Source organism: Mchenga conophoros, linkage group LG4 (genome assembly GCF_057382185.1).
Source record: "Mchenga conophoros isolate Kocher_MC1m ecotype Shallow Benthic linkage group LG4, M_conophoros_male_GT1.1, whole genome shotgun sequence".
In the NCBI taxonomy this organism is placed as follows: Eukaryota; Metazoa; Chordata; class Actinopteri; order Cichliformes; family Cichlidae; genus Mchenga; species Mchenga conophoros.
The window spans coordinates 8,079,208-8,151,061 of NC_140529.1; the positions used below are offsets into that span (position 1 = coordinate 8,079,208).

The window sequence follows — 71,854 nt, forward strand, 5'->3', positions numbered from 1 at the left end:
TCCTAAAGTTACAGTTTGATTTATAACAACACACACAGGAAACGGAGATGTGCAAGAAGGTACAGTATACAAGGAATTTTTGAAGTGCACAAGTGTACACGGCTTTGCATTTATAAAAAGTTTACAAGCTTCCACTTTTTGGACTATATTATGTGGTGATATTGCAGTATGCAAGCACCACAGATATGTATAAAAGACAAGATCATAAATTCTTAGCAATCAAAGATATGTTTGTGAAATAAAAAAAAGTTTTACTTGTGCTTTCTTTTATGACTGGTCTGAGTTTCAGCTTCGGACTGAAGGTCAGACGTATCACAGTGTTCACTTAGATATTTCTGAAGACTGCGTTCTGCTTCGTGAAATGTGTCTGGAAGTACAAACACAATGTATGGCCAGACATAAATTAGGACACGAAAAACTTGTTATTGTTACATTTATACAACACCAATCCAGATGATACCCACCATGGCTTATTAGAAGTCGGACTGGTGCATAGGTGAGCCATGTTGCACCAGGATGAACTCTCCTCTTTACTGTGTCGTGGATCCTGAATGTGTCTCACGGAGGATATGGAGGCCATGACAATTTCTCCCAATTTATCCATGATCTAGGGACTATTTCTGTACCACCAGTGCTAAACTGCACAATGCACCAGTCTTTCATTTTTATCTTTTTTTTTAATTTGGAGTCCTTTTTTGCCCTGTCTAGGATAAACAGGAAACAGATAATTACAATATATTTCATAGTCACTACAAAACTTGATCTATTGATTGAACTAAATAATAAATAATAGCTTAAAATGTATATAGGCAACAATTACAAGCAAACCCGTATATGTAAGCATTTAAACACTGAAGATAATAAAATTAACAGTATTTTGTCTAAGTCTGCCATTGTAGGAATTCATGGCACCGAGACAAAAACATGGCGCACAGTGTGGCGTCAAAATAGGCGCACACCTTTGACGCTGCGTTTTCTCCGTCTTCCTCGTCCACAAGTAAATGCTAAACGCAGTTTACGTGTGGACAAAAGGTGCAAACGCAAGTTAGGTGAGCGTGCAGCGTAAAGTTAGGTGAGCGTGCAACGTAAAGTTTGAATTGAGTGCGAATCGAAGCGGGTGCTCACCAATCATTAAAAGTAACAAAGTCATTGAACACATTTATACAGTTACCTTTACGTTTATCAATCATATATCACAGATTTACAATTTTTTGTAGTACTATGCTAAAAAGCAACTACAGAGCGAAAGTCTGGGTCAAGCGCCGAGGCGACGGCAAGAACAAAGGAACCCTCGAAGCGTTAAAGCTAGCTTTGTAAGGGAATATAACGGAAACGTATGAAACGAAAATGTTTTCTTTGTTGATAGACTTTGTTTGCAGTGCAATTTATTTGTTGCCGGATTGTAAGATGAAAGTAGACACAATTTCGGGCTCCCACATTTTATCCGAAACACTTGTTGGACTTGCTGTCCAACTAAGAAAAAGGCACAGTTTGATATTGCATTAATCTATTATTTAATTATCCACACTTAACAACTCTTGCACCCAATCCATAATAAAGTAATGACAGGAAATGTTATATAGAACCAAAACATGGCAGTTGTGTTCATTATTGATTTTATTCTAGAATCACTGTTTCCTCCTCCTCCCTTACCGGATATGTCTGGACAATGTTATATGATGAGTAATCGTTTTAAAATATCTATACACATGCACACACACACGTGTGTGACATTCTTACCTTCTCCAGGGTACTGTATATACTATGGCTAAAAGTTTGCATCATGGTGCTGATCCAGAATGCTTCTCTTATTATTTGTTATTAATCTAACATAATCAGTTTCTTAATGTATTATCTTTAAAACACTGTGTTTTTAATAGCATAATTATAATAATCCATAATTATGTGGATATGCATATCAGATAGTTTTTAGTGAAATAGAAGCCTTCCAGAAAGGCAGGGGAAAGCCCTGCAGCTTACTCTAAAAAGAAATGGTGGACAGAGCTACAAACCCCTGACACCCAGTTAGCAAACAGCTATTGACCAGCACTACTTTTGCAGTTAATAAAAGGACAGGTAGTGTTTGTCGTGCTGTTGCGCACACACACAGCATGCTGATTTGTTTTAATTTGTCAGACAACTTACCAACGTGTACATAATAAGCTAATACTGTGTGCTATAGACTACAGTGTACGCTGTACACCATTCTTATTGTTTTCCTTTGCATCAGTCTGTGTCTCCCAATTAATCTGTTTCCCTACAGCTCCGCATCGGTAAGGCAGCAAAAAATGCACTTGCTCTGTGAGAGCTTGTTCCCGGCTCTAAACCAGAGCACTCTGCTGTCAAGAGTGAGCATTGGTTAATGGTCACCATGTGACTGATGCAAGCTAGATCCTTTTATTTAGCCAAACTGTGATTAATAGTTAAATGTTATCATTGAGGGGCACAGGCAGGACTCCACGTGCACACACACACACATAAAAAATAATAAACAAATTGCTTCAAGAAAAGGGCACTTGGGGCACCCATCAGGAAAGGGGCAGGTGCTCAAGCCCCCCCACCCCGCTGCACGTCCCTGACAGGTAGTTTGTATTAACAGGCACTATGTGGCCACTACATGAAACATATGAACACTGTAATTTTTTTAAAATATTAACAAGAAGAGTTTACCAGCCTCTGTGCTGTGGGACAGCACGTCCCACAGCACAGAGGCACAGAGTGCTTCTCACTCAGCTTACTTTGGTGAAGGAACTGGCGAAATCTGGCTTGATGAAGTGTAAGGTAATAAAAATTATGGAAAATATTTTAGGTCAGTCTTCTCTAGTGTCATACAGAAACTTTATTATAATTAAAAGACTTTTCCTTTTCAAGAAAGTCTTAATAGAAGAATCATAATTACAGTATCTCACAAAACGAGTACACCTCTCACATTTTATAAATATTTTGTTATATCTTTTCATGGGACAACACTGAAGATATGACACTTTGATACAATGGTGGTCAATGGTGGTCAAGAACATGCAGCAGTTTAACAGGACAAATTTCACTCAGAACAAAACCTAATGTATGTTCTATCCAAAACATATATTTTCAGGTGTGCCCATCAGATTGGCTGGAGCTGGGTCGACTCGGTGCTCTGGCAGAGTTGAAATCTATCACAACAACAGCTGGGGAGCAGTCTGTGATGACGACTGGGACTTAATTGATGCTGAGATCTTTTGTAGAGAGTTAAACTGTGGGACGGCACTGAGTGCTCCTCACTCAGCTTACTTTGGTAAAGGAGCTGGCAAAATCTGGCTTGATGAAGTGGACTGTTCAGGAAATGAAAGGTCTGTGACTCAGTGCCAGCACAGAGGATTTGGATCACACAATTGTAGACACAGTGAAGACGCTGGTGTCATTTGTTCAGGTAAGAAATCTATGGAAATGTTTCAGGTCAGTTATTCTAGTGATATACGTAAAGTTTATTCTATCCATCCGTCCATCCATCTTCTTCCACTTATCCAGGGCTGGGTTGCAGGGGCAGCAGCCTAAGCAGTGAAGCGCAACCTCCTCCAGCTTGTCCAGGGGAACACCAAGGCATTCCCAGGCCATCTGAGAAATATAATCTCTCCAGCGTGTCCTGGGTCTGGCCTGGGCCTTCCTCCCAGTGAGACATGCCTGGAACACCTCACCCAGGAGGCATCCTTGTCAGATGCCTGAACCACCTCAACTGGGTCCTTTCCATGTGGGGAGCAGCAGCTCTACTCTGATCCCCTTTTGGATGGCTGAACTTCTCACCCTATCTCTCCGCTATCTCATTCTTTCGGTCACACATAGGGTGAGGATAGGGATGTAGATCGACCAGTAAATTGAGAGCTTCGCTTTTACACTCAGCTGTCTCATCACCACAATGGACCGGTGCAGCACACAACAAACGTGGAGGACGGATTGGTGCTGCAGCTGCAGCACCAATCCGTCTGTCAATCTCTCGTTCCCTTCTCCCATCATTTGTGAACAAGGCCCCAAGATAATTAAACTCCTCCACTTGGGGCAGGAACTCGTTCCTGATCCAGAGTTCCTGATCCACCTTTTCTGGCTGAGGGCCATGGTCTCATATTTGGAGGTGCTCACTCCCACAGCTTCACACTCAGCTGCGAACCATTCCAGTGCGAGCTGGAGGCCATCACCCGATGAAGCCAAAAGAGCCACATCATCCATCCATGAAAAGCAGAGATGAGTTTCTGAGACCACCCAAGTGAAAGCCTACGCCTAGAAATTCTGTCCATAAAAATTACGAACAGAATTGGTGACAAAGTGCAGCTCTGGCGGAGCCCATCACCCACCGGGAAAGAGTCCAACTTATTGCCAGGTATGCGGACCAAGATCTTGCAACGTTTGTATAAGGATCGAATGGCCCTTAGCAATAGGCCAGACACCCCATATTCCCGGAGCACCTCCCACGGGACACCCTGAAGGACACGGTCGAATGCCTTCTCCAAGTCCACAAAACACATGTAGACTGGTTGGGCAAACTCCCATGTTGTCACGGTCCTGAGTCTGTGGACTCAGTGTTTTTCTGTTTGTATTAGTTATCTTTGTTTTCATGATGTGTTTTGATTCTCTTGGGTTTGATTTCTGTCACTGTATCCCCTAGTTTAGTCCACGTCTGTTCAGTTTCCTGTTTTACTTTGAAAGTCTGTGTACTATGTCAATGTGTTGAGTTTTGCCTCCCCTTGTCTTGTCATGTCTGATGAGTCCCAGCTGTGCTCTCCTCCTGTTTCACATTCCCTAATCACCTCAGTATGTATTTAAGCCCTGTGTTTTTCCCTGCCAGTTGTTGCGTCCTCCACGTTTGTTGTGTGTGTATCCATGGTTGTCTTCCTTCAGCAGCTCCTGTCTAGTTAGTTTAAGTTGTTGTTTATGTATCGTCCAAAGGTGACTCTCCAGCAAATAAAGCCGTCGTTTAAGTTAATGTTTTGTCTCCGAGTCCTGCACGTGGGTCCAGCCACTGACAGCCACACAACTCATCGTGACACATGTGCCCTCAACTATCCTCGAGAGGATAAAGAGCTGATCCAGTGTTCCGCGACCAGGACAAAAAAAACGCATTTTTCCTTCTAACGGACGAACTCTCCTTTCCACCCTCCAGTCCCCCTTTTTAAAAAATGGGAACCACCACCCCGGTCTGCCAATCCAGAGGTATCGCCCCTGATCTCCACTCAACATTGTAGGGGCTTGTCAACCAGGACAGCCTTACAACATCCAGAGCCTTCAGGAACTCAGGAACCCCAGAGGCTCTGGTGCCAAGGAGTTGTTTAACTGCCTCAGTGACCTCACCCCTGGAGATTGGTGGGTCATCCCCTTTGTCCCCAGACTTTGTCCTCCACGGAAGACATGCAAGTGGGATTATTCTAATTAATTAGAATTTTCTTTTCAGGAAAATCTTAAAAGAAAAATCATAATATAGTTTGTTTTGCACTTGGATTAGCTTGATTCCCCTTGTTCCCCTGAAAACTTGAAATGTATAAAATCAGCTACCAAAGAACACTGATAATTATTGTGACTTAATGTTAACATTAAAAACACTATCTTTTATCCCAAACTTATATTTTCAGGTGTGCCTATCAGATTGGCTGGAGCTGGGTCAACTGTGTGCTCTGGAAGAGTTGAAATCTATCACAACAGCAGCTGGGGAGCAGTCTGTGATGACGACTGGGACTTAATTGATGCTGCGATCTTTTGCAGAGAGTTAAACTGTGGGATGGCACTGAGTGCTCCTCACTCAGCTTACTTTGGTGAAGGAACTGGCGAAATCTGGCTTGATGAAGTGGACTGTTCAGGAAATGAAAGTTTCCTAATTGAGTGCCAGCACAGAGGATTTGGGAAGCATAACTGTAGTCATGGTGAGGATGCTGGTGTCATTTGTTCAGGTGAGCGACACCGTGAGGTCTATATATACTTGGATACTATAACTAATGATGCAAGGAACCCTGTCAGACTATATATTTAGACATTATTGAAACTTTTCTACACTTACCTTTTAATACAATGTTTTTTTTATTTGTAAGTTTTTAAATTTAGCATTCCAGCTGTTGTAAAATGATAAATGTCCATGTTAACAGGTACTTTAAGTATTCTAGCACTCAGCCAAACAGGAAGCACTCAAAATACTCTGATTAATAATTTCCCAAACAAAATTTGAAGATCCATTTTTTAAGAATGACTTATTAATAGGTTAAAGAGAAGTATAAAGTAATTGATATCAGTGGTATTATTTACTAATTTAAAATTATATGTACAACAGATCTTAAAATAAGGACAAACTATGTCAGGGTTGGCACCAGAGCATTTGAACTGGATGAGTAAGCAACTTTGACAAGGGCAGATTTGGCTCAATCATTTTGTTATTCCTTTAAAAAAAAACATGCTGACACATCACACACATTATTTCCAGAGGCTTTAAACTAACACACATTTGAATTTTGAAGAGTACTACAACAGTCTGTCCTCTACTATTACTAAACTCACACAATGGGCCACCTTTATTAGCTACACAGCAAATTTAAGAATAATCAATAGTCATAAACATAGTCCATCATAAATTACTTTCAAGGACACATGAGCGGTACTTTACAATCTAACATGCTGGTTACCAGGACTGCTGCAGAAACTACTGTTAACCAAATAATTAAATTGAGCTTGCACTCTAATAATTTATTGGTGACATGGGTGGTCTTGTTTTTCATTAACAAACATGATTTAATGTAACTTGAAGTATATCAGTAGAGCTCAGCTGAGGGAGCACAGCGACTTTAATGGGCAGGTCTCGTCCCCGAGACCCATGTTTACAGGAAAATGTTTCCACTGAGGGGAAAATACTACTCGAACTACTAGCAACAGAAAAAAGGAGCTATATATAAAATTGTTGAGTCTTCAGAGTTGAGACTTTAGAAAACTTTCATTTCCACTTAAAGCAAGCTTTTTTGGAAAACCAGAAATGAAAGCAAAAAAAAAAACTAAATCCATGCAGTACTGAGGTATGATGTGTTCTTCTCTTTTCAACACAAGACAGAGATTAACAAATTATTAAGTCTCAGACTTGGATTTAATTCTTTTCAGCGTTTGGGTGGTAATTTACTTTATTTTATTTATTTCTTCTGTTGTCAAGCTCTAAGTCAGTACTTTTATGTATTAAAATCACAGTAGAAGCTGATTATTATTTACTTGATTAGGGCCCTCAATTTTAAAGTTACAATTCAGGGTTGTGAGAGGGTCTATTTATCTTTTGATAGTAGGTCCATGATAAGGTCCCAGTAGCTTTGATGCCTAAATCTGGCCAAAGAGTGAATAAAAGCCAAACACATTTGTCATTGAACAAATAAGGTTCATGTATTAAAACAGAGTTTGTATATGTCCGTTTTTAGAAACACATGATTGTTTTGGTTTAAATCTTTTTATATTATCAAACATAATGTGCAATCATGTGACAAACCAACTTCTACAAAGATAAATTAAAGTTAATTGACTTGATGTTAGTGATGTAGCAGATCAAAAGTATTGGTCAGGCTAGCAAAACACTGACTACATTAGCTTAATATCAGGCAGAAAAATGTTCTTTTTACCTTATTTCATCTTATTTTCCATTTTTAATATCTGGAATCCCTGCAGAAACCCAGCATCTCTCTGACATCTCCAAGCGGAGGTCTGGTCTGGGGTCCTGAAGGTTCAGAGATCACCAGGGGTTACAGCTTTGTCTTCACCTGCCTTATGAACTTCAGCTCCACTCCAGGCAGTTTCATTCTCATCTTCTCGGGCTCCAACATCACACACATCAAGACAGCTGTCAACAACTCGCCTTCCTTTAGTTTCCCTGCAGCTGAGTATGGACACCAGGGCAACTACAGCTGTGTGTATGAAGCAACAGCAATGCTGTCAAGGAAATTCACCTCTCTGGAGGCAGAACCAATTTATCTGTGAACCAGAGGGACACTACAGACCGTATTTACATTGCCACATGTTGATGCTGAAATCATTAGCAGTATTTGTGGTCATCCATTTATATCATCCATCATGTAGCCATCAGCAGGGATCACCTTTCCGAGATAGAGCACCTCATTTCTGAACAGGTCCCATTTGTCTGGTCTTAGTTTAGATGTTTGAGAACATATCCTCAACACATCGTCTAAGTATGGATTGCATATTTTGTGTCTGAGGCCTGCTTCCATACTATACTGAAAAGCTCAGGGTGCATTTGTGAGGCCAAACACAATCCTGTTTGATTCATACCACATCCATGGTGTTTTAAAGGTTGTGAATTTTTTTAATCTTCACTGATGCTCTCCTGATAGTAAGTTTTAGCTACACTGAACCATGAATGTGTGGTATGGGGTACTTATCGGATTTGCGTTTTTAGGTTTTCATTTTTGTGTCTGACCAGGGGATCCTACAGTTCACCCTTTGAATCACTCTGAGTCTTTTCTGTGGTTAAGAGTGGAGTCTGAATGCTGTCAACCACTACTGAATCAACTTGGTGTTCTTTTATGTACACCAGGTAACAGCCTAACCTCCTCCTATCAGTGTTCCAGCTGGCAGCCTATTGTCTCTAACTCTGTTTAAGTTAATATATATGACTTGTAAAATGAGCATGTATATTCTAAGTCTATTTAAACATCTTTTTTGTTGTTTTACTGATTTTATAAATGTCCTTCAAACAGATCCAGCAAATTCAGTGCTGGCAAACATTGGCCTTCATTTCTACAACAAGGTACTGTTCATCAGAGTCAATGAATGCATATTTACCTGGAAGAAAAGAATAGGAGCACAGTGGAAACAGGCATTTGTGTCTCTCCAGGTCACCACAAGGCAGAATTCAAAGCAAAAGGAGAACACAGAGATGCTTGTTTTTAGAGCAGAAGGGGCGACTGATGAGGAGGAACAGGCTGGGGGAACAGAGAAAGACCTCCGACGATTTCATCACTTCAGCCAGACTTAAAATCAGCTGGTGTGATTAGATCCGTAATATGCTTTTGAAGCTTCATGCATATCAAATAACAAGCATTCTGGGAGTTACATTCTGATAGTATAGCACTCTCAGATAGTACACAAAACTTTAATATTACTGACATTGAGGAAAACCAACGGCATTCAAAAATTCATCTCCCACTGGTCCTTAGCTATACCAAGTTCCCCTGCTTTAACCATGATGACTGTGACTCAGGACTTCTAATTGGAAGTTCAGTGGTTTAAATCCTGGTTTCTCCAGTTTGCACCACAGAGTCTCCTTTAGCAAGATATTGAACCCCATATTTACCAAATATATCCACAACTACCAATCTATTTAACTTAAACAGTGAGACCACAATGTGGTAAAGTGTCCATATCATGCATAAAACTAGCCTTGATTCAGCTCTCCAGACCTGATAAAGGATATTTCAGGAAATAATAACAAGTAGTGGCTACTATCAGTCCATCTCAATATCTCTACCCCTTGTATCATTACACACACACACACACACACACTGAGAGAGTACAACTACAACAAATTGCAAAAGTATTAAAGAGTAGGTAATGATACGTTTATATTATATTACACACAGTTATATTATTGCTACTACAGTGTTTTGTGTGTGTGTGTGTGTGGGGGGGGGGGGGGTGTACTGAACTGTATCATATGTGTGTAATGTGTTGATTAATAAAATAATTAATGTGTTGTTCTCCCTTTTGGTTTTTTTAGTTCCCGTTAACATTTCCTTCCTGTTCTCTCAGTCTTATCTCTGTATTTTGGCTTTTAGTGTCTCCCATGTTGAGTCAGTCTTTTATGTCTGTTTACACTTTGTCTGTGTCAAGCTTGCAGGACTAAGACATCCTGGTTTTTGTATTAATTACTTCCATTTGATATTTTGATAGTATATTATCTTGTGTGCATTATGTTTAGTTTTGCTTCCCCTGTCTGCACTTCCCTTATCACCCTGGCATGCTGCGTTTGTGTGTGTTCTGTAGTTATGTGTTTATTTTCCTTTGGTACTTTACGTTATGCCTTGTTATTTTGTCTTTCAGCCTAAATACAAAGTTCGCCTTTTGTTTATCACCATCACACAGCACATGACAGACCCTGGCATCACCACACCAAACATAGTAAGATTAGCAGTGCATTTTATGAAAAAACTGCAGCACTTGTTTCTCAGTTTTCACACTTTACAAAGCTTGTTTGTTAGTTCATCACAGGGTGACTGTGGGTAAGTGTCATTTTTGTTCTGAGCACCATCTTTGTGCCACTGTTTCTCCAAACTCAGGTCGCTCACAGAGGATCTAAAACACAGACTGATGAACTCAACAGTGAAGTTTGTTAGAGAAAAAAAGGTTTTCTTTACACTTATGTCATAAAGAATGTCCACTGAAGTTTCTTCTGCACTGTAGATAAGTTCATTCAGATTTTGATATTGCTACACTGTAGCTGATAGCTGTCTAAAGGCCTGAAATGTTTACACTGATAGGGCATGTGTACACATTCACTAAACAGGGATGTTTTAACCAATATTTAATTAAATTTATTGCATTTGATCTTTTAAAGCATTTTCCTTAATTATGACTGCTGATAGAGGTTATTATGTGAGATATTATTTACAGTTAGAGGTGGCGGTATGGACACAGTGATTTGGGAAAAATGGCAATCGCTCTATGTGTAGTTAGGAGTGTGATTCCCACTGCGCTGTCAGCAGCAGGGTCTGGGGGAGGAGCTGAAGTGGTGACGATTAGCAGGCTGCTTTTCCCAGGCAGACGTGGCAGTCTCTACCGCAAAAAAATAAACGCAGATAAGCAAGGTGAGAAACTAGGTGATCTACTGCTGTAAAGGACTTTTAACAGATTCAGTTACACTGCATGTTGTTTATGTATGAATGAGTAATAGTGAGCTTTGCACGCCTTTAACACCGGTTAACACAATGAAACTTCACGGGAGCAGCAACAGCTGGAACAGCTGCAGAGGACGGTGGGAGGAAAAGGAGGGGCCACCACCGAAGACAGAGGACGGTGATAACCCGAAACGAAGGTTCGCAGAACGTCCTCCACACTGTGGTCTTTATCAAAAGCAAAAGTTTCCTTTCTCTACTTGAGCACTTTTCTGACACTTTGCTACTTTTTATTCCTCCAATTTCACACAAAGATCTCGACTTTCTACTCCTTACATTTTCCAAACCGGTTCATTATTGTCATTATTAATTATTTCACTCCTTTCTTGACTACAGGATTTTTTTCTTCTTTTTATACATTTAACAGGAACATCACGTTGATGAACATCAATGTACCAAACATAAAGTGTAAACATGCTAGATTATAGCAAAACTGCTAATTAACATCTGTAGTCCCAGGGCAGGTTATAGAAAACTTACAAATACACAACAAAAACAAAAATAAATGACACGTGTCACCCGTAAAAAACGGTCACACATCTCCTTTATAACACTGAGTTCCCTACAGTGACAGCAGTTTGTCCAAATGCCTATAAAACACCTTACAGTGCCCTCTAGGGATGGCCTTAGTCCCAACTCTGCAATCTGTCTTGATTAATAAATTAATTTAAAGGATGTGGGGGCAAGTCCATGTAGAACATTATATGTCAGACAGGCGTACATATTGTCATCACCTCGAGCACAGTAGATTGTTCAAATTGATGGCATGGGTGTATCTCCTAAAAATCTTGGATGAGTTTCTGTATGACCCTGTGTTTTTGTTGGTGTATCACACACACTGCTGTGAAAAGCAATTTTCCTCCTTCATGATTTCTCTTCTTTTGCTTTTTTTGGTGCATATTTGTGTCACTTTAATGCTTCAGATCATCGATTTTAGGCCCATATTTTAAAGATTTTATAGTTTAAAGTGTGGCTTCCAATTTAGTCCTCAGAAACATTCATGAAATGAGTTAAGATTTAAAACTGTCGAAACAGAGACAATTCTCTGGTTGCATTTCTTTCCACTGCCACTATAAAAGGATTGACTTTCTCATTCAGATCATCTTCCCAAATGTTAAACTGTGAGTCCTTGCTAATACTTTTTAGGCTAATGTAGGAGTGCTTAAAATTATGAGCGCTTAACCTCAAGAATGTATCATCTGTGTCAATATTACTTTTTAATCACCAGATGGAGACAGTGTGTGTGTTTCTGTGGATGATGGTAGGGTTGGTGCAAATTTGCTTATAATGAATCAATATGTATCCGAGAGTCACTAGATTACTCGAGCAGTTTTATTTTTATTTTAAAAAACAGATTTTTTAATGATGTGGTGAGCTCCAGTCTTTAGAGCTGCTCGTGTCAAAGCCCCGTGGATGAATTTTAAAAAAAAATTCAAAACGAAAGAGGAAGTGTTTTGGGAGGATAAACCAAATGTGAAGTGTTTTTTGTACACTGTAGTTTTTTGTTGACTTTACTGTCTTCTGGTTCCCATAAATGACACGATCAGCCTCTTTTTTTCAGTCATGGGGTGCAGACAGCAGAGAGTGCTTCAGTTTTTGACCTTCGGTAAGACATACTTTTGTAATGCTTTTGTAGAGAGACAGTTTGGGTCTTTGAGGTTTACCTTTCAGTGCAAATATTGATCACTTTAGATAAATGACTACAGATGTATGTGCTTAGTTTACACAATAAGCAATGTCATTTTGTTCCTTCCAAGTTTCTTGCCTCTTGGCCTTCACTTCATCTGCTGCAGGTCAGTCTGCTCTTGTGTGTGAAATTTTTTAATTCTTTTCAAATTTAGGAAAGTATTAAATATAGTTTATATTATGTGCTGATAGGACAGATCAGACTAGCTGGGTCTGGATCCACTCGGTGCTATGGAAGAGTTGAAATCTATCACAGTGGCTCCTGGGGAACGGTCTGTGATGATGTCTGGAACTTAAATAATGCTAAGGTGGTCTGTAGACAGCTGGGCTGTGGGGCAGCATTGGAGGCCATTTCATCTGCTCACTTCGGTCAAGGAAGTGGACAAATCTGGCTTGATGATGTGGCCTGTTCAGGAAGTGAGAGTTCTCTAACTGAGTGTGGACACAATGGATTTGGGAAACACAACTGTGACCATGGTGAGGATGCTGGTGTCGTCTGTTCAGGTGAGAAGTGTTTGTTATACTCTTATCAAAACATAGATAAAAATGTGCTAAATTAATAAATAATACATTTTGAACTCTTTATTTATGAAGCACACTCATTAAGCGTTCTGAGTGGTGGAAGAAAGTAGATCATCAATCATTGTTTAAAATAACCAGCTGTTCCTCTTTTGGCAGCAATAACTTCAACTTCATGCCAGCCCCTTTCTAAGTTCTGATCTCTGTGTCAGATATTTGTGTTTTCATGAGTGTGTGATAAGACAAGTAAAAAAAAAAAATCGGTGCTTGTGTCAAAATGGCTGAAGATATCTTTATCAATGTCAGTTTCCTTTCTTTGATATTATTTTATTTTATTTTATTTATTTATTTTTTAGAAAGAGGGGCAATACATATTAATGAACATTTTAACAAATGTAAATATGCCAGATTATAGCCTTGGGCTAATTTCCATCTGCAGACCCTCTGGCAGGTTGGTGTTAAACACAAGTTAGTAAAAACATACAGAGACACTATTTACAGGTCATGTGACAAGGACAAAAACAGTGATCACATTATACTAGAACAAACAATGACAAGGAGAGTGGACAAAGAGGACAGTATAGATAACAATAACGGAAACACATCAATTATATTGCACAAACCCCAATATTGTACATGCCCTGACCATCGTGATATTGCGTTCACCCATTGCACTAACAGTTGTTTCCCTTTTTGTAATACACTAACTCTTTTTCCCGTCCAATATAAAACATGATTATTAAACATGATTACATGTTTGTGTGTCCCTCAGCCGCCCTTTTAAGTGACTCTTAAAGATGGGTAGACTTGTACTTTCCCTCACTGACAGTGGAAGACTATTCCAGAAGCTCACTCCCTGATATGACAGAGCATTCTGTGAAAAGGTGGTCCGCCTGAGTGCCAGTTCACAATCACCCCTAACAGTGGCTCGAGTCAGTCGAGACCCGGCAACACTGCTAGACTTTTGTTTAATAAAATCACTCATTGGTGGAGGTGCCAGACCATGTATAACTTTGTATATTAGACAGGCAGATTTAAATAATTTGAAATTAGTAAAATATAAAAACTTGTATTTTTCTAAAATTTGACAGTGGTGATATGAAAAAGGTTTTTTATCTAATATTTTCAATGCTCTTTTGTAGCATACTTCAATTGGCCCAATAGCAGCAAAGCTACTTGGACCAACTTGTAATACAATATTCAATATGAGCCAGTATCATAGAATGCAAGAAAGTAATCGCTGCTGTGTCTGTTAATGATGTGCGGATATGTCTAAAGTTCTGTATATTAAGATTTACAGTTTTCACTACTTTTTTAATGTGTTTTTTAAAGGATAATTTAGAGTCTAGTAGCACTCCCAAATACTTACAGCATCCATGCCCAAATATGGTACCACATGATCTTATCAATACTTGATATTTATAGTTGCAGTATGGTGCTGTTTTTTCTCAGTAATCTTCATGCAGCAACTTCCCTCTTGGTTTCCTGCTATGGACCGCATGCCTGTTCAGTTATTTGTATTTAAAAAACACATTAACAGCGGTGCTTATCAACAGAACTAATTCGCTTGAATTAGCTCTAACTTGAACAAAGAGGTTAAAGTGATTTTTGGAGGTGGAAAACCTAAGAGAAGATGCACCATAAGGAAAGAAATCACTGAGAAACAAGAGCACGTGGAGACCACAACTCCTCCGAAGGGCAAGAACTATACGAAAACCTGTTTTAGTGTTTTAAGAGGAGGGAGGAGGCCCCGGGGCAGACCCAGGACACGCTGGAGAGATTATATCTCTCGGCTGGCCTGGGAACGCCTTGGTATTCCCCCGGATAAGCTGGAGGAGGTGGCTGGGGAGAGGGAGGTCTGGGCCTCTTTGCTTAGGCTGCTGCCCCCGCGACCTGGCCCTGGACAAAGCGGATGAGGATGGATGGATGGATGGTGTTTTAAGATGTTCCTATGAGAACATGCTAATAACATCCTGTTTGTATTACAATATGATGACATTAGCCTGTTTCTATTAGAAGATCAAGGACATCAGCAATATATACTGATTATTAGTGCTGATGTCAGCATGACAACATCATGTTATTCAATTTGTTTTGGATTATGATATTTTTATAGCACAAAGACTTTTTTAATACAAAAATGATGATAAATGCGTTTTCTTGCCATTAAGTTATTAGACCTCGGGTGTCAAACAAGTGAAACAATAATTTCATTTGTCAGGTATTAATGGCCCGTGGGAGGCGAATCTTCAGCCCTGCTAAGAATTCATGCAAGCAACTTTATTAAATGAGCACACCATTTGGCCACATGCAAAGAGACTAGAAAACTTGACGTCATTTATAGTTCTTAACTTGTTTCATCTGCTGCTCACCACAAACAAGCATAAATTTTGGACTTTTAACTATATTTTCATAGGTTTTACAGCTTTTCCTATTGATAAAAATCTTCCTTATGGCCACAAAGTAATTAAGCAATAAACAATTAATCCATTGAACCCCAATGCCCCCAGTATCAAATGTGAAAGGGAGAACATCTGGTTTAACAGGATGTACAGCCAGATCTGTTAAATATATAAACGTGTAGCATCCACAGAAACATCAGAATCTCAGCTAAAAGTTTTCAAAACCATTTCAACAACCAGCAAACAGCAAATGATTAACGAGCAGGTAAACAGATTTTGCTTTGTGAAAATAGGAAAAGGTCTTCTAAAGACTCTTCAAAGAGTCATGCTGACAGATTTTCTTTTTTTGTCACAACTTTTTAAAACTGTTTAATATGTAACTTCTTTACACAGTGACAGAAAGCAGAGTTTGGTCCGGCCCACTTAATAGCAAAGTGGTCTGTACATGTCCCGCGAAGTAAAATGAGTTTGACACCCTGCATTGAACACTTAGGAATATGTGGTGTCTTAAGTCTGTACAGTGTTTAGCTGACACTGGGTGAAATCAAACACTTCATGTTTTTCATGTGTTTCTTGTTGCCTGGCTGCACACACAGAAAGTCATGATGCCAGACATATCCAGGAACTAACAAGGTTCTGAAATCAAATGTTACTCAAACCAGCCATTCCAACCCTACAGTACTTACCTAAATGTAAGTTAAATTATGTAAGACTTATATATCCGCAGGATTTATCATCTCATTCCCGTGATCAACACTTCATAGGCTGAAAACAAAAACAAAAAGAAAATAAAACAAAACAAAAAAAAGGAACCCAGACAGATAAGCATAGATAAGCATGATCAGTCAAGCTCATTCACACAGAAATGAAGGGGGTGGGTGGGAGCAAGATACTTTTTTATGGCATGCCGTAAATGCCTTATAGGTAAGTTACATGTGTGGAATCTCTTTTGTTTTCTTAATAAAAAAACTGTCTTTGATTTTGCTGGTCTCCCTGGTGACCATGAAATCCTGCTGCTACTCTTACAATACTGTTTCAGTCCATGCAAACTAACATCTCTAAGAAATCTATAGTAGTAATTAGAGATGGACTGATCCGATATTACGTATCGGCATCGGTCCGATACAATGAGAAATGGTTTAGAGAGGAACTTGGTGTTTGCTATCTTGTCAAAATGCACTTAGGCATGCAGATGTCTGCACATGTCGAGGAGCGTGTCAGGCTACATTTCACTGTGTGTTATACTTGTATAACTATGCATGTGACAAATAAAGAACCTTGACCTTGACCTTGATTGGAGACTCGAGCAGCCAAGAATCAAACTACCAACCTTCCAGTTAGGAGATGGCCTACTCTACCTCTTGAGCTACAGCTACCCCTGGTAGTTATTAGAAAAGGTAGTTAGCAATGACAAAGGAAGGGAGAGTGGGGCATGTTCTGTACAGAACGATTACTGCTAACAGACATGAAATTAAGTTAGATGAAGGATGGGGGGATGGGGAAGAGCTGGGGTGGTAGTGAGTTGGTAGTGGGTTGTAAAATTAAAAAGTTACAAAGATTTGCTATTTAAATGCATAAACTTATATTTATCTAAACTAACATTATGCTAAACTGTGTTTTTCAGTGAGCCTTCCAAAGCCCAGGATCTCTCTGAATAGAGATAAGGTTGCCTGGGGTGAAGATCTCATCATTACTTGTTTGATCTCACCCGAGTTCTCTGGTGGAACTTTCATCCTCAAGAAGACCTCAGGCACTTTCAGCCAGACTGCATTCTCAAGTTCCACATCTGCTACCTTCAGTATCCACAAAGTGGACTTAGATCATAACGGCTCGTACCAGTGTCAGTATAAGAAAACCATTTCAGAGCAAAACTTTTCATCCCCCCTCAGTGATGTTGTCAGACTCTCTGTTAATGGTAAGAAAACAAAACAATTTCCTGAGCTCGACAGCTCCAAGAATCAAAAGCTAAAAGTGTCATTAAGCCAGCAACATATCAATCAGTATTATGCTGTTTTTTTGTTTGTTCATTTGTTTTGTTTGTTTTTTCAGTGAGTTTCCCAAAACCCCATGTCACCATAAATCCTGTTGGTGAGGTCACCTGGGGTCGGAACATTGCAATCACTTGTTCAATCTCCACTCAGGTTTTGGGTGGATCGTTCATTCTGAAGAAAACATCAGATTCATTTATAAGGACCCAAACTTCTAGTACAAACTCTGCAACATTCAATATCCTTAAAGTGAACTTTGATAACGAGGGATCGTACCAGTGTCAGTATCAGAAAATGGGCTCAGGTCTTGAATTTAACTCCCCACCAAGTGACTCTGGCAGGCTCTCTGTGACAGGTAATAAAGCAAATACATGTAAGAAGCATTTTTTCAAACAAAATGAGAAATTATCATTTTTAATACAGATAATAAGTTGTTTCAGTCATAGCTTAAACTTGTTTTAATAGCTATTTACAAAAAAAAGCACAAACAAAAGCAAAAAAAAGCATTATGAACAGAATCCCACTTTCATTGTGGATTTTTCAGTATCCAGAGAAAATGATCTCAAAGCCAACAGTACTGAGGAGTAAACACACACTACTTGAAACAAACTATTACATACCATGGAGGATTGAGCAGCTAAAGAGCTAAATGCTACGTTGAGGGCTAAAAGATTCAGTAAAAAGACTAGATGTTACAATCCCTGATAATGCATTGCTCTAAATTGAGAAAATCTTAAGGGATGGCTGTTATGAGGAAAGGCAGCCCAGAAACTTTACCAACAGCATTCTTCATTGTGTGCCTCAGCTTTCGGTCTTTTACCCAAGCTAATCTGCCATTTTTCTCGGCAGATAAGCATGGACTTTCATTTATCATGTAGCAAGAAACTTCTAATGTTGCTCAATAACTGCTGAATGTGTGAAAAATAAAATAACACCAAATACTAATAAGTTAGTAAGTGATGAAATGTGTTGAGTTTGATTCAGCTTCCCTTAAGTGCCCCACAAAAATCCTTCCTTCTGCTTTTGATTCTAGAGTTTAAACAAGTCCAGAATTAAAAGGTAGAGAGAATAATATGTTTTAATCCCAGTTTGCTTTCACACAGTGAGACTACAGAGGCCCAGCATCTCCTTGACATCTCCTAATGCAGGACTTGTCTGGGGTCCTGAAGGTGCACAAATCACCAGGGGTTACAGCTTCATCCTCACCTGTTCCATTAACTCCACATTTTCCAGTGGACATTTTATTCTGAGCTTCTCTGGCTCCAACCTCACAGAGCCAGCAGTCAACAACTCAGCCTCATTTAGTTTCCCTGTAGCTGAGTATGAACATCAGGGCAACTACAGCTGTGTGTATGAAGTCACAGTGTCCACACGGACATTCAGATCTGCTGCAACAGCACCGATCAGTGTCATCATTAAATGTAAGTACAGTGTTGAATTTATGTTTTATTAACAAAACCATATCATAACTACCTAATTTTTCTCAGTATTAATGTCTCTGTGTTTTCCCTTTGTATGTTTGCAATTAAGACTAGAAAGAGAAGAAGCAGTAGAAATAGGGGCAAAGGCTGAAATAAAAACAGAACTTAACAGAAACAGGAACTTAAACCTTGATGTTGCCAAAAAAAGAAGAAAAAAAAACTGCTGCCAAACAGCAGTTATGTTCATTTAATAGATATACACTTCTGGTAAAAAAAAAAAAAGTTTATGTCTCATTGCACTCTGAAATGAAAACATAGTGCACATAAGCAACTGAAGTGTACCAAAATGTATTCTAAAGTTTTGACTCATCAAAGTAGACTTTTGTCAGATATAACAGTTTTTCTACAATAGAAATCAAATATTCTTCAGAAAGTCCTTCCCAATCTGTTGCAGAAGGTCCCATAAATGTTGCACTTGTAGGTTGCTTTGCTTTCACTCTTCTGTCCAGCTCGATGGGGTATAAGTCTGTGTCTGAACAAGCCATCCTCTTGTTCTTTTTCCTGAGGTAGTTCTGGCATAGTTTGGACTTGTGTTTGGAGTCATTATCTTGCTGTAGGATGAACCCCTGACCAACTAGGCACAAACCAGAGAGTATTGCATGGCACTGCAGAATGCTGTGGCACCATCCCTGGATCCAGTAAAACAGCCCCAGACCATCACTCTTCCTCCTCCATGTTTGACAGATGATGCCACACACTGTGGAACCATCCTTTCACCTACTTGATGGCAAACAAAGATCCTACATGATGAACTGAAGATTTAAAATTTTGATTCATTAGTCCACAATACCTTCTTCCAGTCTTCAGTAGTCCAATGGCGGTGTTTCATGTCCCAGGCAAGCCTCTTTGTCTTAATCTGACGTCTTAGCAATGGCTTTCTTGCTGCAACTCGTCCTGTCAAACCTTCAGCTTAAAGTATTCTCTTTACCGCTTAAACTGAGACTTGCTTTCTATACCACTATTAAGCTGTGCTTGAAGCTGTTGTCCTGTGAGCCGCCTATCATATAAGCTGTTAACTCTCAGAAACTTGTTCTCTGATTCAGTGGTGGCTTTGGGTCTGTCAGACCTCTTCTTGTCTGAGTTATCAGTTCACCATTTACCTTTGTACCATTTCAAGCTATTCATTGGACTTGAATGACATGAATTGCAATAAATAACTAGAAACATTTGGGTGTTCTAAAACTTTTGACCGGTAGTTTATAATAATGATAAATTGACTGTTTCTTATATACCACTTTTCTGCTTTTCTGCTCTGAGCACTCAAAGCCCTTTATACAACTTGCCTCACCCAGACTGAAGCAGCCAGTGATCGAACCATCAACCTTCTGATTAGTAGATTACCTCAATTTTTTCAACAAAAGTCGTATACATTTATAAGATTTGCGTATGTTCAGCTTTCTTTTTCTGTTTTTTTTTTTTTTTTTACGGGTTTTGTAACAAAACCATCTAAGCATTTTTTCCCCATATATGAAGCTCTTCTCAACCACTCTTCCTAAGTGAAAAGCTTAGCTCACATAGATATGTTGTGGAAAATGGGAGCAATGTCAAAATGGCTCTGTTTGCCAGAATGAGGAACTCCTTTGCAGCAGTCAACCAAAAACTATCCAAAGATAGATCAGCAAAGCTTAGCTTCACACCACAGTCTTGTGTCAATTCAGTTAGTTCCTCCTGTTCCTGCAAAGTCTTATCCTTTCTAAAAAACTGCTGCTGAGCTATATGGGTCTCTTACCCAGTCAAGGCATTCAGTGGAAACAGAGGGGAAATAAATTAACAACTTCTTCTCGAGCGTTTTCAAATGTTTACCTACTATTTCACACAGTGTGGCAGTTTCAGTATCTCCTTGCCATTTCTGAGCGAGTGGGAACATGCCAAGGTTGGCATTTTTTAGATAGAATAGAATAATCCTTTAATTGTCCCACAAGGGGAAATTTGGTTGTAACAGCAGCCAAAAAGACACATATACAAACAAACAGTACACAGGACACGGAACAGAAACATACACAATTTTTCTTACATATTTACATTAAGGACAATGGTTACTATAAACAGAGTACTGTACAGTTATTAAATTAAATAAAAATAATTACAGGTAAGAGGCAAACCAGGTTGTAGTGCGAATCGGTTAATTAAAGATGTTGTTGCCAGAGGTGGACCTTTGAACAAAATACATTTATTATATCTGTGCTTGTGAGCAGGTTTTCATCTCGGCTTTGCATTTGTGTGTTAAGTTTATTAAAATGCGGAAGTATATCTGCCATGTAAGCCAGCCTTGCACACCCCTAATCACTTGTAAGCAGCTTTGCATCATTGTACCTCTCATCACTCAAAAACATGTTTAGCTCTTCCTGCAGCTCAAACACACAGGCCAGTACTTTGCTGCGTGCCAACCATCGGACCTCCGTGTGGAGCAATAAAGCTTTATGCTCCACTCCCATTTCCTCGCACAGAGATGCAAGTATGTGGCTTTTCAGAGGTCTTGTCTTGATGAAGGTTGCCATGCGCACGACATCATCCAATACAGGAGCTTGGTCTGCTGGTAAAGTCTTGGCAACGAGCTCCTTGCGGTGCAGAAAACAGTGCGTAATAATAACAACATCTGGGTTTATCGCTTTCACTCTGCTAACGAAACCTTTGGTGCGTCCGACCATGGCTGCTGCTCCATCAGTGCAGATACTCGTGCAGGTTTCCCACCCTCTTTGTTCAAGCTATTCGGATGTAACCCAAAAAATTTCCTGTCCCGTTTTTTTTCTGGCAGTGCCTTGCAAAATAGAAAGTTTTCTCTGATGGAGTCTCCTTCCACAAGACGCACATTGGCCAATAGTTGGGAATGTCAGCTAATGTCCGTAGACTCATTAAGATTGGAAAGAAAAGTATCTGGACTTCTTTAAGTTGCTCGAAGACGTTTCACCTCTCATTCGAGAAGCTTCTTCAGTTCTACGGTCAAATGGTGGAGACTCCCAGATTTAATTCCTCAGTGAGTGTCCCCCAACGGGGTCATGAACCCCCTGTTGATCCTCTACCTAATCACACAAGTCAAGGTGTGAAAACGGGTGTAGGTCACAATCAGTCAAGGTTTTGGATGAACCTGCTCTGAAACCTGGCCCCAACCTATCATGTGATTTCCTGAGGTCAGATGGCCCAGGATGTGAGTGGGCGTTAAGGCGTCTTGGAAGGGATCTCAGATGGCAGAAAGTTGGTGTCGTAAACCACCGCCTGTGTTCAGCTAAAAACACATCCTTTTTAAAATTGCATTTTGTTAACTTTTGACTGTACTTTGTCTTTTTAATCTGTTCCTATACCTTGTAAAGCACTTTGTGATCTTTTATCTAGAAATGTGCTATATAAATAAAATTTTACTTACTTACTTACTTCAAAGATGGTCATTCACAATACACATAGATGGCTTCTTTCACTCCTCTTTCATACTATCTGTCTTCTGTGTCCAAAATGTGAACATTGGTGTCCTAAAAGAGTGACCTTTGTCCTTTAGATGCAGATGGACTGCTGAGTCTTGTCCCGTCAAGGTGGCTCTTCTATGTTGTGCCATGCGTTTATTAAGTGGCTATTTGGTCTCTCCAGTGTAGAGGTCTGGGCATTCGTCACTACCCTTTACAGCATATACTATGTTGCTAAGTTTGTGTTTAGGAGTTCTGTCTTTGGGATGAACCAGTTTTTGTCTGAGCGTGTGGCTGGGTCTGAAGTACACTGGGATGTCATGCTTGGAGAAAACTCCTGTGTTTTTCTGATAAACTGGCAACATAGGGGATGACAATGTTTTTGCATTTGTCTTTCTGATCCTCAAGAGTTGGTGTCTGATCTTCTTTTCTGTGCCTCGTTGCTGACTTTATGAAAGCCCAGTTAGGATAACCACATGTTTTAAGAGCCTCATTTACATGTGCGTGTTCCCTCTTTTTTCCTTCAGGCTTAGAGGGAACATTTTTTGCCCGGTGGTGTAGGGTCCTAATTATTTCAAGTCTGTGTTCCAGAGGGTGATGGGAGTCAAAGAGGAGGTACTGGTCCGTGTGTGTGTGGGCTTCTGGTAAACTTCAACATTGAGGTTGCCGTTCTCTTTAATGTGCACAGCACAGTCCAGGAATGGCAAACAGTTATCCTTTGTGTCTTCCCTGGTGAAATTTATGTTTTTAGCCACAGCGTTGATGTGCGCAGTGAAGGATTCTACTTCTTGGGTCTCGATTTTGACCCAGGTGTCGTCCACATATCTGTACCAGCAGCTAGATACCCTCCCGTTAAAACAGCCAAGAGCCTTTCTTTCCACCATATAAAGGTTGGCTACAATAGGTGACACCGGGGAGCCCATGGCACATCCATGTTTTTGTCTGTAAAAACCGTTGTTGTATTTACAATATGTGGTGGTAAGGCAGAGGTCTAATAGTGTGCAAATCTGGTTTGGGGTAAAGCTGTTTCTGTCTTCCAAGAAGCTGTCTTCTTGTAGTTGTTTTCTGACAGTCTCCACTGTGTCCAGAGGCAGTACCTCCTTTTTGACTCCACCATACCATCCTCTGGAATGTTTGTGTAATGTATGTATGGTCGGAAGGGCTCCAATTTCACTGCAGGCAACTGCAAGTGACAAATAAAGGCTTCATTCATTCATTCATTCACTGCCACCCACTGACATGAAAGAGTAATTACTCTACCAGTCACTGCGTTGAAAGGACAGATGCCCAACAATGATTTTATTATTTGCAGTAATTATTAAATTGTATTTTTTGGACCAATTAATTGAAATTAAATAATTTCCCATGGCACACCTGATGATCTCTCATGGCACAACTCTGTGCCATGGCACAGTGGTTGGGAAACACTGCTCTAGATTAGCAACTTAACTAAGACGTAATTCATTGTACCGGGGAAGTTTTTGATCAAACTGATCGAATGCTGTCCTTCTAGTGTCTTTGATGCTGCTGTTGTCCTCGGTAGCTGTTGGAATCCTGCTGCTGCTCCTGCTGCTGCTGTTAGTGGTTCTCATCAGGAGAAGACAACGACGAGCCAAGGAGCCTCTAGCTTTCATCCACAGTCAAAGTGTGTGCTCACAAATTTTAGGCAATTATTCATCAGATAGTTTGACTACATATTGACATTGTTTTCCCTTACTTGTGTTTCAGTTGTTGACCAAGTCGGGAATGCTTACCAGTGGGGAGACAGTGAGGGTGATGAAGACGATGCGCAGGACTATGTGAATGTTGATCTAATGGACACTAATGTAAAAATGAAAGGGGGAGCTGCAGGAGTGGATGACGAGGGAAGCAATGACTATGAGGAGCCAGTGTGTAATGATGATCATGATTACAAGAAAGCAGGCCCCAATTGCATGAAGGCCTATGTGAGTGTAAGTGATCACAGAGAAGATGAAGATGATGTAACTAGTGATGAAGAAGACAACTATGAGAATGTATCCCCACCCTCGCTGTATGTATCACCACCACCACCACCTGGTGTAGATAATGATGATGAAGAAGAAACTAGTGATGAAGAGGACAATTATGAGAATGTATCCCCACCCTCGCTGTATGTATCACCACCACCACCACCTGGTGTAGATAATGATGATGAAGAAGAAACTAGTGATGAAGAGGACAATTATGAGAATGTATCCCCACCCTCGCTTGGTGTACATAATGATGAAGAAGAAGAAAGTAGTGATGATGAAGAGGACAACTATGAGAATGTATCTTGACTATCAGCAGTTCATCATCATTGATAATAACTTGACCTAAAATACAACTGCAACCAAAAAATCTTTTAGCCAATATGTTTAATTAGTTATCTTGGTTTCCCGTAATTGTAACATACTACATAATATAAAAATATATAGATGCCTTTTATATAGATATAAAAGGTAGACTTGCCTTCTGGGTCTGAAAGGTGATGCCATTGTGGAAGCCACTTAGACATGAATTTTTTTTTTATGGCCAACAGGAGGAGACTGCTTTTGTTGCAAAGGTGCGATCTTGTATGGAGGTCTCTGGCTTCCTTGCTATATGAGCTCATGACCTTAAAACCGTTCTGATGTGTTGATGGCCTCAATTGGTAGTTTCAAGTTTAAAATACTGAACACACATGACTTTGTAAATCATCATGTACATTAGAGTCAAAAGAAGGGTAAAGCAGGGTAATCTTTATCATGAGATTCACAAGTTGCTTGCTTCTGATTGGGCTCAGTTTCTCAGTCAGATCTGCAACGTGTTCATGATGCCCAGTTTTAAAACACCCAGACCAAAATGGCAAAATTGCTCAGCTTGAGGCTTCGCAGTAGGTGATGTCAGCCATCGGTGGGTTTATGCATACTTTATAAACATTCTAAGATGATCCCTTAAAACTGTCTTCTAATGTTAAAATTTTAGAATTTCAACAATTTGAATATTTTCTGTGTAGTGTAAGAATTTATTAGCTGCCCTTAATATTAAATTCACTTGTTCTAGCTTTTTAGCCATGACTGTGAAGATCTCAACATCAAAAACCTGTTTTAGCCTTTTTTTTTTTCTATTCTTTGTATAACCTCAGTTAAGCTTATTGGCCTGAAATTTGCAGAAACCCTTGATTTACAAACAAAGATAATAGACCAAAAAGCTCTATATCTTAATCCAGCTGTTGCTTGCTGTACTCATCCTATAATTTTATGTTATATTTTTTGATTTCCAACATGATGTATTTGCACAAGTAACACGAATATGTACTTCAGGTGTCTGTGTACATATTTAGTATAGTCCTGGTGACAAGGTGTCAAATTTGATCCTGGAGAGGTAAATACAGTATATTTGTATGAACAGATAATGCATATTTTTATATTCAAACTCATGTAAGTTTTTTTTTTTACTTAATGTAAAGCAGTCACACAAACTTTATCTTTGTTGATCTTATCAAAACACATATTTAGCACCTTGTATCAACAATGTAGATGACAAGATGATTTCACCCTCATTTATGTCCTTACAGTTGACCTCTGGTATTCGCAGAGGTTAGGGACCACAGCCACCCTCAAATACAAGTTCTCTATTTCTAATGAGTGCTCAGTTATGAGCAGCTGCTGAGGTCTGTTCTCGATTGTTAGTTAATTTCTGATGAAGGAAAAAATAAGATACCATGTTCACGGTTAGCATAAAGACTGCCAGTGTGAGGTAACGGTTAACCTGTGATTACAGAGAACAATAACTAACATGATTGAACATTTTTTGTTTAAACTAATAACAGCACATGGTCATTATAGCTGTCTCACATAAAGAAGGTTCTGGGTTTGAATCTTGGTGGTGTTGTCATGTTCTTGTTGTGTTTGCATTGATTCTCTTCAGGTATTCCAGCTTCCCCGTACAGTTCAAAAACATACATGGGCTTTGGTAAATGGGTGATTCTGAATTGGCAGAAGGTATGAGTGTGTCTGGTTGTCTGGATCTCTATAACAGACTGATGATCTGTCTGGGGTTTACCCCACTATTTGCCCTATGACACCTGGCATGACTGTACTTATCTGAAGGTTGGTGGTTTGATACCTGGCTGCTTCAGTCTGCATGCCAAATATCTTTGGGCAAGATGCTAACCACAAGTGGCTCCCTCATACATCTACTGGAGTATGAATGTGTGGGAATATTAAATAGAAAGCCCTCAAGCATAGAAAAAAGCACTGGGGTGAATAGCTGAGTTAGGCATGTTGTATAAAGTGCTTTGAATTACTCAGGGAAAGTAGAAAAGCACTATATGTCAGTCCTAGGGTGGAACATTTTCTGCAGGTGGAAGCGTATTAAATAATAATTTTGAACTTCACTGTAAAATCATGACCTTGATGTGACTTGATGATACAGCTGATGATACAGCAACACGGTTGAAAATAGTTAATGAATGCACACATCACACATTCACACATCCAGTTTAAAGTGCTGCTAGAATGAGTGAGAAAGAAGCAAGTCAGTCTGCAGTGTTTGAAGCACCAGAATGACTCTGAGAAAAGACTTACGGACCTTTTGTCACATTGAGGAGACAGAACAGAAGGACAGAAATTGCCATTCACTAGTTTGACCAGCCAGAATGGGTCTGGTCTTAAGAAGAACTTGGATGGACTGAGAGTCATCAAGATGCCCTAAACCAGTTGACAAACTATCTAACACAGGCACCCATTCTAGATTACCATGATTTTTCAGAGCCCTTTGTACCCCACCTCACAGCAGTGCCTGGAAGCTGTTTTATCAGAAACAAGCAGCCAAGATGAAGGTGTTACGCCCCTAGTCTAGGCGTATAGAGACGCACATAAGGTTGGAGGAGAGAGAGGCAAGTACCTGCCCTGGTTCCCAAGCCAAACATTCGAAACCAGTTATGAGTAAAAAAAGGTGATTTTATTTAATGTCAGGAAGCAACCCAGGCTAAAATAATAAACAAAACCACCTAAGTCACACCAGAGGAAACTAACTAAACCCTAAGATAGAAACAAAACAAACAAATGACAATACTATCCCTCACTTCCTAGCCCACAAAACAGGAGAAAACTGTTCGAAAGAAAAAGGCGGCTCACCCCTTCCGCTTCAGCCTATGCATACATAAGCACAGAGTTTACACCAGTGGCGGCTCTGACAGAGCACGCTTACACAGATACCAAGAAATGCAAAAAGTTGGAAACCAGGGCTGGGTCTGCGTCTGCTTTTAAAACTGCTCGCTCGTTTCTCTCTCTCCCGGGAGCTGTCAGAGCGGCTTTTTGAACGCAGTCACCTGTTCCACGGTCCAATCAGCAGCTCACTACTCTTCATTAGGGGAAGGACCTGCAGAGGGTCTTAAGCATAGCACAGACACAGAAACAAAGCAGCTCATACAGACTTCTTATGGCCACAGTCGTAACAGAAGGTCATTGCATATAATGCAAGGACATTAGTATCCCTTGAGAAAAATTTTCATATGCATTCTGGAAAGCTCCTTTCTTCCTCCGTAACCACAGGGAATCTGAGTTAGTCATGAGAGTTACCCCGTCATCGGTTGCTTCACAAAACCAACAACTACTTACCAAAAGCTCATGTTGTAATTTTACTTTTTACTGTCCAAATATAACATTGCTGGGAGATTTTAATAGCCACATGGACAGAGCATCAAATTAATTAAAAAATTTTTATATTTCCTATCTGGAGAATTTTGGCTTAGACTAATAAATACATGTTCCCACACACTCCAAAGGACATACTTTAGACCTTATCTGTTGTACTGGAGTCCGAGCGATGAACTATGCTGTATCAGACATATCTTTTTCAGATCATAATTTAGTTTCATTCGGTGTTGGTTTCCAACTGTACAAAGGTAATCTAACATGCTTTCTTAATTTTAGAAACATTACAGGCATTGATTTATCAGTTCTTTCCCCTTGCATTGATAATTTAATGGCCATAGATGCTTCAGCTTCCACAAATGACTTGGTATCTCACTATAACAATGGATTTGTCAAACTCTTAGATACCTTGGCTCCTCAGAAAACTCAAACTTTTCCTTCCCCCATTCTGTCCCTTGATATTCATTTGAATTTTGCCAGCTTAAAGCTATTGGCCATCGCCTGGAATGTCTCTTCAGAAAAACTGGACTTACTATTCATAAGGACATGTATCTCAGTCATAAACAATACAATAGGAAAGAAGCTATTTCTCATGCTAAATGTGCTTGCTACACTACTATTATTCTGTGAGCTGAAGGAAACACTTGTACTAGATATCGTTACCATATACGTTCACTCTCTGCTGCAGTCTGTAATGAATTTATGGGGTTTTTTAAATACCAAAATTGCAAATCTTCATCAATAATTGTCCTCTTCTTTTGATATAATTAACTGTCAACTTTATTCTAACTTGGTTTTAGACTATTGTTAGCTTGAAAAACGTTATAGTTGGGGTTTTTTGTTTACTTTATTTAATTGTGTAAGGTGTGTAAGATGACCTCGAGGATCCCTTAGAAAACTCTAGAAATTTCTATAGCAGAAAGTGAAAAACAAAAACTTTTCCTATTTTCACAAAGTTACAGAGGTTTTATTAGAGACACGTTTTTGGGAACAAAAACTAAGAAAAAACAACACTGTACACAACAGTAGACTGGTTTGTAATAAGCAAACGAATAATGCCAAAAATAGAGATTATTGATGGGAAACTGGTATCAAAACACACTGAGACTTAGAGCTGTAGAGGAAGTGCCAAACTGCCAAAGTAAGAGGGAATTCATTACATTTTTTTCAAAGGTGAAAATTGTTGTTTTTTGTTTTGTAATTGTTTATTCCTTAATTACTTTGTGGAGTATGAGTGGCCATAAGGGAACTTTTTATCAGTAGTAAAAACTGTAAAACCTATAAATATACAGTAAAATGTTCAAAATGTATGCTTGTGCTTGTTTGTGGTGAGCAGCAGATCAAACAAGTTAGGAATTATAAATGGCTTTAAGCACACATTCAGACCTGTGAGACTCATTCAGACACTCAGACACTGAGCCACGGCTCTGTGCTACATGTACAGTGAAAAATGGAGACTGGCCATCTCTTGGATTTATTTAAGCGTCTTTGATGAATTTACTGCAATTGCACTTTGTTTGTGTAACTTGTGTTGAGTTGCTTCAAAAAGCAGAACATCTGTGTGCAACCAATGTCGACTACTTAATTTATGTAAATCTAACATTTTGTCTGTTTTTCAGTGCACACGTTTCTGCATCTTTGTATATAGTTTATTTTATGTTATATAAAATATACAGGTGAGCCGTATGTTTGACACCTCTGGTATAGTGGTTTCCATATTCAGCTAAAAAAGGTGAAGGTCCTCAGTACACATTACTGAGTAAAATGTTTAAAATTACTTTTACAATTTTAAAATTAATTTTAAATTAAGCACACAAAATCGACAACGCACGATATGCTTTGAGGCAGCATCCAAGGAAGATGGTGTGTGTCTATGCACACCTGTGTGCGTTAGCGCGCTTGTATTCCAAAGATTTCTCCATATAATTATCTGAAAGTAAATGTGGGGAGCCATAGCCCTCCGGAAGGGTCCTGACCGAGCCATGGGCGCCAGGCCCTGCCAAGCAACCACCGGGAGTGAGCACCATGCACCCAGCCCCGGACACCGAAAACCACCAATGCACCAAGGGTTGAGGGTATCAGCCATTGGCAGGGAGTGTAGTGGGGGGAGATAGGCCCCCACACCTAGGGGAGCCTGAGATGTTCCCTGAGAGGTGGAGTCTAAGACTCGACCTGACACATAGACACTCCCAGAGGGTCAATCCAGACCCAGGAAATGTTTGCTGTGGAGTGGAGACAAGCAGACCAACCCCGGTCCTGCAGCAGGGAGGCCCAGCATTCCAAGTGCATTAAAAACATGGGGGGACATGGTACTCTCTACCAGAAAGCAGCTGATGTTAGCATGCGTCTGGTGGCCATGGAGCCCAGTCCGACAAAGGGACATGGGCCCATCCTCCTATAGGCCCACCACCTGCAGGAGGCGCCGTCGAGGTCGGGTGCAATGTGTGTCAGGTGGCGGCCAAGAACGGAGGCCCTGGTGAGCCGATCCCCGGCTATATTTAAAACTAAACCAAACTAAATGAAATCTATGTTGTGATCACAAATGGACATCCATGTTTTTTTGTTTGTTTGTTTTTAATCAATTCCACATTGTTATTTTTGAGAGCCAAGTCTCCTGCTTGTGCTCCTTTCATCTGCTAAACTAGCCATATCTGCTTTGTACACCTAGTGGAGAGAGTGGACAGTTTCCGGTACCAGGGGTCTCCACATCACTCAGGACCTATCATGGACCTGTCACATTAACATCCTGGTTAAGAAAGCCTGCCAGTGTCTCTTCTTCCCCAGAAGACTTAGGTGCTTAAGAAGTTCTACTCCTGCACCATCGAGAGCATCCTGAAACATCTGCACCTGGTTTGGGAACAGCACCAAGCAGGACAGACGAGATCTGCAAAGAGTGATGCGCTCGGCCGAATGCATCCAATCAATCAGCGCTTTCTGACCTTCTGTCCATCTACACCAAGTGGTGCAAGAACAAAGCCAGGAAGATCATGATGGGCCTCTCCCATCCCAACAATGGACTCTTCTCACTGTTGAGGTCTGGGAAGCGCTTCTGCTCCCTTAAGGCCAAAACAGAGTGAAAGAGGAGTTTTGTCCCCCAGGCTATTTGGGACTTGAACCAGGTGTAGGACTGGACTCTCATACATCACATCACCGCACACACTCTGTTTATTTGCACACTTCTTATAATCTCTCTCTTAAATCATTATTTGCACATTCTTTTTTACTGTAAATTTCTAAGGTAAAATCTGTAAATTTTATCATTATCTGTAAATTCTTTACTGTCGTTTAATGGGCATTGCACAGCAATAAGCATTTCTCCACATATCGTATTGTGTGTGTGTGTGCGTGTGACAAATAACATTTGAATTTGAATTTGATCAAGGCTGTCTATCCCACTTGCTTCCACATAACACACCTGCTGCATCAAAGCCTTATCTGGTCTAATTGCAAGCCAGCTTACACTGACATGCATGCACAAGTCTGACTTATTTCAGTGATTTCACAAAGCTTATCTTCAACTTTGACCTCAAAAGGATGTGTATTGTGCAGGGCCGTGCAGAGAGGTTTAAAGGGGCGGGTGCTCAAAGTTAAAAAGGGGCACATTGAACCAGGCTGAATAACAACAACACACATTCATCAAGAATCTAATATGGGAAGGGCAGGGCTGTGTTGATCTGAGACTGTAGACATTAAAAAGTCCACAGGAGAGATGGTAGCTGATTAAACAAGTGTCATGAGATAATAACAAAATGCAAAGATTGGTGACAGCGCTTGGAACCATAAGGACACAAAAAACTGTGAGAAATAATTTAGGCTCTGCCTGTGAATCACTCTTTGCTTCTCTTCTTCCTTCCATCCCATCTTTTCATATATCACTCTCCACTTGCTGTCTATGTGAGAACAAGGCACAACTTGCTATTGCAATAAACTATAATCTAATTATCCACACCTAACAACTCTTGCACTTAATCTAAAATAAAATGATGAGAGAAAAATGTTATAGCACTGCCTTTAGTAGCCTCACACAGCTCCTACTGTTTCCTCCTCATGTCCTTACCAGCCATGTCTGGACAATGTTATATCATGAGTAATATTTCTTTTAAAAATCCATCTAAATAAAACACACACATGCATGCACACACAGGGACATTTTAGACCTTCTTCAGAATACTGTATATACTATGGGCATCATGGTGCTGATCCAGAATCCTTACATTATTATTTATTACTAGAGCTACAATAATAAAGCAATGAGGAGGGGGAAGTAATAATATATATATATATATTTTTTTTTCCTTTGGAAATTTCTGGTAAAAAATCGTTTTGTTGGACGTAATTTAAAGATTCAAAGGAATTTCAAACGTCCAGTTTTCATTTAGGGATGGAGCGCCTCTTGTGTTTGTAGCCCCGTGGAAAGATGAAAAGTGTGAAAAATCTCTCAAAACTCCGCGAGCACATAAACCGTGATGTGAGCGTAAACAATGTCTGAAATAATTTTTAGAGACGAGTAAGCTCGTGAAGGTCTTTGAAAGTGAGACTGATGACTGATTGAACTATTTGATTTGTGGAATTGCATGTGTGGACTGTTGCACGCATTTCTGAGTACGCGGAATTACACACAAATCATTGTGTGCGCGCATATGTAAATCTTAGTTTACACTTGTGGGTAATATCGTAACCATTTTCCAATCTTTTGAGACTAACTATCTCTCGATAGAAGGGCCTGAGACGGGAGATACGCGCTTTGATTGACACTTTTGGCAACGAATGGCGATAAACTTACAGTGAAACTAAATTGATTTCATTGATCATATCTGTACTCACGGCTGGCAGCAGAAAGCAGAATGATAACATTCAGTCAGAAGTATAGATGCGATTGTTTTTTTGCTGGACAAAGTGTGTTAACTTCAGACTTTAATTCTGCATAGTTTTAATGCCCCGTGTCGGTTGATGGGAAAAAAAAACCCGCGACAAAACGAAAGGGGAAGTGTTTCGGGAGGACAAGCACTGTGAACAATTTTAGTTCTCTGTAGTGTTCTCTGGATCTCATAAATGACACACCATGTGGGGCAGACAGCATTTTTTTACCCTCGGTAAGACGGATTTTCTATAATGTATAATGTTTTTTGTAATTTTGTACAGGCACAGTATCAATAGGATTTTGGGTTTGATTTTCAATGCAAATATTCATCACTGCATATCAACAAGAACATTTCTATGTAATAAGCAATGGCATGGTTTCCTCTCCAATAGTTTCTTGTCTCTTGGCCTCACCGTCACCTGCTGCAGGTCAGTCTGTTCCTATGTCTTTTTTTAAAGGAAAACCTTTAAGGGAAATATTAAAATGTTGTTTATATAACGTTCTTGATAGGTCAGATCAGACTAGCTGGGTCTGGGTCCACTCGGTGCTCTGGAAGAGTTGAAATCTATCACAGTGGCTCCTGGGGAACAGTCTGTGATGATGACTGGGACTTAAATGATGCAAAAGTGGTCTGCAGACAGCTGGGCTGTGGGGCAGCAGTAAATACCTATGGATCAGCTCACTTTGGTCAAGGTACAGGACAAATCTGGCTTGATAATGTGGCCTGTTCAGGAAGTGAGAGTTCTCTAACTGAGTGTCGAAACAGAGGATTTGGGACACATAACTGTGGGCATAATGAGGATGCTGGTGTCACATGTTCAGGTGAGCAAACTTTCAGTTAAATCCTATCGTGATATCAGTTCATAATAAAAGTTGTTAAAAGTGGTGAAGTGATTATTATTTTTCGTTAATAAATAATGTAATTAGTATATTATATTGTTTTTACTACACTTTGTTCATTGGAGAAAACATTTACTAGTAAATTATATTTCCCAACAAAAATGTAAATGCATATCTTTTTTTAAAATAAGATTTTCTTCTTCTCTGAGACACAAGTCTCTTCAGCTGCTGTAAATAAAAGAATCAGTGAAAATGAACTTTGAACTTCCAACTGATTTTAATCTCAAACATAACCTGTTCCCAACAGTTTTAGATTTTGCTCTCACAGCTGCAGACTTGGTGCTGTTTAAGGTTTTGACAGTAAAGATCAAATATAAAAACAAAATTTGAAACCCTGAACGAGACTTTTTCAGTTACTTTCTAATTATTCTAATTGTTCATAGAGTTCTTTGAAAATGTTCTTTTTCACAAGACTGTCCTTTCTCAGCTGTAATGTTACAGCCTGTATGACCAAAATCAACATCAACACCATGGCTGCCATATTTTCACACACAACGGACAGATCAGCATGATTAATCAAGCGTACAACTAAAACATATACTCAGTGAAGTTAAAAATGACACACAGTTTACAATTCTATATCCAATAAATAATATGAAGTAGGCAACAGGAAAATACAGTGTGAAGTTGTAAGGTAGTTTTTTGATGATTGAATTAAAAATTTAAAATGTTCAGCAGGTCGACATATTGTGGGAAACATCACTGTGGTATCATCGAGCACCTCAACAAATGATGAAATCGTCCTGCCTGCTACTGTGTGACTATTCTTCAGCTGCTCTACTTTCTGTTCGTTATCTTTGATCTTGAGCTTGCCTGCAGATACCTTTGATCTCATTATCAAAGCATTAGCTGCTTTGCAAGGTGATGCTGACAGGAAAAGGATTCATTTAGCAGTGCGGCGCATTGAACAGCAGTAATGTGGTATTACTACTTGACAGTGACGCATAGGGAAATAATTCAGAAGCACATCTCTGGGTTCAGAGTTGCCTTTTTTTTTCTCGTGTTCTTCACAATGGACTTTTGGCTCTGTTTGTATTTGTTATTTATTCAGTTTAGGTAAATGTAAGGTTAACACTGACAGGCCAACTGCCTGTAAAAAAATAAAAAATTAAAATCCAGGACGTGTGAATTTTCAAGTATTGCATGCTAGTCAGGGCCATACTTTCATGGTGTCATGGCTTCTGTAGGAGCATGTCAGGATTTTCCTCTGTTTCGTCATCTGTGTGCTGCCTATGTGTTTTTTAAAGTTACTTTTGAGTCTGGTTCACTCCGAGTCACTTATTTGAGAAACAGATTGTAACCTTAACCAGCTCATTGGCAGGTTTTCCTCAACAGAGTATCCTGCTGTCCTGCTGCACATCAACCAGCTGCCTGAAACTTCATTTCCTCATTCATAAAGTCGCCATCAAAGCTCAGACCAGCAACTTATTCAAATGAGCAACAAAGCAATGCAAACCAAATACGGGTGCCATCATTTAGAAAATGGATGGATAATACAAAAATTATCAAAGCGCTTTACACCACTCTCATTCATACAAGCACTTTTTTTGTATGCTTTCTATCTAACATTCACACAGATACACTCTGATGGGTGCACTGGAGGGCAACTTGGGTCTAGTATCTTCCCTAAGGATATTTGGCATACATCCCGGAGCAGTCTGGGATTGAACCACCGACCTTTTGATAAATAGATTATATGAAAAGGCAGCGGCAGCCTCGCCTCTGTCAGTGCGCCCCAGGGTGGCTGTGGTTACAATGTAGCTTGCCATCACCAGTGTGTGAATGTGTGTGGGAATGGGTGGATGACTGGATATGTAAAGCGCTTTGGGGTCCTTAGGGACTAGTAAAGCGCTATATAAATACAGGCCATTTACCATAGATTGGTAGAACACCACCCCAACAAACCAAAAATGTCTCTTAAATGTTGAAATACTGACCAGGAAAACCAGTGCTAGTGCCATTTTACTGTCACAATGCTGGCACTACACCAGAGATGCTTAAGTTAAAAGGAGAATACGGTGTACATTTACCACATGCCAAATTATTGTTTCAGGGGTCCCCCCCAAGCCAAGGATCTCCATAAATAACAGTGAGGTCACCTGGGGTCAGAGTGCCAGCATCTCTTGTTTAGTCCCAACTCAGGCATCAGATGGAACTTTCATCCTCAAGAAGACGTCTGACTCATTCATGGAGACTAAAACCTCAAATTCCAACTCTACTATCTTCAGTATCAACAAAGTGAACTTCAGTCATGAAGGACAGTACTACTGCCAGTACGAGGAAAGCATTCAGGGTTCAAAGTTCTCCTCCCCCTTTAGTAACTCTGTAGGACTCTTTGTTACTGGTAAGGATAAATCCAATTTCCCAAGTTTTATGGTATATTCCATTTTGTATAATCTAATCAGTAAACTGGTGATAAAATGAAAACTTTAATTCTGTGTTGCTATTTCAGTAAGCTTCCCCAAACCCCATATCTCCATCAGTCCTGCTGGTGAGGTGACCTGGAGTCAGAACATTGCAATCACTTGTTCAATCTCCACTCAGGTTTTGGGTGGAACGTTCATTCTGATGACAACATCAGATTCATTCAACAGGACCCAAAATTCAGCTACAAACTCTGCTACCTTCAATATTTCTTCTGTGGACTTTGATGATGAGGGATCGTACCAGTGTCAGTATCAGAAAAAGGGCTCAAGGCGGGACTTTAATTCCCCGCTAAGTGACAGTGTCATACTCAATGTCACAGGTAAGAGCAATAAATAAAAGGGTAAATTAAAAAGATCAAAACTGATCAACTAAATAAAAATAATACAAATTTACAGATCTTTACATTTTTGCTATTTGCTATATTTTTGCAGTTTATACAAATAGTGTTGTATAAACTGTAGAAATTACTTGTCATAAGATATCAACAGCTTTAATTTATGTTTATCTATGTAATAAAAATATAGATATTAACTTTTTCATATAAAACAAAAAGCGCAATTTCAAAAGTACATCTTGTTTTTTCTGCATAATCTCGCAGAAACGCGGCTGCAGTTAATAAACTGTTTTTTTTTTTTTGGTTTTATTACTGTTGACCCACTATATATAAAAAAAAAAATGCTGGAACTTTTCTGTCATTTCAACATTTATTTATTACTTAATTCCTTAGTGTAATGTGAATGACCACGAGAGGGATCTTTATCAGTAGGAACAGCAGCAAAAATCTATGCCCTCCTACACATATCCAGTGGGACGAATTGGAGTCTTTGGCAGACCGATTCTGGCCCCTGGGACTTATGTTTGACACCGCCGCTGTAGAACATTAAACAGCTGTTAACATTCGGTAGATCACAAAATACATGGCTAATGTTGATTGGTTAATGATGATTCATAAATAATAAGCTAACTTGCATGAAATGCTACCATTGGACTTGTTTCTGCTGCCCTTCTTAATGGTAAGTCTTTCTTTCACACAGTGAGACTGCAGAGGCCCAGCATCTCCTTGACGTCTCCTAATGCAGGACTTGTCTGGGGTCCTGAAGGTGCCGAAATCACCAGGGGTTACAGCTTTGTCCTCACCTGTTCCATTAACTCCACATTTTCCAGTGGACATTTTATTCTGAGCTTCTCTGGCTCCAACCTCACAGAGCCAGCAGTCAACAACTCAGCCTCCTTTAGTTTCCCTGTAGCTGAGTATGAACGGCAGGGCAACTACAGCTGTGTGTACGAGGTCACAGTGTCCACACGGACATTCAGATCTGCTGTATTGGCACCGATTAGTGTCATCATTAAATGTAAGTACAGTGTTGAATTCATGGATTTTTGTATAAAAGCAAAAAATAACATAAAAATATCAGACTGACTGTGGTAGCTGTAGCTGTATGTACCATGCAAACTGTGACCATTGCATTAGCTTATGTTTCCCAGTCTTGTTATAAATGTATACATTTAAGACCACAAAGAGAAGTCATAAAGGAGGAAAATGGTAGAGTATAAAAATAAAATGGTAAATAGACTGATTCTTATATAACAGTTTTCTACTCGTCTCTACTCAAATGTCTTTGTACAACACGCCACATTTAACCAAGCACTGTTTTCTATACTTGTCAGTGCCTTCTAACTAACATTCATACTCTGATGCAGTGGTCCCCAACCCCCGGACCTCGGACCGGTACCGGTCCGTGAGTCGTTTGGTACCGGGCCGCGAGAGTTGAGGCTCAGGTGGGAAATGTATGGTTTTCAGGGTTTTTATCGGTTTTCAGCCTTATTTTGTTATCGTTTTTATCGTTTACTCGGTTTTCCTGGGTCTTTTCACATGTGTTATGAATAAATGTTATTTTTTTCGGTACCGGTACTAGTTTTATTTTGTTGTATTTATCCGCGACACCTTAAAGGCCGGTCCGTGAAAATATTGTCGGGCATAAACCGGTCCGTGGCGCAAAAAAGGTTGGGGACCGCTGCTCTGATGGATGCATCAGGTGGTTAATAACTTGCCCAAGGATATTTGGCATGCAGACTGGGGAAGCAAGGGATTGAACCACCCCCTTTCCAATCAGTAGATGACCTGCTCTACCCCCTGAGCTTAGGGATGGGTACCGGTATCCGGTTCTGACATAAACGGTAGTAACCAGACCGAAAAGCAGCGCACATTTCGGTGCTTTTTTTTTCCTGAGTTGTGATACACTTTAGATTTTAGCCAATCATTTTACGTTTCCGAGGATAGTAGGCGGGTCCAGGTACGTACGTTCTTTTAGAGCAGAGCTACAGATTAAAAATGCCCAAGGTGAAGCGGTCAAAAGTCTGGCTGTACTTCACAGCAAAATATGCAAACTCAGCAGCCTGCAACAAGTGCTTTAAGGTGATACTGTGCAAAGGAGGCAACTCCTCAAATCCGATGAAACACCTGGCGACGCATAGCAGGTTTTTTTTAAAGCCGAGAAATGCGCCGTATTTGATAGCTTGCTGCGAGACCTCACACCGAGCACATCTACTGAGGGTGTAGCCGTAGCCCTGCCAGTGTAGCAGAAATGATGAGGATGATGATGCAGCAGCAGCCATTCTTCTCTGCGTGAGTAGCTTAATGTTGTTCGTGTGTAATTTACATTGAGTAGGCTAACCACGTTATTACATTAATGCATGTAAGGTGAACTAGCAAACACCGTCGTAGTTACATGCGGCTGTCTTCCTGTTTGATGGCAGATACTCCCTTCACCCTGGCCAAAAAGGCTAAAATGACCAAAGAAAAAGTGGAAAACAGCTAAACGAGAGGTTTTTGGACAAAGTTTGTGTTTTTTTTCCATTGTTTAAGCACTGCTTCCAGCCAAGAGTGATGCCATATATGCCCCATAGCTGCAGAAAAGGCTAACATTGTTATCTTTTTACAAAAAAAACAGCTGAACATGAGAGGTTTTTGGACAAAGTTTGTGTTCTCCATTCTTTAAGCACCGGAACCGTTTCAAAAGTACCGGTTTGGCACCGGTATCGGATAAAACCTAAACAATACCCATCTCTACCTGAGCTACAGCCATCCTCAAAAGACCCCATTTGTTTTTGATGACACAAAATAAAAAAAGATCTTAGCAAACCAGTTCTTATTACAGATTGTTTTACAGTAATGTTCTCAGAAAATCTGTTAAGTATACCCAAACCTCTTACAGTCACTCAGTCAGAACAGACCCGGTCTTTTGGATGAGGTACTGTCCACTATGTGTTACACCATTATCCTGTATTCTATGTGAAAGTTAGTCACAAATCATGAAGATCAAATAAAAAGAAAGTCAGACTTAATATAAGACATTAAAGCAATGATCATTTTGATGAATGTTACTCTTACTCTGTAATATTGACATTATGTTCTGCAGTATTGTCAAACTGGAGGTTAAAGCTGGCTATGCTGTAGGGCAGACCTACCCTGTAGGTGAAACGTTTCATGAGCAAGCATTGTCCCTCATTTTCTCAGATCCACCCATTGACTGACACTTGGTTTCATAATGGCAAAAATGGTGAGATTAAGAAGGCTTGACAACAGGACTTAACAAACCAATGGGTGGTCGTGTCTAACTTTTAGACATAGTTGAGATGAGAAGTGTTGACAGGATGAGCGGAGTGCCCTTTCAGTGACCTGTAGCCATATTCTCGAAACAGACTTGAAATAAGTTACATGTTCTAAATTAAAACATTAATGAAAAGTAGTTCATTATGTGAAGAAGTGTTTTGATGGTCAAACTGATCAAATTCTCTCTCCTTAGTCAATTTGATGCCGCTGCTGTCCTCAGTATCTGTTGGACTCCTGTTGCTGCTCCTGCTGTTGCTGTTAGTGGTAGGGCTGACGTGCAGGAGAAGACAACGACGAGCCAAGAAGCCTGTAGCTCTCATCCACAGTCAAAGTGTGTGCTCGCAAATTTTAAACAATTATTCATCTGATATTCATCAGACTATATATTCACATTCTTTCCCCTTACTTGTGTTTCAGTGGCTGTCCGAGTCGGGAATGCTTACAAGTATGGAGATGAAGATGATGATGAGGATGTTGAGGACCCTGTGAATGTTGATCTATTGGACACTAATGAAAAAATCAAAGGAGGAGCTCCTGGGCTGGATGAAGATGATGATGATTATGAGGACCTAGTGAGTGATGATGATCACGATTATGAGGAAGCAGGCCCAAATGACAAAAAGTCCAAGGAGGCCTGTGTGAGTGTAGACTGTCACAGACAAGATGAGGAAGAAACTAGTGATGAAGAGGAAACTAGTGATGAAGAAAACAACTATGAGAATGTGTCCCCGCCTTCAGCAAGTGTGGACAATAAGGAAGAAGAGGAAACTAGTGATGAAGAGGAAACTAGTGATGAAGAAAACAACTATGAGAATGTGTCCCCGCCTTCAGCAAGTGTGGACAATAAGGAAGAAGAGGAAACTAGTGATGAAGAAAACAACTATAAGAATGTGTCCCCGCCTTCAGCAAGTGTGGACAATAAGGAAGAAGAGGAAACTAGTGATGAAGAGGAAACTAGTGATGAAGAGGAAACTAGTGATGAAGAAAACAACTATGAGAATGTATCTTTACCATAACCAGCTCATTATCATTCGTAATGAGCTCTCGTCCTTTTGTATGAAATGGTAAATGGACTTGTTCTTATAAAGCTCTTTTATCCTCTGAGCACTTAAAGCGCTTTAGGCAACTTACCTCTTTCATCCATTCATACAAGCACTTTTGATGCTTAAGAGTTTTCTATCTTACATTCACACACATTCACACTCCAGTGGATGCATCAGAAAGCAACTTGAGGTCAGTATATATATTTAGCATGCAGACTGTGGGAGCCAAGGATCAAAGCAACCTTCTGATTAGTAGATGACCCGCTCTAGCTTCACCTACTTCTTTTCCATGCACTTCTTTGGAAGTGCATGGAAAAAGGGTAAAAACTGTCGTGTCACCTTCCAGTCATATTGAACACAACATGATGTTAACTTTGTAAATGATGATGCACTTTAGGCAACTTGCTTGCAACTGATTGAGCTGTGTCCCCTAAGTTCTAATCTCAGTCAGATCTTCCCCTTGCTCATGAAAACACCAGTTTGAAAACACCAAGAGAATGATGGCAAAATTGCTCATCTTGAGGCTTCACGGTGGGATTTCAATAACCAATGGGTGATGCCAAGCATGGGTGGATGCATGCATTATTTTTAATATCCAGTATCTCACAAAAGTAAGTAAACCCCTCACATTTTTGCAAATATTTTGTTATGTCTTTTCATGGGACAACATTGAAGATATGACACAGTGTACAGCTTGTATAACTTTAAATTTGCTGTCCCCTCTAAATAACTTACAGCCATTATTGCCTAAACTGCTGGCAACAAAAGTGAGTACACCTCTAAGTGAAAATGTCCAAATTGTGCCCAATTAGCCATTTTCCCTCCCTGGTGTCATGTGACTCATTAGTGTTACAAGGTCGCAGGTGCAAATGGGGAACAGTTGTGTTGAATTTGGTGTTATTGCTCTCACACACTCTCATACTGTTCACTGGAAGTCTAACATGGCAAAGGATCTGCAAAATAGAATTATTGCTCTACATAAAGATGGCCTAAGCTATAAGAAGGGTGCCAACACCCTGAAACTGAGCTGCAGCACATTGGAAAAAGACCATACGGCAGTTTAACAGGACAGATTTCACTCAGAACAAAAAAATAATCGTTGCCACGCAAAATATTGACACCTTGGGCACAGCTTGGACATTTTCACCTACAGGTGTACTCACTTTTGTTGCCAGCAGTTTAGACGTTAATGGCTGTATGTTGAGCTATTTTGAGCTGACAGCAAATTTACAATGTTATACAAGCTGTACACTGACTACATTACATTCTATCAAGGTGTCATATCTTCAGTGTTGTCCCATGAAAAGATACAACATTTTTTCAATAATGTGCAGGGCGTACTGACTTTTGTGAGATACTGTACATTTTCTCCAACATTAAAACCAGATCTGAATTTAAACTAGTCAAATATTGTCTATGTACTGTAAAAATATTAGCTGGCTAACCTAAGTTTGTTGTAAGAAGCCTTTTAGATATGATAGTCAACAGTGAAAAGCTCAACTTCAACAAACTGTTTGCAAACTGTTTTCTATGATGTCACTAAAGCATCAGTGTGGGTCTTCACATTAATTATTAGTAATAATTCCAGGATATGTGTTTAAAAGAGTGCAAATGTTCTTTGAAACAACCTTCCCTGATAACTTTTAGATTTTTGATGATTTATATTTTAATGCTTTGCACTGTATGTTATTCTTGATGGTGGACTTGGGTCTGGGACGCCTCTATTTTGAACTGATATTGCAATTAATTTTAGATGCATACATCATATTTTATATTTTCCAGTATTATGACTTTGTCCATATAAAAAACATACTGTAAATATATACATGTATACATGCAAAGTATTATACACTGTCCCTTGATACTCAAACACTTTTCAAAAGCAAACTATAAATTTCATTTTGTTATTTATGTAAAACTATAGATAGCGAGTAAACACCTTTTCTAATAAATTTCCTACAGAATATGTAATTTCACCTGGATGTTATTGCACATTCTCACACATTTAAAACCCTGGGCAATCTTAATTTGGATGTTTTGACAAACTGAATAATAACCTGGTTGAGCTGGGTGGTGTAATCATATCTTAGTCATTTAGAGATGCAGACACAGCAGCTATCTGGAGTCTCTCTTTCTGTTTCTGATCCTGGCATCCTCTACCTAACTGACACACTTCTTTATTCATGCAGCAGTGCTGATGACTCACAGCTGACTTAGGTTATTTCATATGCGTCGTTGTTCCTTGTGAACTTTTTTCTTTAGTCCAGATTTGGTGGCTTCACCATGAATCCCCAGTGCAGTCCAGTTCATCCAAACCATAATGCTTCAAGTAAAGCCAGTCAGCTGAATGCAAACAATATTTATTTGCTGACACTTTGAGGTGCATTAAACTTTTCACAGCAATAACAGACATCAAGATAAGCTTCTGGTGTTTTGTATCAGCAAACTGTTCCAAGAGGATGTGGTAAATACCACAATGAACCAGCTGTTTTCAACCAATCACATTCATTCTTGTTCACTGTTTGAGCCAATCACATGAAGGCATTACAGTCCTAAAAAGCCACAAATACATATGACACATGCTCTTTGTTGTGTTCACAAACAGCGCTCACATACACACAGTGTGGAAATGTTAGAGTCTGTCTTGTTTCGGGTTACAGGGCCTCATCACTGCTTAAAGGATGAGCTCAGACTGCTGTTTGAAATATGTGCTCGGCCCGGAGTCGCTGCTTAGGTCAGTTCTTGGTAGTCAGTTAATGTCTGACGAATGAAAATTCACAGAGCATACAGATGCATAAATAATAAAAAAAAGCAGTTCCATGTCAAAACTGTACTTGCTTCAGAAATGAAGGTAATGTTAACATTAAGAACACAACGGCATGTGCCGCCATTTTGGTGTTACCTTGGCTGTTCATGCACCTCTTGAGTTTTGTAACTTGGCACAATTGCCACTATGGACGTATTCGAGGGAAAACCACGGTCCGTCTGTACAGGCATCTGTATGACACATAAATGTGAGAGCACAAGGACTCCCAAATGTCAATGAATTCACGGAGAGATTTCAGTGACACTGGGAAAGAAAAAATCAGTGTGTTACAGACTGTGGAAGAATCTCCGTGATCACTCTGTAAAGGCAAGAAAGAGGGTACAGGCTAGAAAAAAGCACCAGCAGGCAACAAGCCAGCCCAGATATTAGCAGAAATACACTGGCTGATGAGGTTTGTAAAACACAGAGATTGATAATTTATTTATTGATATTTTGTTTTAAGTCTTTTGTGTTAATGTACTTTTGCAGAATTGACTCTTTGGTGGTTGGCCTGTTGCACCCCTCACAGGCAGTTGTAGAAACTTTTTTTTCCTTCAACCATGACTCACTTGTACATTTTGTTCAGCAAATTTGCTTGTTTCTAGACACATCTCCAAAAGTTGATTCTGTTCATCTGGACGTAGCGTTTTCAGAGAGAAATGTTTCGTCACTCATCCAAGTGACTTCTTCAGTCTCAGCTGACTGCAGGTTTCCCCAGCCTTCCCCAGCTTTATTTAATGGAAAACGTCCACAACACTTCTGTGTTGTGCCATCCGCTTAGCCAGAGGTTGTTTGGTTTCCCCGATGTATAAATCCTGGCAATCCTCCTGGCACTTAACAGCGTATACTATGTTACTCTGTTTGTGTCGGGGGACCCGATCCTTGGCGTGAACCAGTTTTTGATGCAGTGTGTTTTGGGGTTTTTAAGACATTGACTGTGCACTGTTAATGCTGTCCTATTATTAGACACTATACAGCGGGTATGAAGGTGGAAGAGAAGGAATCTCAGAATCATCAGGTAAAATTTATATAAATCTGTGCTACACTTGATGTAACATAACTTTGACCTTTAAGCCACAACCATTGTGCCACATTGTGCACCAGTCACACACTGCTCTTTTAATCCATCACAGTACACAGTAAACAAAAACATGAAATTGCCATTCAGATATTTTTTTCTTGTTTGACCTCTCACTCAGACATAATGGATCATATTATTGCACTTTCCACTTGTTGGTAATGTGCTTCTTATGCTTTATCTGTATTTGTTCGGGGACTTGTTATAAATCTGTCATGGTATTGCATCACGGACCCAGGGTTTGGTGTTTATTGGTTAATATTCGTGGATTATTGTCATTCTGCTTGTGTTTATTCTTACTTCCTTGGCTTTAGGTTTCTGTTTCTTTGCCTTACCCGTGAGATGCAACCTCAAAATCACTCACTTGTTCCATCATTACTAAAGAAAGTTTATTTACTTTACAAAGTTTATTTATTTCACATGACACCCACTTCAGGAGTTTTGTTTTCCATCAAATAACTGGTGACCCTCCTACTTGTATAAAAGACACAGTCCAGTCTTAGGCTCCTCTCCCTGAGTGGAATAATGAGTCTATGTGAGTACAGCTGCGAGTGTACGCTAATTATTGAAATTAGAATTTAAAAAAGAAATAATAAATGATATATCTACTGCTGCCAACTGGAAACAGTTGCAATCATATCAGCGTCAAGCTTGGCTGAGAGCTGGTAGCGCTGTGGTGTTTTATTACAAAACACATGAACACGGTCAAATTGTGCAACTTTGAATAAAGCCCTAATAATGAAAAGCATTTTGAAGTTGTGTTCTGGTTTTTTTTTATTATTATATTTACTTTTTTTTTTTCAGATAACAGATACATACATATATCATTGCTTTTACATAATTGGATCCCAAGTATGACATATTTTGCTTGTCATAACTGGCAGAAATTGAAAGTGATCACCAAGGCTTGAAGTGAAAACACAAATTGATCACACACTTTGAGTGTCACACATGATACAAATGATTTTTGTTTTTCACTGCATCATTATGGACTGATAACAAAGTGATATCTCATCATCTCAGACATGTTAAACACATTGATGGTCTGCCAGAACATGTCTGAAAACATGTATTTCATTAATGACAGCTGAGCATTTTTGTGCCAGAAAAAACGTTCCAGTTAAAACCACTCTACAGTTTGTGTTGCTCTCTGTCGCCCTCTGTTGTTCAGCTCTGAACATAAAGTTTTGTTACTGAGGAAAGGAAACTTTCCTCAGTAACAAAACTGAGGCTTATCTTGCTATAAAAATCAACCAATTTCAGGGCAGACGCAGGGCAGATAAAGACATGGACCCCAGTGAGTCATTTGAGTTCCTGTGCATAGAGATTGTCTTTTATAAAAAACAGCTGAACTAGGTCCCAGTTAGATGGTAATGTGTGTTCTTATGTTGGGTTGTAGTGACAGCTGTGTGCTCTGCTGCAGGAGCAGATAAGCCAGGGGTGTCCAACTCCACGCCTCGAGGGGCGGTGTCCTGCAGGTTTTAGATGTGTCCTTGATCCAACACCGCTGATTTAAATGGCTAAATTACCTCCTCAACATGTCTTGAAGTTCTCCAGAGGCCTGGTAATGAACTAATCATGTGATTCCGGTGTGTTGACCCAGGGTGATACCTAAAACCTACATGACACCATCCCTTGAGACCTGGAGTTGGACACCCCTGAGGTAAGCAGTTTATTTAACTTTACCTCATTTGAATCGAAGGCCGATCCAGGTCTGATCCATGTCTTGTCTTCCTGCAGTAGGTGCTGTAGTCGCTGCCCCTGCTCTTCTGGGAGCTGCTGGTTTCACCTCAGCTGGAATAGCTGCAGGCATGATGTCATTTGCTGCAGCTGCTAATGGAGGAGGAGTGGCAGCCGGAAGTGTGGTAGCTGTTTTGCAGTCAGCAGGTAAATTAATAATTTGATGTTTCATTAGGATTTTAACTTGCAACAACATCCAAAAATAAAAAGTTCATGAAAATATCATAATTTTAGATTAGATAATGACACTATGCTGTATCATTATGATAATTATGGTCATTATGATAAACATAACTATGACATCATCAATGATATCATTACAACAATAACTGTGAATAATGATGATGATAATGATACAGTTCATGGATAGATAAATTTGGCTGTAATCTTTACAGCAGTGCATGCTATGACTTGATGATAATGATAGAGTACACTGTGATATCAGCAGGACTGAAGTGATATTTAGTCATTAGGCACAAAGCATAAGTATTTATCACTTTCTTTGTCTAATGGTGCTGCAGGTGCAGCTGGTCTGTCAGCTACTGCTGGTCCCGCTGTGGCTGGTGCTGGAGCAGCAGTGGGTTGGTTGGTGAGTTTCATCAGCTAAAAATCACGAAGAACTCGTATATTTGCTTTATGCCAAAACTGGAAGTCTTGTTATTCTTCTCAAGCTTGTTTTCATCATTGTGTTTTAATTGTGTTCATTATGATACATTTATATTAAAATTAAGTATTATGGTGCAAAGTTTTAAACCGCGTGTGTATCATTAATGCAGCTAACTGTGTTCTTAAGCATCAATACACAGTTACAAGGAAAAGACATGATTTTGTTTACAAGTCAGAGAGACAACTGAACGTCTCAGTGAAACTAAATCTGTTTTCATCTGTTCTTTTGGAACATTTGTGTGTGTGTGGCATTTTCAATCAGCTGTCTTGTGGAACAGCATCCAAAACACTGATGGACTTTTATTATGTACAGTCGTGATATTCTCTCAGAAGTTGAGAAAATATCAGGGCTGAAAAGCCATATTTGAAAAAGTCTTTATTTCCTTCCATATCTGCATCTCAATTTATATTATTGTGGGTAATTTCACTCCAGTAATTGTCAACGTTATAAACACATGCCTGCAATCACAACAACTGCCTCACCTGTCAATGAAATACAAAAAGATATCAAATAAATTCTTTTGCAACGAGCGAGTAATAATAATTCTTACAGGCTATATGAAGGGATAACATCATTATAAAAAAAATACAGACTCCCATATCTCTTCCCAGTGTATGTGCATGCTTTCAAAGATAACTCAGATGACACCAAAAACTCAACTGCAGATATGGAAGTATGTGAAATGTTTTTTTTCCAGTGTCACATTACTGCCACATGTCCCGTTTCATATGACAAAACCAGTTTTAATTCCACCTTGTTTATATATTATACAGCTTTTTACCAACTTCATAAGAAAAAGAAATTCCATAATGAGTGGTGTGTTGGTGAAAAAAGTACATTGAGATGATACAACAAAAAATGCAGCATGAAGCAAAGTTGGACGAGCTGTTATTTTTTTAAATTGATCTATGAAACAGATTTTATGAAGGGATCTCTTGATAACTGCACTGAGTGATTTTGTTTGCTGAAATGTTCTATTTCCAATTGTAAACTGTTTTTCAACAGCAGTAATTAAAAAGATAGAACAGCAGCTAGTTTGCTTTTCTTTCACCTTAATTTACAGAGAAATAGTGCATTTTGGGAACATTTCTTCCCATCTTTTTGGAACTACTATCCAAACAGTAATGTAGTACGCACACATTTAGTATAAAGTTGGTAGCTTAGAGTATTTCTTGGAACTGTGGGGAAATGCATGTATTGTCTGACTTAGATGCAATAGTGTTGGGAATTCTTCCAGCAGGACCCTGCTGTGAGCATGAGAGTACTGACAGCAATGATACGAAGTTATACGAGGATTATGAGGACAGCAAAGTAGATAAAGTTTATGTTCTTACACAGTTTTCTGAGTATACACTTAATCTTTAAACAATGGAGGAATTATTCACATTCTTCACTTTACAACAAAGTACTAACATCACCCTGTGAACATTACATCCTGTATTTGTAGCATTAATATTATGTGAGAACAATGCAATCGTAAAAATTGGAATCAAAGAGCTCAGAAACAGTTATTTTTTAAAATATTTTGTTTTGTTTATATTTTTATTTATTGTCAACAATCTTCATTTAATATTATATTACAGCAAATTTGGTTAACTATTTCTATTCAGCCCTGACACTGGCACAGCCAGATATTCAAAGCCTTCTTTTTTTTAAAAATCAGTTTCATACATTGAATAGTTTTCACTTCTTACAAAATGTAATTCTCAGAGAAGTTTTTTTTTCTTTTTTTTTAATTCAAGTCATTTCAGTTTTATCTATACAGCACCAAATCACAACAACAGTCACTTTATATTGTAAGGCAGACTCTACAATTTATGTCCCAATAGCAGGAAGTCAGGACCTGAAATTCAGACTGGGCAGACCGTTCTATCACAAAGGTTTGTTTTTTATTCAGAGGCAGTGTGACCAAGAAGTCAGAGGACTTAGGCTGAGGGATTTGCGTAGAGAGAGTGATAGAGAATTGATGGGGTGTTTCAGATAATCTGGGTTAACTGTTCCCGTGAAATTTCAGGAGCTAAGAGGGGTTAAAGGGAGGGATCGGTGGCCAGCGGGCAGGCAGGTGGAGGGCTCAGAGTTCCATGATCCATTCACAACCATTAAGGGGGGGAGATAGCTTGAGGTCTTTGACCAGCGCGATCTGCTTAAGCTGACCAGCTGGAACAAATAGAGAACTAGTTGCCACATAACTAGAAGTAGAAATAAACACTAGTAGGCAGATCTGAGTACCACTGAAGAGGTGAAGAGAGTCTGAAGAGAGTCTGGTGAAGCTCTGTGGCACAAGGCGTCCTTAAATACTACCTGCTCCATGAAGCGATGCAGCTCAGCAGGAAAGATCGGTGTCCAATTCTCGGACTCTGCCCTAGGGTGGACCCCTCCTCCAGAGGAAGGGAGAGAAGGAAAAAGATTTTCTATTAAACAAGGAGAGAAATTCTGGGTTCATGATAATTTGATCTCTTATCAGTCCAATTTAACCCACAAATTTGAAGTTTCAGTCCCTAAATTAACCAAATGTAATGTTTCTTTAATCAGCACAGTAATCTTCAGCTCTGCTTGTCAGTATAAAGATGTTTGTAGTCAAATATGAATTATCTAACATGAAAAACGTGTATTAAGTAGAACAATGTGATTCCTTTCAAAACAGGAGTAATTGTTACTAAAAATGCGCTGTACTGTACTTTAATCATGAAAAACAAGGACTTTTCAAACTGAGTCCAATCTTTTGAGCAGTAGTTTATACTGTTTGTTTGTGTCTGACTGCATCTGATCAAGGTTTTGTCAGCATTTTGAAACAAAGACTCAACTTTCTAGCTCTGTATTTCAACAAAAATTAGGCTGAACTATTCCAATGGCAGTGAAAAACTCTCCCTGACAAGTCCACTTTATTGCGTGTTCATTGGCGTTTTCTTATCAGTGGCTCATGTTTAACAAATCCACTTTTGCATTCATATTAATACTGACCTGTCACGCTTATCAGTGGCTCATGGTTGCTTAAAGCCTATGTCTGTACTTGAGCACAGAGGCAGAGCATCATTCAATCCTGCCAGCTGCCTGTCTTGGCAGCATTTCAAGGATGACAGACTCCACTTTCTCTGCAGCAAGACAGCTCATAACTTTTTAACAGTCTGTCCCTGTCCTGATACTCTACATCATCTGCTTTAATCAATAACCATGGACTCTCACTGCAATTTACGCTACAGCTCAAAAGTTTGAATCAAGTTAGAAATGTCTTGTTTTATGAAGAAAATAAAGGTTAGTTTGATGTTGAGTAACACAAAATTAATCAGTCAGGTAAAGAAATATAAATACTTAATAGTAACACTGAGCATAACTCAGGAATGAGGTTGGAATATCTACGCAGGTGTACACAGGCCCATTTTCATCAACAGTGCCTCCTGTCTTTCAGTGGTACATTGTGTTATCTACTGCAAGTTTATCACATTAAATCCCAACTTATCAGTCAAGAACACTTTTACCAAAGATATCAGCACAGACCAAAACTACTTTGCTGATTAAGAAAATAATACATGTTCCCATATTACTGTGTGGATCATCCCATTTTCTCTTTTCACATTGATTAATCCAAGTTGGCACTTTTCTGTAAACACAGTGAACATTTGGATGTGCCACTGCCTTCAGCTTTTTATCAGCTTCACTGATGAAAGAACTTTTTATTTCTAAAAAAAATTGCTTTTTTAAATAAATCATTTACAAATCCTTTACTTCCACCTATTTCAAGACTTTATTAGAAAAAAGCCAACAAAAGCCCCAGATCCCAAACAAAACCATATTTGTTTTTGTGATCTCTGCAACAATGGTCACAGTGGCTGATTTAATTTAAGCACATTTTGCCCCATTGAAATCATCTGGGTAACAAATTAAGCCTTCATACTTATCAGGGTGCAGGAGTGGGCTCATTCTCGTGTTAGCTATTAATTCCATCTTATCCAAAGCTTACATGACACGGGTATTTTCTTCTTCTTTTTTTCTTTTTTTTAAACTGGCTTTCTTTACATACACAAATTTAAAATTTTCTCAGGTCAAATCACTTCTACAATGTTTTTCTTTCATTTTTGATGAACACCTGTCTGTGCTAATTTTTACTGTGTACTTTTCATGTTGACATCCCCCAGGACAACATCACAAAATCCTGTTTTATTGTGAATAAATATGTGTGATGGCTCTTAGAACTCTATATCCTCTTCCAGGTTTTGGTGGCTACTTGTATTTAGAGCAATATTTGTCACCGTGGTTAGTTACTCAGCTGAGACTATATATGGACCTCAGCAACCTCAGTTTCTATCACTTATTCTTCCAGGTCATTTGGGATAATTTAATTTTTATTTGTTTACACACGCATTTACACACTACACAAATTACAGACAAACTGGTGATATTCTTGACTTTTAAATACATTTATTTTTTTCAGTGAGGTGTATATATTTTGTCTTTCCCTTTCAGCCCGAGGTTTTGACATGAATGGTGGCTGATGTATGTGATGACAGTCACACATAATTAAGGGTAAACACTGAACTTAATCACCTGAAATCATCATAACATTTAGATTTTCTGGAAATGAACACATTTATTGTATAATGATAATGTGAGTAAAGGATGAAATACACAATACGCTTGTTAAGATATTTACCAGTGAAATTCAGAGACTCATTAGTTAATTCATAATATTACAGATTTAGGGTCTTTCACACAGGAATTGGTCAACAATTGAATTATTATAAAATATATTGAGTCTTTGGATGAGCCTAATGAAGACTAATGAGACTAATGAAGCTCTGAGGTGTGCTGGATTTCATCACTGTTAGTAGAAACAAGTCATCTGACTGACATACAGAAGGTCAAGACCTCAGCAGGACAGTTCATCCTCAACATTTACTCTTATTCAGCTTGTTTTAGAACTGCAGAAGCTTCTTGGATGAGAGGTGAATTGTCTTCATGAAAATAAATGAAGTCCATTCGCTTTCTTTCCAAGCTCTTTAAAATAGACAGCTTATTGTAGGTAGGTTCTAAACAGCTTTACATTGATAAATGTTTCTGTGGAATAATGTAGAAATGCATTAAAGCATCATAGTCAAGGGAACAGGGGAAAGAGGCACATAAACTCTGACTATCTTGCACTGCCCTCTGCTGAGAGTGAGTGAAAACACTTTTACTTCATTTTGATTCATTTGAATTTGAAGTTTGAAGTTCATTTTGAACTTGAATATAACTTTTATATAACTCAATTTATATAGCACCAATTCACAAAACAGCTATATAATATAAAGTGTTAGTACTTTAAATGGTTAAGGAGATTTGTGTGATAGTATTATTTACTTGTCTAAGATGGTACAAAAATGATACCTCCTAGATTTTGGTGCTTTTTAATAAATCCTTGCAGCATAATGTGCTACAGTCATATTTGTTATATTTCAACATGTGCTATACAAAACTCAGATGTTTTTGACATAATTACATAATGACTGATATAGTTACATATTATGGTTCTTCTTTACATCTACACCCTGAAAGACTGTTTCTCTGTGAGGAAATCCCAGTCTGCTATGGCAGCTCCAACATGCAGTACATTTTTTGATAACTTTAATACATACAAATATGTTTTATAAAGATACAAAAATAACAGATGAGATTTTAAAAAAGTGTTTATTTTTTGTTATTTAGACCAATATGGGGACATATTTCAGTTCACATTTTTGCGTCGTTATGACATATTATTGTTAGTTTGGTGAGGGCACCAGGAATGCCACTGTGCTGGACCCCAATGCAGTATCAACAAGTCTCTGCTGGTCATCAAAGAAGATGTGAGGCCTGATCTTCACAGACCAGATTCACATATTAGGTCTTATTTAGAAAGCGTTGGGCAGTGAATGTATCAGGATCACTTAAAAGAGCAAAGATTTTCTCAATGTAATCGCTTCCATTTAGGATTATTTCAATAGAAACAGCTGAGACCTTTAACAGCTCTGTTCTAACGCATCCTCCTGAGTTCATACCTACATGGACGTCTCAGTGGTAGATTTCAAATGACATGGAACATATCAAAAATCTAAGAGACATGCCTAATTGAATTGGTAGTGAATGGATGTATCTTTAACTCACCACGTTTTGTGATCACTTTCTTCAGTGAGTCTGATGAGCTGGCGTTGATGAAGATGACCTTGAAGAGCTCCTCAGTCTGCTTTTTAAATTTATCATTCACAGCTTCAGAGACTTGAATTTGAGTGAGAAATAAAACTTAACTTAAATGTAAATTTAGCCAGTTTTCTGTGGTTTTATGTTATATTATACCATTTAATTTTTGTATTATAATCTGTGAATGGTCCTAGGCTGCACTTACATGGCATTGTATATGAAGTATATATGTCTCTGCTTTCTTTTGGTTTTTTTAATTACGAACCATGTCACTGTTAGATATACAGGAGATGAGCCAAATGCATCCCTGTAGTGCACAGTTACCTTGGATGGTCTTGCAAGGTCATGATTCCTGGCAGAAAATTTGTGCGAAATGAAGAGTTTCCCACATTTTTCTGCAATACAGCATATTTGAGGAGAGGGTGGCCTCCTTTAAGTTCCTCAGCACCCACGTATCTGAGGACCTATCTTGGTCCACAAACACATCAGCCCTAGTGAAGAAAGCCCAGCAGCGCCTCCATTTCCTGAGGGTTTGGAGATAGAACAGGCTGCAGACTGACCTACTAGTGTCCTTCTACCGAGCCACTATCTGTGTGGTACGCTGGCTGACAAGAGGAGACTACAGAGGGTCATCAAAACTGCAGAGAAGGTGATCGGCTGTCCACTGTCCCCCCTGGACTCCATTGCCAGCTCGAGATGTCTCTCCAGAGCCAGGGGAATTATAAAGGACTACCTCCACCCTAACCACCACCTCTTCAACATCCTGCCCTCTGGAAAAAAGTTGAGATTACTAAACTAAAGAACAGCTTCTTCCCGTGGGCTGACAGAACTCTTAATGCAAACTAAGAGTGTGAACAGACTTCTCCAACACATCCACTCTGACGCTTCTAATCAACTATGTTGCTGCCATCCCATGTGCAATATCTCAGTCTTTTCATGTTCTGTGCAATATTTTTGGCCCATGTGTAATATCTTTGGTATGTGCAATATTTTGGTCTCACTGGAACTACCACCTCCACCCTAACTGACCATAGCCACTCCACCCTTATTTATTTATTATATTGTATAACTGACCTTGTATACAGCCCACAATGTTTCTCTTTCAATGTTTCTACGCATACACCATGTACATTGTTACTCACATATATGTATACATATATATTGCTTTTTTCCCTCATTGTATATTGTTTTCTTTACTTTTGCACCTTTGTGGTCCATCTACCCAATTTCGCTGTGCAAGAAACCGCACAATGACAATAGAAGCTGTAAGTCTCTTTAAGTCTTTATTTTCTCTTTTATTCCCAAAGTTTTGCACATTTACAGTTTCAGTAGTGAAAATGGTTTCAATGTCCAGATTCTGTGTGCACAGACATAATCAAGTTTTGACCTTGGCAGATTAGTGTGTGTGTGGCTGCAGGAATGTGAAAGATAATAAATATGTCACCAGCCAATCATTATGCATAACTCTGAATGAAATGGTGTTATTTATGGTGTATTTGTTGAACACAGAATCATGATTTACATGTGATTTTGCTGATAGTTAAGGATGCTTAATTGCTTATTATTGATCAGAATATAATCAGGTGTAAGTTTAATAAATAAAAGGGATATAAAAAATATAGTGATAATTCTAGACAGGCCTCACACTGATGTCGGGATGCTGCTTGGCAAAATCTGATATTTCATTCCTACCCAGTATCATGGTCCTCCAGTTTCCTGCCTTGCCCGCTTCTCTCTCTCTCTTTGTCTCTAACCACACTTTGTTTTGCAGTGTCTTCCTCCAGCATCTGGCTGACTGCACTTGGGTTGACTTGGGTACTTGCCTCATCATCCGGTTCCTTTAAGCTGGAGGAGGACTGTCATTCAACGCCGGACTGCTAACTAAACAGTTAGTGAAGTTTGGTTTCTGCCACATTTAATCGTTTGTCTTCTTTGTTTGCCTTGAAGCTGCCACTTACCTTCTGTTCCTGTTTGTACAGGAATCGAGTGTGAGGGCTGAGTGAGTGTTTGGACTGTGAGTATTTTGGGGTCAGTTTGGTGGATTTGTCTCTGGCCATCCCTGTGGCATGGATGAGTGGCCTTCTGGATAACCTGCTGTTCTTGAGATATAGTTTGCAAATTCGTTACTTCCCTGTGTGAATTGCCGGGACTGTAAATAAATGCTGGTAATTCCTTAGTCCACATTTTGAATCCTTCCAAGCACTCACCATGATGCCCAGACTCTTGGTACCCGCAAAGATTACAGTAAACACACTCTTGCAATATTCAATTCAGGCGCTGAGCAGAACTTTATTGATCATTCTCTTGCAGCAAAAATAAACATAATAGTCCTTCTGCTTCTTTAAACTCTGCCTGTCTCTGCTCTAAATGGTTCCCGACTCAATGACTCATAGAACACTAAACCCAAAAGAGAAGTTATGGAAAAAGACATCATCGAGCAATTATTCAGTGGTAAATATGGATATAAATGTAATAGGTTAATAATGAATGTTTAAAAACGTTCCTGTGATTATTTTCATGTTGGCTTGAAATAAAATATATTCCTCTGGTGTTACTGCAGCTTACTGTGAAATCTCAAGCTGACCAATCTTGCCATCATTTATTGTCAACACTTAGGCTACGTCCACACGTCCACGGGTATTTTTGAAAACGAAGATTTTCTGTTTTCGTTTATAAAAAATCCCGTCCACACATAAAGCCAAAAACGAAGTGAAACGCTTCTATAAACATGCCAGTGTAGCAGGTGGCGCTATATTCCTATCTGTGTAGAAATGGTGAAGGCTGGGATCTTCACCAGGATTTTCAACAAATCCCTCGCACAGGCGACTGTCCCACTCTGCCTGAAGTCCTCCACCATAGTCCCCTTGCCTAAGAAGCCCCACATCACCGGCCTGAATGACTACAGACCGGTGGCACTCACCCCAGTGGTAATGAAATGCTTCGAGAAGCTGGTCCGCAGACACATCACAGCAGCCCTGCCCCGCAGCCTGGATCCACACCAGTTTGCCTACAGAGCAAACCGATCCACGGAAGACGCTGTAGCCACAGCACTCCATGCTGCATTAACTCACCTGGAAGAGCATGGTAGCTATGTGCGGATGCTCTTCGTGGATTACTGCTCAGCTTTTAACACCATCCTTCCACACAAACTGGTGGCCAAGCTACAAGACCTGGGGCTTCCATACAGCACCTGCATGTGGATCAATAGCTTCCTCTTGGGCCGTAGACAGAGAGTCAGAGTTGGCCATCACACATCCTCAGCCCTGAGTCTCAGCACTGGCTCACCCCAGGGCTGTGTGCTCAGTCCACTGCTCTACTCTCTCTACACACACGACTGCACTCCTCGCCACCACAGCAACATCTTTGTGAAATTTGCAGATGACACCACAGTGGTGGGGCTCATTTCCAAGGGAGACGAGTCTACGTACAGAGACGAGGTGGAGCAGCTGACGTCATGGTGTAAGGCCAATAACCTCCTCCTCAACACTTCAAAAACCAAAGAACTCATAATAGACTTCAGAAGGAAAAAGGCAGAGATCCAACCACTATTCATAAATGGGGACTGTGTAGAAAGGGTGGCAAGCTTCCGCTTCCTGGGAGTCAATATAGAGGAGAACCTTTCCTGGAGTGTGAACACCTCCGAGCTGCTGAAAAAGGCCCAACAGAGACTGTACTTCCTGAGAATTCTCAGGAGGAATAACATCACACAGAGACTGCTGGTGTCCTTCTACAGAGCCACCATTGAGAGTGTTCTAACTTACTGCATATGCATCTGGTACACTAGCTGCACAGGGGCTCAGAGGAAAGCACTCCAAGGGATCATTAACACCGCCCAAAAGATCACTGGCTGCCCTCTCCCCACACTGGAAGTTCTACACAACGCCCACTGTTTTAAAAAGGCCCAAAACATCATAAAAGACACCTCACATCCTGGCCACTCCCTGTTCGAACTGTTGCCCTCAGGCAGACGGTACAGGGCAATCAGAGCAAGGACTAATAGACTCAAACACAGCTGTTATCCAACTGCAATAACACATCTGAATACTACAAAAAAAATGTCCATCACGCCACTCTTGTGTTAATCTATGCACGGTCTGAAGCATGTGTGTGAGAATGTATGTGAATGTTTTACTGTTATATCTTATTAGTATTTTAAGTATTCTATCTATTTTATTTATTGAATTTTATTGTTTTATTTATATTTTGATATTGCTAGGGATGATGCAATGATCGGGGACCATTCTTAATTTCGTTGTTCTCATGACAATGACAATAAAGTTTCTGATTCTGATTCTGATTCTGAAATGTTGGCCAATCAGAAGTCAATAAGCCTGGGCGGGAAAGAGTAAACAAAGATGGCGCATAGAAGCAGAACTGAGTCGTATGTGTGGAGGGACAGTAACTGTGTGTGTATATGTAAGCATTTAAACACTGCAGAGAGTAAAATTAACAGTAACATTTTGTCTAAATCCGCCATTGTAGAAATTCATTTCACTGAAACAATAACGTGGCGCACAGTGTGACGTCAAAAAAGGTGCACACTTTTAACGCTGCGTTTTCTCTGTTTATCTCGTCCACACGTAATAGCAAAAACCGAGTTTTTGAAAATATCCACCCTGGCAGGAGTTTTTAAAAATCTCAGTTTTCAATGACCGAAAACGGCGTTTACGTGTGGACGAAAGGTGCAAACGCATAGAAAAATCTGCGTTTTCAAAAATACCCGGGTACGTGTGGACGTAGCCTTATGAACATTTTTTATGTGGTTGTATTTCGGATGTTTATGAAGTTCAGGTCATTATAAATGATAATGAACTGTTGATGGTAAGGATACATTCTCATAGTCGTTCTCTTCATCACTAGTTTCCTCTTCCTTATCATTATCCACACCTAATGATGGTGAGGATATGTTCTCATAGTTGTCTTCTTCATCACTAGTTTCCCCTTCATCTTCCCTGTGACCGTCTACGCTCACACAGGCCTCCTTGGGCTTGTTGTAATTGTCATTTGGGCTCACTTCCTCATAATCATGATCTTCATCACTCACTGGGTCATCATAATCATCACTCGCTTCTTCATCCAGTACTGCAACTTCTTTGCTTTTTTCATTAGTTTCCACTGCATCAACATTCACATAGTCCTCCTCATCATCCTCTTCATCTGCATTGATATAATTATTCCTGACTCTGACAGACACTGAAACACAAGTAAGGGAAAACAATGCAAATTTGTAATATGTATGAACATGTAAACAATGTGATGAATAATTATTTAATAATTGTGTGTCCTGGTGAGCACACACTTTGACTTTGGACGAGGATTCCAGGCTGCTTGGTTGCTCGTGGTCTTCTGCACAGCAGCCACATCACTAATGGCAGCAGCAGGAGCAGCAGCAGGACTCCAACAGATACCGAGGACACCAGCATCATCAAAGACACTAGGAAGAGAAAATTTGATCAGTTTATCCATAAAAACTACTTCTCATTTATGTTTCAGTCGAGAGCATGTAGTTTTCAGCCACATCGTATGTCATTCACACCAGTCTAGTTTCAAGAGCTTGGCTACAGAACACTATGCTCAGCAGGAGCAGATACACAGTCAACAGTCAACACTACACGCTCAACTTAAAAACCTACTTACTTACTAAAAGTAGTTGTAAAAATATGACAGCGTCCCCAGCACCAAAAGAAAGAAAGGCTAAATTAATTCAATTAGATGAAACCAGTAAAAAACATAAAATCATTTTCATCAATTTAATGTAAGCAGTTATTTACAAGTTTAAACAGTCTTAACAGACTGTCTCAAAACTTTACTGTGGTTCACTAGTGATTACTGAGAATTCTGCTGATGACAGACAGTATAATGTCCAGACTGAGAGAAAGCTAAAACAGGAAAGATGGTTAAGAAAGTTTATTCTATTTTTATTCTATTGTATGCAGTATATTATTTGATTCTATTCTATTATGTACAGTATCTTATTCTTATCAATCATTTTATCCTATTCCAGTGTTTGTCTAATTTTTGCTATGAATAATAATCAAAGTGTTTTTATTGAGTTTTCAGAAAGCATACCATTCATACAGAAAAGCTCGAACTCAAGTCCTACCACACAGTGTAAGACAAAACTATACCCAGACAGAGGAAGGGAAAAAAAAAGGGGGGGGGGGGGGGGGGGGGAGTTGCCAGTCATGGAGTGGACGGAAACTCATCTTCAAAATAGGAAAGGAAAGGCTGCCAGACCTTAAAGAATTTCTTGGTGTTGCCCTGTATAGTAAATCTGAGATGTTCTAATTTGAGGTGTGCCATCACCTCCTCCACCCAGCGTTTATGGGATGGCGGTGTTGCCTTTATCCAGTTAAATAGAATCAATCTCCCAGCCAGCAATGAGGCGAATGCTATTGCCTTGCTCTGAGAGGCTGTTAGTTGAGTTTCCCTCGGTGCCACACCGAAGATGGATGTCAGAGGCATTGGTTCCATATCCTTATTAGAAATGAATGAGAATGTTCTAAAGATGTTAGCCCAAAAGTCTTTCAGCCTGGAACAAGACCAGAACATGTGGCATAAGTTGGCTGGCACCTGTTTACATCTGGGGCAGGTCGGATCGGCCCCCTGGTACATTCTTGCCAGTTTCTCCCTTGACAAATGGAGTAATTTTTGCTATGAAGTACACCCTAGCACAGGATTACTCTGAAAAGACTGATTACTGCATTTGTTTTTGTTTTTTTTGGAAACTTCAGACTCATATCTTTCTGTTTCTATTCACGTTTGTTTCTATACTGGAACAGTCTCCTCCTTTACATCTGCTTCTTCTCTTTCTGGTTTTAAATGTAAACATTCAGAAATTAACAGAATGAACAGAGAAGCCTGAGAAATACAGATACACAGTGTGCACAGAAGATTTGTCACAGTGACATTTCTTATTATTTGTTTGTAATTAAAAAATAAAAAAGCATAAACTGTGTAATTTATGTATGTGTAAATACTGTACTTACTGTACTTAATGATGACACTAATTGGTGCAATTACAGCAGATCTGAATGTCCGTGTGGACACTGTGACCTCGTACACACAGCTGTAGTTGCCCTGATGTTCATACTCAGCTACAGGGAAACTAAATGAGGCTGAGTTGTTGACTGCTGGCTCTGTGAGGTTGGAGCCAGAGAAGCTGAGAATAAAATGTCCACTGGAAAATGTGGAGTTAATGGAACAGGTGAGGACAAAGCTGTAACCCCTGGTGATCTGTGCACCTTCAGGACCCCAGACAAGTCCTGCATTCGGAGACGTCAAGGAGATGCTGGGCCTCTGCAGTCTCACTGTGTGAAAGTGACATTGGGATTAAGGACGGAAGTCCAGCATTCACTCTTTTAGGCCTCAACTTAACATTTAGCTCTTTAGCTGCTAAATGCTCTACAGTGTGTAATAGTTTGTTTCCAGTAGTCTGTGTTTCGTCCTGAGTACTGTGGGCTTTGAGAGCATTTTGTCAGCCACCCAGAAATTTTATGAAAAAAAGAGCTGCTGTTCTAAATACAAGAAAGAACTACTGCAGTATCCTCTTATAAGCATTGCTATTGATTATTTATGATCATACTTGTATTTGTTTTCTTACCTGTAACAGAGAGCCTAACAGAGTCACTTGTTGGGGAGTAAAATTGTTGACTTGGGCCGCTTTCCTGATACTGACACTGGTACAATCCCTCATCATCAAAGTCTACTTCAGGAATATTGAAGGTAGCAGAGTTTGTGTTTGAGTTTTGGGTCCTGTTGAATGAATCTGATGTTTTCATCAGAATGAACGTTCCACCTAAAGTTTGAGTTGAGATTGAACAAATGATTCCAATGTTCTGACCCCAGGTCACCTCACCAGCAGGACTGATGGAGATATTGGGTTTTGGAAAGATTACTGAAAAGAGACACACAACACCAGCACAATAATACATTTGTTGTAGCTCACTGAGCGCCCTACTTATAGAAAACAAATGAAACATGATGTTCAGGAAAGTGTATTTCTTCTTACCAGTAACAGAGATTCTGACAGAGTCACTGAGGGGGGAGCTGAATGTGTTACTTGAAATGCGTTTCTCATACTGACACTGGTACAGTCCATCATCACTGAAGTCCACTCTGTGGATATTGAAGGTAGCAGATCTGGATCCTGTTTCAGTCTGACTGAAATTACTTGAGGTTTTCTTGAGGGTGAAAGTTCCATCTAAGAACTCAGATGAGACGGAACAAGTGATGCTGATATTCTGACCCCAGCTAACCTGACCTTCATTTACAGAGATGCTGGGTTTTGGGAGACTCACTAACAAAAAAAAAAAGAAAAGAAAAAAAAAGAATAGTGTTAGTTTTAATAGATCACAAAGTCAAGCTACACCGATGTCCTCAGCTAATCCCAATAACAATCCATATGGCTCAACTGATACCAGTTTACATATCCAACTGGTAATTCTCTTTAGTGACATTCTCACTGCAAGCCACTTTGCAACCCACTATCACCTCCACTTTCCCTTCTCAAGCTCTACATGAATCAATACCATGTCTGCTGGCAATAAAATCCAGTTTAGAAAAGATGAGAGCAAGATGGTATCTGGGACAGAAACTGCTAACACAACTTTGGCTCTTTCCAAGCATAGACAGTATAATAACACTAGAGGTGGGAAGTAACAAAGTACAAATACTTTGTTACTGTACTTAAGTACAGATACCTGAAAATTGTACTTAAGTACTTTTTTTCTGACTACTTTTTACTTTTACTCCCTACATTTTTAAACAAATATCTGTACTTTCTACTCCTTACATTTTCTAAACTTGCTCTTTATCTCTGGTTTAACGCATTTGGGGGGACTTATTGTTTGTTACCGCTAGCCTTTATGACACCAGTTTAAACCTAGACAGTGACACTTGAAAGGCAGTCCTGTTCATTTATTAATCACCAGGGATGGCAAGAGAGGTAAAGAGAGAGAAAGAGAGATGGCATTGGCCAACGTTTATGGGTTAAAAGTGGGACAGTGGTTTATTTTATGTTTATTTTTTTATGTTTTTTTGCACAACACTGAAACGACTGTAGGTGTCTGTAAGTTGCAGTTGCAGTATCTAGCTAGCCCTACTGAAGAGGAATGAAAATGAGGGGAGTGACTTTTTAAGTGTCAGGTCATTTCAAATGCAACATTTTTATCAGCTCAACAAACATCAGCAAACACACAAACTGTTTGTGAGCAGTTTGTCTCACAGTGTATTGCTAGCTAAAGGTCCAGCTACTTTATTTCGCAGGTAGAGAAATAAATCTCACCCAGAGTTGGAGAAAGATAAGAAAGATTGGACAAGACGAACAGAGGTTAGATTTGAAGGTCTCAGTGGGATTTGATAAACTGGAAATGTAAAGCTTACATGTAAGTCCTCATGTTTTTAAAACGGACATTGAGCCAGTACATACGAAATTGTGTTTTGCAGGATAAACAGGTTAATTTGCTATAATGTGGTGGATTTAAAGTAAAGAACAGTGTGTGACTGGTGCACAGTGGTTGTGGTTTCATGGTCAGAGTTAGGTTACATCTGCGGTGTAATTGCATTCCACAGCAGGATGTTAACGGAACCGGTGTGAATGCGGAAGTGAATGTGAGCGCGAATGGTTGTCTGTCTCTGTGTGTTAGCCCTGCGACAGACTGGCGACCTGTCCAGGGTGTACCCCGCCTCTTGCCCTATGACAGCTAGGATAGGCTCCAGTGCCCCACGAAATCCTGAAAAAGATAAGCGGAAGCGAATGGATGGATGGATGTTAACGGAACCAATCAGTGTAATTAGTTAGGATGGCAGCTAGGGGGCGAGACTGGTGGTGTCAGCGGGGCCGAGCACGACGTTCAGCATCCAGCAACTGGAGTCCTGAAGATGAAACCAGGAGAGGTCCTTTCCACATCGCAAGCAGGTCTGGCCCGGATCTGGTATCAAGCCTGCACTGCTGGCTGACTTCTGGCATGATAAGACGTATGTCATCCAGATATGGGCCAGGCCTGGCATAGATTGCGCTGTCCATAGCGGTTGGAATGCCATATCTGGCTCGATTGTGATTTGGTTCATGTGACCCAGACCCATAGAAAAATGGGTCTGGCCCGGATCTGGCATCAAGCTGGCATTTCTGACTGACCGGTGTCATGGCTGCATGTCAACCAGATGTGGGCCAGGTCTGGCAATGATGGCAATATTTATGTTCCTATTTTAGTTAGAAGACTCAAATGCCATGTTGCAATACTATACTGCTATGGTAGCCAACATTACAAATGCAGGTTTGACAGGTTTGTGAGTGTACACTTTAGCCAAAACCTAGTTATGGTTTGCTCATCTTTGCCAGTGCGTAGCTGTAGCTCAGGAGGTAGAGCATGTCACCCACTGATCGGAAGGTTAGTGTCAAGTCTGAATGTGTATGAATGTAGTTAGGAAGCGCTCAGTTTAGAGAAAGTGTGTGATTGGGTAAATGTGGCATGTTGAGCAATCTGGGAGAATAGAAAAGTGCTGTATAAGAGTCAGTCCATTCACTGTCTGATCAGAGTTTTGTCATTTTACTTTTGCACTATTATGCACATGTTGTTATTACATGGCTTGATTAAGGTAGACATTAGGCTGACATCTGGGTCCAGAGCTGAACCTGTTCAGGGCCAGCAGAGGGCCAGCAGTGTGCTTGCAACTGGCCCGTGGCTGCACACAACTTACATATGGCCCACATACCGCAAAGAATGACGACCCTTTGGTGGCCCAGATCATGTGTCTGCAACTGTGGTTGCAGACACATTACCAGGGAAAGAGGGGCACAAAGAAATACTTTTCTTTCTTATTGTCATTTTAATTCTCTATCTTTTAATAAATAATCATCTGAATCTTGCAACCAAAGTGGTCATCTGATGTAAAGTGTATAGCAATTGTCATTGTGGCTGTAGCTCAGGTGGTAGAGCAGGTCATCTACTGATTGGAAGGTTGGTGGTTCGATTCCCGGCTTCCCCTAGTCTGCATGCCAAATATCCTTGGGCAAGATACTAACCCGAAATTGCTCTCCGATGCATTCATCGGAGTATGAATGTGTGTGAATGTCAGTTGTGCTTGTGTGAATGGGTGAATGCACAAGTTGTGTAAAGCGCTTTGAGTGCTCAGAAGAGTGGAAAAGCGCTATATAAGAACTAGTCCATTTACCATTAGGGTTGCCAACCGTCCCTTAAAAAACTGAATCGTCCCGTATTTAGAAACAAAAGTACACGTCCCGTATTGAGCTAATAAGGGACGCACTTTGTCCCGTAATACAGTGAGAATCAAAAGTAGTCTATAACTTTTAATGGAATTAACGCTTTGTTTGAAAACATAATTCCCAGCCCCTCTCCTGCTTTGTGACCAATGAGCTGACAGCACACTTATGGCAATTCGAGTATGACAATTCAGATTACTGCTCATCTCATTGGTCGAGGAAAGGCCGCTTACAGAGAAAATACAGGAAGACAACAGATGATCACAACAAGAAGCATGGCCAACAGGGAAACAAACGCCGACACTGCGGTGCAAGTCTCGGACGACAGTACACCTAAAGCTGGGCAGACACTGTGCAATTTTCAAACTGCACGATTGACGCGCAGGGGTTAGAAGTTGGTAGGTCACGATGCAGGGTCTCACCCGATGCTCTGATGCGACCTGAGTGCTCACACTGTGCGTCCATAAAATGAAGGTTATAACAGAAAATCTGTCGCTCGCTCTCTCTGTCTTTCACTCACACAGACACACCACCACCATCAACTTTGCTAAATTGCTAATGAAAAACATGATCAGGCAGCTGTGATTGAGCAGCATGTAAATCCAACTATTTTCACGGTTGTTGTGGTCGTGATAATTTTGTGATGCCACATCGAAAAGGCTCGGATGAGCTTTCCAAAGTTCTACAAGTTGTGCCTCCATCGCTTGTGTCCAGTTCACACGCTGCACTGCCGTGCTGCTCCATCTTTTTCACCGACGTTTACGTGTTTGCGCGTGAGCAGTGTGAGCGGCTCACGAGCGATTGATGATCGGGAGCTGCTTGAGGAGTTAATCGCTTCTCGTTACCCCACATATACTACACGATGCACGATGAAGGCCAAAATTGGGCCGATCACCAAATCGGTCGCATGACTCAAAAATCGGCTCAAAATGGGCCAAAAATCGCACAGTGTGAGCCCAGCATTAGAGCAGCAATGTTTGTTCCCCTCAGAGAAAGAAAAATAGGCTGCAAAAGTACAGGGAGGAATGGGAAAAGGAAAACACCTGGCTGGAAAAGTGTACGATAACACCTATAAAGCGCACTGCACTGTGTGCCGGCGCACTTTTTCCATAGGCATGCTTCTAGTGGTGGGCACATGAAGAACATGAGGGACGTGAAAGCTCGGGGAACCCTTAACCAATTTCTTGTCCACCAGGCCACGGCAGAAGCAGATATGGTATGTAAACACTGGTTTATTTTTTAAACCCTCTGGTTAAGGTTAATATGGGCATGTGCAGTGAATATCAGCGCTATGTGGCCAGAAGTGTGATAATATAATTTAATTTGTGTAATAAACAACTGCAAGGATAGATGATTACAACAAATAGATGACTAATACATAAAAGTAATACATAGATGAATAATGATGATGAGTTAAGATGCGTAATCATGGGAACAAGCGGGTTTACAAACAGGAGCAGCTGATTAGCATTAGAAAAGCTGAAATAATACCTCAACTGAAGCCAATTGTACTAAATGCACTAAATGTGCACAGTTACAAGAATATTTTTGTTCTGTTGCTTTCTATTAATTTATATGATTTTAAGTTAAGCAGGACAGAGTTCTTTTAAAGAAAGATTTACTTATATTCTCAAAAGTTAAGCATGACAGGCTTCTGTTTAAGAAAGAGACCTATCTAAGAGAAACTGCTGAGTGTTTCTTGACCTGGAACACAAGGTGACATCACCAGTGTTAGCCATGTATGACCCAAGCTGTGAATGCAAGGTGTCAGCGAATGCATCATCTAATGGCTTAGGGCAGGGGTCGGCAACCTGTGGCTATAAAAAATAAATTGTAAAAGTATTTAGCTGAAGTGCATTTTATTTCTGTTAGTTCTTTTTTAACTTGTAGTCCTAAATTTGGGAGATTATCGTGGGTGATCGTGGCTCAAGAGTTTGCAGTTCGTCTTGTAATCAGAAGGTTGCCAGTTCGAGCCCCAGCTTTGACAGTCTCGGTCGTTGTGTCCTTGGGCAAGACACTTCACCCGTTGCCTACTGGTGGTGGTCAGAGGACCCGGTGGTGCCAGTGTCCGGCAGCCTCGCCTCTGTCAGTGCGCCCCAGGGAAGCTGTGGTTACAATGTAGCTGCCATCACCAGTGTGTCAATGGGTGGATGACTGAATGTAGTGTAAAGCGAAACACTCGCGCAAGCCGGTGTACCCGCTGAAACGCCACACATTTATCAGGACTTTCAACCCCAGGTAGGCTTAGCGAAAGTTTGTTAAATTAAAATATGTATTCAGAAATTTTAAAACACAAGATATGGGATGAGGTGAATTCTAAGAAATTTGTTTTACTTCACAGGTTAATTAGAGTTAAGACTCTTGTTAAATAATGTTTCGTACAGGTTACACCCCCCCCAAACCCCATCTCCATAGAGACTGTGTCAGCTCCCAAACAGACATAAAACAAACTAAAAACCAGCAATAAACAACTTAAACATAAAAAAAAATCACAAAGAAAGAACAATACAGTATCCACATCTGAACCAAAGAGTAAAACAGTGAAATGTGGATGATTAAATATTAGGTCTCTCTCCTCCAAGTCTCTGTTAGTACATGACTTAATAATTGATCAACAAATCGATTTACTCTGCCTTACAGAAACCTGGTTGCAGCAGGATGATTATGTTAGTTTAAATGAAGCTCAGATAAAATAATTATTGTGGGTGATTTTAACATCCATGTAGATGCTAAAAATGACAGCCTCAACATGGCATTTAATCTGTTATTAGACTCAATTGGCTTCTCTCAAAATGTAAAGAAAGAACCCACCCACCACTTTAATCACACTCTAGATCTTGTTTTAACATATGGCATAGAAACTGAACATTTAACAGTGTTTCCTGAAAACCCTTTATCACTTTATCACAGCAGATGTCTTTCTGAAAGCGCTGTAACTAAGTTTAAGAATATAATCCACCCACTGTTATCATCTTCAATGCCCTGTACCAACATAGAGCAGAGCAGCTACCTGAACGCTACTCCAACAGAGGTCGATTATTATAATTTTACCTCCTCACTACGTACGACTCTGGATACTGTAGCTCCTGTGAAAACTAAGGTCTCTAATCAGAAGTATTTGACTCCGTGGTATAATTCTCAAACCACGGAGAATTATAGTTATCTGCTTTAGGCAGATAACTGCCTATGAGTTATCTGCTCGTAAGCCGCCTATGAGCAGATACGAGCAGATAACTTGTAAGCTGGAGAGGAAATAGCGTGTCACAAATTTAGAGGATCATCATTTAGCCTGGAGAAATAGTTTGCTGCTTTATAAGAAAGCCCTCCGCAAAGCCAGAACATCTTACTATTCATCACTGATTGAAGAAAATAAGAACAACCCCAGGTTTCTCTTCAGCACTGTAGCCAGGCTGACAAACAGTCAGAGCTCTGTTGAGCCAACCATCCCTTTAACGTTAACTAGTAATGACTTCATGAACTTCTTCACAAATAAAATTTTATTCATTAGAGAAGAAATTACCAATAATCATCCCACAGATGTAATATTATCTACAGCCAGGGGCGATTTTAGCCCTGGCTGTAGATAATATTATGAATCTACATCACCCCCAATCAAAGGGGGTGATGTAGACCAAAGCACCCCCAAAGATTTCTTACTTTTTTTGACAATATTTGCTGTTTGTGGGACACACTAATAAAAATATAAAAAGCTACTTTCAGTACCATTGATATTCATTTAGACTCTTTTTCTCCAATTGATCTTTCTGAGTTAACTTCAATAATTGAGGGCGATTGTGGCTCAAGAGTTGGGTGTTCGTCTTGTAATCGGAAGGTTGCCGGTTCAAGCCCCGGCTCGGACAGTCTTGGTCGTTGTGTCCTTGGGTAAGACACTTCACCTACCGCCTAATGGTGATGGCCAGAGGGGCCGATGGCGCGATATGGTAGCCTCGCTTCTGTCAGTCTGCCCCAGGGCAGCTGTGGCTATAGCTGTAGCTGCCTCCACCAGTGTATGAATGTGAGAGTGAATGAATAGTGGAATTGTAAAGCGCTTTGAGGGCCCCGAAAAGCGCTGTATAAATGCAATCCATTATTATGTCCTTCACTTATGTTGCCTCAATTTGATTTGCCATCATGGTGGTACAATTGTGAACAGTTTTTGCCGACGGAGGCATATCTTTTACTTGTTTGATTATCTTGTCTGTATCTGAAAAGTCGCCAAAAAGTTAACTAGCAACATCAAGCTGTCCCTTACAGGATATTTCAATGCAAATGTAGTATGGCGTGTGTCGAAGTGGCGCTTTATATCTGACCATTTCATCGATCCAATTTTATCATTGCATATTAGACACACTGCAGAACCTGCTCTCTCCACATAGGTGAATTCCTCTGTCCATTCCTGCTGAAAAGTACGATATTCGTCATCTTTTTTTCTTTTAGCCATCTTCGATAAAAGGGTTTCTGCAATTGGCTAGCTGACTACTCGATTAAAAGGAAGGAAGTTTACTTCCTGACCTCACAATGACCCATGTATGTTACGCATTATCCAATAAAAATTTGGTGTTGTCTCGGAGGACAGCTGTGGTTAGCTCCAGCCATCCGCAACCATCAACATGAGCGGTAGAAAATGAATTGATTGAAATACATGGGAATGTTTTATAGTTTTAATATCATATTTCTTTTATTGTTAAAGATTTGCCTGCGAGCCAGATGCAGCCATCAAAACAGCCACATCTGGCTCACGAGCCATAGGTTTCCGAGCCCTGCTCTAAACAATCAAGAAGAAATTTACAGTAAAACACCAAACATACACGCTAAAAAACGGACTCACTGTTCTCTGTTTAATGTAATGGGGTTTTTTTCTGTTTTGTTTTTGTTTCATAATTCCTCAAAGACAGTTTCTTTGCATCTAATTTGTTAAAGTTTTATGTTTATAAGTACACCAAGCCTTAAAGCTGGTTGTGTCAAAGCAGAGTCCTGGATTTGTTGGGTTTGCTTGCCTTCAGTTTATTTTTTTCCTTAATGTTTTTAAGAGTGGAAAGGAGTCAAGAAAAGAGAGCCTCACTGGTTGATGTTATCCTCATGTAAAAGCTGCACAATTTGCAGAAAGCCATGGACACCCATACTTAACAGTGCTCCGAATTGTTTAAAATCTCCTCTACACACCAGCTGCTGCTTTTCTTGTTTGCCTGAGTAACTTACTGTGTGTGGGTGTGTTAGTATGTGAAGGTGTTGTGATGTTTAGTTTTGAGCCATTTTTGTGTTTCTGCCCATGTATCTATGTGAATATGCTTGATCAATCATGCTGATACGCAAGTTATTTGCATAAAAATGTAGTTTCACCATTTTACATGAGGACATTTTAGGCTGGTACAAATCAGCTGCAGTGCATTTAAATATATTTTCAATTACATGTTAGGAATGTGGTCTCTCTTCAGCTCTTGAGGGTGGCACGGATGCCCCTCCGGTGGTCCTTCTTGGGCTCTCGCACTCTGGGGCCTCTGGATGTCTGGGGCCTGGATCTCTTCCATGCCTGCTTCATGCCATGGGGGCGGGGCTATGGCTCTCTACATCCTCTAGCAGACCATTACATGGGGAAACCTTTTGAATAGAAGCGCGCTGATCCACACAGGTGTGCACACGGGTGTTCACTGTTCATAGACATAAACTACACCTCTATTGGTGCTATTTCCAAGCACATTGTGCGCTGTTGGTCCTGCTTGCTACACAACAACATTCAATATTTAGTATTTACTGCTGTTTACACTTAGCTAGATTAACGTGATGGTGCTGTGTTTAGTATGTTGCTCTGTTTTTTTGCTTGTTTTCTCTTCTTTTTCTCTCAACAGGTGATCCAGGAGATTTTTTTCCTCTTCTTTTTAAGTGCCCTCTCTCACTGTCCCTCTTCCCTTCTGTTTTTCTTTTACTTCATCTTTCTTTCTCCCTTTCCTATCCCTCAGTCATGTCTGTCCCGTCTGTAACAACTGAAAATAAAATAAAATAAATAATAACAACAAAGGTCGATCAAATGGACCAATACGGCAAGGCCGTGATGATCCATTTGGTAAAGTAAATCCATTGGGTATCCTTGTTGGTCTTCAGACAACAATTCTGACGGCTAAAGAACCAAATGGGACAGGAAAAATAAAAAATAAAAATAAAGGAATGTGGTCTCTGTGGTGAGCCACACTGTCATTTCTGCTTGTACTCTTAGAACAGGATTCTGTCATTTGACAAGACGGAGTTAGATGGCAAAATATTAATAACACCATGCTAAATATCAAAATGCTCCATGTACAGTAGGTTAGAAAAAGTATGTAAAACCGCACTACAGCATCTCCAAATGCTAACCTTAGCTGGGCCTCAGCTAATTTACAAATCAAAACTGAAGGTGTGAAGATAAGCTACGCTTATTTTGAGTTTGTTATCTGCACGATGCATCTGCTGATGCGATTGTTGCCTCAAAAACAGATCTCTGGGAAAGCTGGAAATATAATCTGAAAGAGCTTTGACATGCATCTGAAACATTAACTGTCTGTAAATGAAGAGATATCAACAGTGTACTAGTTAGATGAAAGAATAAAAAATAAAAAGAATAATGATCACTTTTTGTGCTCTGCTTGTATATGGCAAATGCATATCTATTTAAACAGTTCCCCTGGCAAGTAACCACTGAATCCTGAGTAAAAACCATTAAAGAAAAACTTGACAGAACACACTATACTGCAAACTGACAGAAAAATGTCAAACACTGCACAGTGGAGGAAACATGATGGGTCCAGGTTGATTTGTTGCTTTTGACCCCATGTACCTTACATGATTGATGGAGAAAATTAAGTTTATCAAGTTGTTTTGTGTATTTTTTCTCACCTGAACAAACAACACCAGCGTCCTCGTCATGTCCACAGTTGTGTGTCCCAAATCCACTGTGTCCACACTCAATTAGAGAACTTTCACTTCCTGAACAGGCCACGTCATCAAGCCAGATTTTCCCACTTCCTGGACCAAAGTGAGCAGATGCAGTGGCCTCCACTGCTGTCCCGCAGCCGAGCTGTCTGCAGACCACTTTTGCATCATTTAAGTCCCAGTCATCATCACAGACTGTTCCCCAGTTTTTCCTGTGGTAGATTTCTACTCTTCCAGAGCACCGAGTGGACCCAGACCCAGATAATCTGATCAGACCTATCAGGCACAAGGCATTCCTATATTTTAATATTCCCTGAAACTGAAGTCAGACTTAATGCATATTATACAAGAACATGATGACCTGTAATACCTTTTCTCACCTGAACAAACAACACCAGCGTCCTCGTCATGTCCACAGTTGTGTTTCCCAAATCCACTGT

At 39.9% G+C, this 71,854-nt stretch overlaps 5 protein-coding genes across 5 annotated transcripts in view; 2 read left to right on the top strand and 3 right to left on the bottom strand.

Moving 5' to 3' along the window:
• Nucleotides 1–604, bottom strand: part of LOC146575470 (uncharacterized) — a 4,093-nt gene extending 3,489 nt beyond the window's left edge. The window contains exons 1-2 of the mRNA XM_085272488.1: nt 535–604; nt 256–418 (exon numbers count right to left, since the gene is read on the bottom strand). Of these exons, the coding sequence (XP_085128614.1) occupies nt 256–418; nt 535–604 (233 nt within the window). The remainder of the gene's footprint in view (nt 1–255; nt 419–534) is intronic.
• A 10,408-nt stretch (nt 605–11,012) lies between these two features.
• Nucleotides 11,013–26,345, top strand: LOC146575471 (uncharacterized). Its single transcript, XM_085270176.1, has 9 exons — nt 11,013–11,029; nt 12,451–12,495; nt 12,647–12,682; nt 12,768–13,079; nt 17,121–17,411; nt 17,546–17,839; nt 18,588–18,905; nt 23,874–24,005; nt 24,089–26,345. Exons 2-9 carry the CDS (start codon nt 12,453–12,455, stop codon nt 24,658–24,660), a joined length of 1,998 nt encoding a protein of 665 aa, XP_085126302.1. The 5' UTR covers nt 11,013–11,029; nt 12,451–12,452; the 3' UTR covers nt 24,661–26,345.
• Nucleotides 26,346–32,876: 6,531 nt separating this feature from the next.
• On the top strand, nt 32,877–46,576 carry LOC146575472 (uncharacterized). The gene is made up of 9 exons (XM_085270175.1): nt 32,877–33,095; nt 33,256–33,291; nt 33,374–33,685; nt 35,817–36,107; nt 36,216–36,509; nt 37,225–37,542; nt 39,997–40,134; nt 40,221–40,867; nt 46,471–46,576. Exons 1-8 carry the CDS (start codon nt 33,065–33,067, stop codon nt 40,817–40,819), a joined length of 2,019 nt encoding a protein of 672 aa, XP_085126301.1. The 5' UTR covers nt 32,877–33,064; the 3' UTR covers nt 40,820–40,867; nt 46,471–46,576.
• A 10,615-nt stretch (nt 46,577–57,191) lies between these two features.
• On the bottom strand, nt 57,192–59,409 carry LOC146575473 (uncharacterized). Its single transcript, XM_085270185.1, has 2 exons — nt 58,587–59,409; nt 57,192–58,480 (listed from the first exon to the last, which is right to left on the bottom strand). Exons 1-2 carry the CDS (start codon nt 58,711–58,713, stop codon nt 58,083–58,085), a joined length of 525 nt encoding a protein of 174 aa, XP_085126311.1. The 5' UTR covers nt 58,714–59,409; the 3' UTR covers nt 57,192–58,082.
• A 196-nt stretch (nt 59,410–59,605) lies between these two features.
• The window catches only part of LOC146575474 (scavenger receptor cysteine-rich domain-containing group B protein-like), a 14,327-nt gene continuing 2,078 nt past the window's right edge, over nt 59,606–71,854 (bottom strand). The window contains exons 5-10 of the mRNA XM_085272489.1: nt 71,795–71,854; nt 71,379–71,690; nt 61,299–61,586; nt 60,891–61,184; nt 60,277–60,597; nt 59,606–59,819 (exon numbers count right to left, since the gene is read on the bottom strand). The exon at nt 71,795–71,854 is cut by the window's right edge and continues 252 nt beyond it. Coding sequence (XP_085128615.1) covers nt 59,815–59,819; nt 60,277–60,597; nt 60,891–61,184; nt 61,299–61,586; nt 71,379–71,690; nt 71,795–71,854 — 1,280 coding nt within the window. The 3' untranslated portion in view covers nt 59,606–59,814. The remainder of the gene's footprint in view (nt 59,820–60,276; nt 60,598–60,890; nt 61,185–61,298; nt 61,587–71,378; nt 71,691–71,794) is intronic.

What these genes read in the sequence shown, in the direction of transcription:
- LOC146575471 (XM_085270176.1), top strand. Translation starts at nt 12,453, where the DNA reads ATGGGGTGCAGACAGCAGAGAGTGCTTCAGTTTTTGACCTTCG. An exon ending in TGCTGGTGTCGTCTGTTCAG is followed by an intron (nt 13,080 to 17,120) that starts GTGAGAAGTGTT and finishes TGTGTTTTTCAG; the next exon opens with TGAGCCTTCCAAAGCCCAGG. An exon ending in GATCAGTGTCATCATTAAAT is followed by an intron (nt 18,906 to 23,873) that starts GTAAGTACAGTG and finishes CTGTCCTTCTAG; the next exon opens with TGTCTTTGATGCTGCTGTTG.
- LOC146575473 (XM_085270185.1), bottom strand. Translation starts at nt 58,713, where the DNA reads ATGATGCTGGTGTCCTCGGTATCTGTTGGAGTCCTGCTGCTGCTCCTG. An exon ending in AATCCTCGTCCAAAGTCAAA is followed by an intron (nt 58,481 to 58,586) that starts GTGTGTGCTCAC and finishes CTTGTGTTTCAG; the next exon opens with TGTCTGTCAGAGTCAGGAAT.
- LOC146575472 (XM_085270175.1), top strand. Translation starts at nt 33,065, where the DNA reads ATGTGGGGCAGACAGCATTTTTTTACCCTCG. An exon ending in CTCACCGTCACCTGCTGCAG is followed by an intron (nt 33,292 to 33,373) that starts GTCAGTCTGTTC and finishes CGTTCTTGATAG; the next exon opens with GTCAGATCAGACTAGCTGGG. An exon ending in TGCTGGTGTCACATGTTCAG is followed by an intron (nt 33,686 to 35,816) that starts GTGAGCAAACTT and finishes TTATTGTTTCAG; the next exon opens with GGGTCCCCCCCAAGCCAAGG.